The following is a 72,089-nucleotide window of genomic DNA, read 5'->3' on the forward strand; positions in this document are numbered from 1 at the left end:
CTTTACACTTGTAGGGCTTTTCTCCCGTATGAACCCTCTCATGTCGAGTAATGTAGGATCTCTGACTAAAAGCTTTGCCACATTGCTGACAAGTGTAGGGCTTCTCTCCGGTGTGACTTCTCTGGTGTTGAGCAAGGTGTGATCTTTGTTTGAAAGCCTTGCCACATTCTTTACATGTGTAGGGCTTCTCTCCAGTATGAACCCTCTGGTGTTGAGTAAGATAGGACCTTCGGATAAAAGCTTTGCCACATTCTTCACATTTGTAGGGCTTTCCTCTAGTATGAACACTGGGATGTGGACTGAGTTTGGGGAGTTTACTGAAAAGGTTGCCGTGTGCTTTACATTTGTAAGGCTTCTCTCTCAGAAGATTCCTTTGGTTTTGAGAAAGGGTCGAAGCATTATCGAAAGCTTTGGCACAGTTACATTCGGGGGCTCTCTCTCCGGTATGAATTCCCTGGTGTTGTGTAAAATGTGATCTTTGAGTAAAAGGTCTGCCATACTCTTTGCATCTGAAGGTCTTGTTACTGCCGTGCCATCTCAGGTGCTTAGAAAGGACAGAGCAAGTGCTAAGAGATTTGCCACATTCTTTCCATTTGGGGGGCTTTTCCATACCATGAATTCTCTGATGCTTGACGGGGGGCGATTCTGGGTTAAAGGTTTTGCCACCTTCTCGGTAGTCGTAGTTGTCACTTGTAAAGTATCTGAGGTGTGTGGACAGGGTGGAGCAATCCCATGGTTTGCTACACTCTTTGAATCTGCAGGGCTCTCTTTCAATGGGAATTCTCTCATATTGACTAAGACTGGCTGGATGAGAGAACACTCTTCCACCTTCCTCATGTTTGTAAGGCCTTTGTTCACTATGAATTCTTGGATGGGTCATAAGCCCAGAGGATTGGTGAAAGAGTTTCTCACATTTGCCATTGTGGTACAGGCTCTTTGCAAAATGGGTACACTGAGGATTTCTGGGATTGCAACCAATGCTCATGTTTTTAAGAATTTCACTACTTTCATATTTTTTCTCACCAATATAAACATACTGGTAATTACTTAGGTTAGACACCTGGGCAAGGGTGTGACTGGTTTCATTGCCTATGTAGCAGACATTCCAGAAATCAACATCTGAATTTTGATTAAGGAAGAATGGGTAAGGGTGGATATCCCCACAATTGTTATAATTGTAAGTTTGGGCACAAGAAGAAATTATTGTTTGATTGCAGAATAATGGACATCTTGTAAAGGAATGATCAAAGTGCTCTCTTTTAGAAATCTGTCCTTCACTTTTATATTTCTTTGCTAGAGAAATCATTGACTGAAAGTTTAAATCAACACTATATTTGAAATTGGCCAAGTTATAAACTGAAGCATACACAAGATCTCTTCTTAAATTTTCCAAATTTCCTTTCAGAGGAACTGTATGCTTCAAAAATTGGGTTGGCAGTACACTGGAAACATACAACTCCTCAAAAGCAACGGGCATGAGCTGAATTCTTTTCTGAGATATCAAATGTTCTTGATGTCCGTTGACAGTGAAATTTTTATTATGGACAGTCGCTACTAATTGGCTTTCACCATTATAATATGATTTCAGACCGTCACTCTCACTCTCATTTTCCCATAATTTTCTTGGTTGTAAATAGTCAAGGTCACAATTTCCGTATCTTCTCTTTATCACTTTTTTAAATAAATCTTTTATGCCATGCTCTGGTGAAAACTGGTGGATATGTTGAGAGGTCATGGCTGAAATAAATGAGAAGAATTATTTTACCGATGAGACAGGAATGAATGTATTTTGCAAACATCGTACGTAATTAAAGCAAAGTTAGTACATCAGCAGGGTAGCAGAATAATAAACCTAAGGTCTTCATTCCTCCAGAAATATAAAAACTAAATAAAAATGTACAGAAAAAAAATGACTCTGGGAGAACTACCACAAATGTCTGAGAGTTGACAGTATCCAGAATGAGTACGTTACTAAGGAGAGTAATACAGGATAGGGTAGTAACCTATGCTGGTTTTCTCAACCTCTGCCTTTTCCCCTCCACAATACAGCATTGTGCACTGAGGAAAAATCTACCCAACTCCCTTCTCTGCCAGTAGACAATGGGAAATGGGAAATACAGGTGAACATTTTGATTTTCTTGGGGAACTGTCTAAAAACTAGTTTCTCTCTACCATGACACAGAGACCTGGAGGTCAGAGATAGATTTTGAATTATAACACCACAGATATTTAACAGGGATATGGGCTCTTAAGAAGAGATATAAACCAATCTTAAATAAACAAAACAAAGATTTTCTTTAAAATTTTTATATGGTGCTGAGGATCAAACCCAGTGCCACATGTGTGCGAGGGCAAGTGCTCTACCACAGAGTCACAGCCCCAGACCCTAAACAAATTTTTTTAATGGGAAAAATACACACGATACACACGTGATAACACTGTGCCAGTGTTATCTAAATGAAGACAACTCCCAGAGATCAAGACAAATGACTTGCTTTTACTATTTTTTTAAATTTTTGTCATTTACTGATTTACTTCATTTACAAATTAAGTTTTATGCATTTACTGAGTATATCATGGCATTTCAAAGTACATATACATAGTAAATAATTGAATCTAGTGAAATAACACTTGCATTATTCCATATAATTAACATTTTAGTGCTAAAAAATTGCATTTATTCTATTAGCATTTATCCAGAATACAATACATTACGCTCACCATATGATACTCTTGACTTTCTTATGTCCATTAAAATAAAATTTTGCAGACTTCAACCAACAGTCCCCCTACATTCCACAAAATATCGTACCTGGTAGCCACCATTTTACTCTCTGCATTTCTGAGTTCCCACTGAGAGTCAGATGCTGCTGCCACTGATTTTCTGTGTTTGCCTTATTTCATTTTATGCAAAGTCCTGCATATTCATCCCATATCACCTTACATAATAGGACATCTCTTTTTATAAGTAAAAAGAGAAATTAATTGTGTATTGATTCCATATTTTAAATAAGGCTAAATAGTAACCGATTGTATATCAATGCCAAATTTGTACTTATTCAACCATTGATAGGGACATAGTTTGAGTCTGTGCCTAGACTACTGTGAAAAATGCTTGCATTGAACACAGTCGTGGAAACATCTCTTCAACATCCTAATCTAATCTCTTTTGGATACATATTCTGGATCACATCTTTCTACTATTGGTTTTTTTATGTGGTGCTTGGGATTAAGCCCAATGGTGCTGTACCAGAGCTTCAACACCAGCCTTCTGAAAATTGGTCAATTTGAGATGTGGTGCCACTAAGTTGCTGTGATGCCTCAAACCTGAAATCCACGTGCACATCAGCTGTGTTTACAAGCAAGTGTGTTTACACTGTGTTTGGCCTCTTTTTGATTTATTTAGTAACTTCCTTACTGTTTCCCAAATGACTATATCAATCTTCTGTTGGCTGGTTTTCTACCCACCAATCAATTAAAAAACAGCACAGCACATAAAGACAAAAAATTAAACATTAGAAATTGAATAGCAGCAAAGTTATGCATGACCCAAAGACCACTAAATAACCTTTTTCAAGAATTTTGGTAAAAAAAAAAAAATCAAAATGCAGAAAACTGAATTAAAATCAAACAAAAATTTTTAAAAGGAAAAAAAAAGCTGATATTGTGCACATGAAGAATTCTTTATGAAACAGCGTGTGAGGTTGTCAGGAGAGGTGGTTCACAGCGCAACCCCAGCGCCATGGGAGGCTGCACCCAAGGAATCACAAGTAAATGAGCCAATGAGGGAGTTTGGTGGCTAGGAACTAAGGTATGTTTTTTCAAATCAATAAAGGTAAGGTATTTTGCAAAATCTATATAAAGATAAATCTTAAGTACACTTTGTTAACTTAAATAAGTCACTAACAAGAAGATAAATACTGCAAAATTCTACTTATGAGATCTAAACCTGGGAGATTATCTGAGCAGGAAGGAGATTGCTGTTTGTGATGGGGAGAGACAGACATGGAGCTTGTTTTCATAATTGAATGTTTGCTTTGTGAGATAAAAACGTTCTAGGGATTTTGCATAACAACTTGAATTAATATTACTGAACAGTATACTCAAAATATTTAAGATACTATTGTTTTATATTGTGTAATTTTGATCAGCATTAAAATTCAAACAATATGTAAAACATAAACAAAATTGCAATATTTTTGAAAGCTACCTTTAAAATGTTATGGTCTTGGGCTGGGGTTGTGGCTCAGAGGAAAAGCACTCGCCTAGCATGTGTGAGGCACTGAGTTCGATCCCTAGCACCACATAAAAATTAACTAAAGGTATTGTGTCCACCTACAACTAAAAAAATAAATAAATGCTTAAAAAAATAAAATGCTATGGTCTTTGTCCTAAACTTAATAACAGATGTGTCCACATATAGATGACGGGCATGACTGTAATCCCAGCTACAGGAATTCTGAGGCAGGAGAATTGCAAATTCAAGGTCTTCCTCAGCAACTTAGTGAGAACATCTCTCCAAATAAAAATTAAAAGAAACTAGGGATATAGCTACATAGATTGAATTATCAATCAATAAATAAACAAATAAAATAAAAACAAAATAGGCAACCCACCCCCTCAAAAAAAAAAGCCAAGTGTAATGTTTATACAAACAAATACAAACATGTATAATTTTATATTCAAGGATAATGCATATCTTAAGTTCAACTTGCACTGCCCTAATTTGTCAAAGAATGGAAACTGCCACCTAATTATAAAATGCAGGTGAAAGACAAAAAAGTTATTAACAGATGTGAGAAAAAGTCCTCTATAAAACACAAGAAACAAAAAAGGAAAAATGAAATTAACCACAAAAAATTCTGAATAACCACAGATGCATGATTTTACACACCCTTTTACGTAACCACAATTTCCACCTGTGACTGCGTATCCTCAAAGATCAGCCATTATCAATCACTGATATTAATCTCATGGCAGAACAAATTCACAGAAAATCCATCCTAAGAATTCATAAAGAACTCTGGTAAGGAAATTTTAATGAATAAACACAGATATGATATGACAGAAACAGCTTTGGGATATTAATATACTACAACGGCTTGGCTAGACATCTTCAGAAATGTGCACATTCCCTAGAGACCCTCAGGTAATGGAAAAGCTGTCATATGCTGACCGTCACAACCAAAGAGAAGTGTTTTGGCTGCTAACTTGAAAGTAGGAGAACACCACTGAAGGGACAGATTTTAAGAATTTGAAAGCATGATAAACATACAACCGTATGTGTCCTATGATAGCAAGAAAAATCAACCTAAGCTTCTGAAAAATCATTTCTGTGGCATGCTTACTTCTCAACCAACAGTTTCAAATGTGACTTCCTCCTTAACCTTTACAACCCCCAACTGAGTCCTCTGTCTCCATTTCCAACCACATGGGTATATATGGCTACTCCTTGTCTCCGCAAATCCAGGGCTCCTTCCTTTGCTCCTGAGAAAGGTGTTCCGTTTTGGCTTAGAGACATTAAGATTTAGTGATTGAAAAATAAAATAATGACTATCTGTTGGAAATCTTCTTATACCTACTGATGTTTGTATTCTAGAACTGTGCAGATACACACACACACACACACACACACACACACACACACACACACATATGTTGAGAGCCACAGCCGAAGGGGCCCCAGCAAACTTTCAGCTGCCAGCTAATGATTGGCTTACAGTGGCCCCAGCAAACTTCCAGCTGCCAACTGATTGGCTCCTCTGCAGTGATGCTCATTGGGCTGTTTCCCCGCCCTTTCAGACCACGGAGCTGCTCATTGGGGGACTTTTTTTGGCTCTGCCCATGCGACCCAGCCATTTGGCCTCAAGAGCAGGAGGAGTGGGAGGGGGGGTGTTGAGAGGCTTGTGGGAAGCCGATGGTGGCAGTTGGGCTCTGAGGGAATTCCTGAAGAGCTCCTGTGCAGCGTGTGTTCTAAAAATAAAGTTCAGTTTCTGCTTGATAAGTGGCTCGTGAATTGTGCCCAGCCAGACTGCGGCACACATATATACATATGTATATATCATATATCTGGAAAATAATTTTCTAGCATTTCTACTTACCATATGTAACATCTGGAAAATATTTTTCTAGCATTTCTACTTACCATATGTAACTAATATATATTTATAAGTCATAAACATAATTTATATGTAACGATAACACATATTATTTATAATATCTATACGATATGTAACATTTAATTGTAACATATTATATATGACATATATAATATATGATTTTTATATAGTAAATAATATATATAATATTATATGTAATAGAAATTCTAAAAAATATATTTTTGCAAACTGACCCATTACAATTTTTAGGAAGAAATTTTAACATACAGATCCTGAGATCTACTTCCAAGTATCAGAGTAAAGGAATCAAATCAAAGTAAAGGGAAGAAATTGGACTGTGACTTTTAGACCATGACACCTTGTGTCACGGTCACTACATATACCAGTAATCTACAATGAAGGACCTAGATCATCTGAAGAAAGGGAGAGAGGAAAGATTAGTGGAGATGTCACTGACATGACAAACCACAAGCTGTCCAAACGTCTTTCTTGAAAGCGAGAATCTTAAACTCATTCATACAGAGCAAAAGCTCCCCACAACTATTCTGCAGAGGAAGGAAATTAGATACTGATAACTAGAAATCCTGAAGCCTCACCTAGGAAGACCAGGTTGTGGTAGTTCTCGGACATCACATCTTGGTATAAGGTCCGCTGAGCAGGCTGCAGACACGCCCACTCCTCTTCAGAGAAGTCAATGGCCACATCCCTGAACGTCAAATGTTCCTGAAATAAGAACAGGGCAAATAAACAGCACGCTGACCACGTGATCGTTGACACAGCTTAAAGTGAGAGGGAAGCAGAAAGAACAGTAGAAGTGGCTCTCACATAGATGGGTGACTTCATTATTCAGTGAGTCGCTTTTACAACACAGTCTATTATCCAACTGAAAGAGAGCGACGTATTTCCCAAAGGGGTGGCATCTGCTGCACTTGATAAAATGTGAAATTAAGGCATCCACCCAAGAGCATACATCTTCATTCATTTTGTGTTTTATAAGAGACATTTGTATGTTTATCAGATGAAAAAGGAATGGTAAGAAGGATGCTTCTCAAATTTTAATTCTGCGACCACAAACTGAGAGATATTACTAAAACATAGACTCGGTGGTTCTGGGATGGCACCTGATTTTCTAAACATGTGGCAAGCTCTCTAGGGACTCGAGGACAGTGGTACAAGAGAAACAACTGGACACTGATGGAAAAACTTATTGATGAATTTGAGTTCAGCTATTTTAAGGGAACTTTTATTTCCATTAAAGTAGCAAGTAGCAACATTTAAGTCATCTAATGTAAGGCCACCTTCCACCTCCTCCCCCCGAATCTGGTTGCTTTGTGCATATTTTCTTAGGTTTGAAATCCTACTAAGAAAATACATTTAATGTTTTGGGACAGGCTATATGGGCAAGGACCCAACAGACTTGTGAGAAATGCTTCTCCCATGGGGACACCCGCATCTGTGCCTATCAGGAGTTGCTGAGCACAGCACGTTTGGCAACACAAGATGATGATTCTTAAAGAGTGTAAAATTATTCTCTTTGGTTCCCATGTTTCTTGGGCAATGTACCTTGTCAGAGACTGTCTAGACTTGTTAGTAACCATTCTCTAACTTGTGCTCAACGAGGGTCATTGCTGGCTTGTTGCTATGCCAACCTGGAAAGTCCTGTGGGAAATACCAATGTACCCCTTGCATTGTCTCGCTGACCGCCCAATCGGCTTCTGTACCCCTCAACCTGGATGTGGCTTTTGCCATTAAAGTCCCTGAGAGGCTCAGGAACACCTTGCAGAGACAGTTATGGGTCCTGTGGAGAGCAGTGACCGGTTGGCCAACTAAAGACTCTCCAATTGGGACAAAATGGACTGGTATGTTTTCTGAGCCGTCTGCCCCATGACATTAGCACTTACGTAAACAAGTGTTCTCAAGGTGACAAACCTATGGAACAGCAGTGTGACCTGTGTAACAGACACACAAATCCCAAGGGGAAAGTCAAGATATCTCGGCACCATGGCCATTCTCCCACCCCTAGTTTGACTTACTGAAGGACACTGTGGACTCTGGTCCACCCTCACAGCTGTGGCTTTTCCTTGAAGGAAATCCAGGGACAAGAATGATTCTGCATTTCCCTCTCAACACCAGTACCCAATTTGTGAGCCACCAAGTATCTGTGTCTCTGTGAGATGGAGACCACGGGGGACATATTTGTTGAGAGCCACAGCCAAGTCGGGATGGTGCCTGGCATTTTGCCAGAAGGAGTGGTTGAGAAGTGACACCAGCAAGCCATTGGGATGATGGTGATTAAGTTAAGCTGTGTATAATTACTGGGATGGTGACTGATTGCTGTAACTGGATGATGCTAGATTGGGGCAAGCTGTGTATTCAGTTGTGTATATAAACCTCTGCTGTCCAGCAATAAGGCGGCTCCTGCTACCTCAGGGGCCCGCTACTTTTGAGTTCCCGTTGGTTCTCGCAGAGTTTCCGGGGAGTTCTAGAGAGTTCCCGTGGGGTTCGGGCAATAAAGTAGTTCCTGTTTGAACCTACAAGTGGCTCGTGACCTCCCGGTTATTTTGTGCCCAGCCAGAATGCGGCACATATTCATGTCCCAAGAGGTTACGTGTGTAGACCAAATGGATAATGGGAGATTTGGCTAAGCCTCCAAATAACCAACTTTTCCCAAATTCCCGCTCTCATCATTTATCGTCTGGGAAGAGTGAGTAGGGGGCTGATGGTCTACGGACAATTCATTCCTCTGAAGATGTCAGAAGGCAGACATTTGCTCAATGAAGTTCAAAAACAGCCCCCGAGGTGACCTGGGTGAAATGATTTTCCCATTTAAAGGGCATCTCAAGAAAGTTGATGGCACCCTCCAAAACAAGTACCAAGGTAAAAGAGATGGGAACTCGCCATGATCTACTCCCAGCACGGCACCCCAGATGCTTCAACAGATTGCTTGGTGTTTCCTGTTGGCCTGTCTTTCATTTTTTTTAAATATATTTTTTAGTTGCTGATGGACCTTTATTTATTTATTTACATGCATCGCTGAGAATCAAACCCAGTGCCTCCCACATGCAAGGCGAGAAGTGCTCTACCACTGAACCCTGGCCCCCAGCCCTTTGCTTCTATTTTTTGGGACAACAGAATCCACAGATTCGTTGCATGGTTCATTTTGGTGACAAGAAGCATGCTTCACAGAAACTTGTGTTGCAACAAAGAACTCCAGTTTCTTCTATGAGAATAACTCAACTTCATTCCCTAGAATCAGTACTTTTCGGTTCACATCTCCAGAGGCTGGGATGGAGCCCGAGGACTCTTCTGCCATGGCATGATCTGCATCCCACGGCTTCTGAGGGTCCCTCCTCTCGCCCAGAGGAAGCTGCTCCCATCAAGCATCACCTTCGTCCCAATGCCAGCTCAGACCTTGTATGAATTCCCTTTCTCAGGGTCAGTCGCAGGAAGGGTCATCCACCACCACCACCACCACCACCACTCACCCCACTAGAGAGCGGCTCTTATTTGATGTTGATTGGAGACATTTTCTTTGTTTGGCCTCAAAGATTTGGTGGCATGGTCAACAGTAAGCCTGACATGGTACGTGTTGTACGCTTTGAAAAAAAAAATTAAAACTGTAGTCGTAAAAATCTTCTTGGGAAAGATTAGCTGGATAATTAGTTGTTGGGTTTGGGTGGAGAGTTTCAGGGTTTGTTTGGGATGAACAGAGATCTTTTTGAACACTAAACTTCAGAACTGAGTCCTGTTTGGGAAACATGATCTCCCACTGGAAGTACCAAGTCCACAGGTTCATACGTCAGTTTTTAAAAAGTTGAGTTTCAGAAAACACAGTTGTGTCCATCTGGCGTTGACCTTTAGCATCCTATGTGAACTCACTGTTGCAGCCTAGATTTGCTTAGGAAAGAAATCACATCATATAAAGTTAAAACATTAAGTACTTGGGCAAACTGGAATTAGATGGCACCAAGATTTTACAAAAGGCACTAGAAAAAAAAAAATTCAGTGAGTAGCCTGTTGGATTCGTAGTCCACAAGGAAACTGGTGAGAATAAATTCCGCCGTCTGGCTGGGCACAAAATAACCGAGCCGCCACAAAGCCTTGTAGGTTCAAACAGCAACTCTTTATTCCTGAACTCTCCCGGGCATTCTACACACACTTCCCGGGAATACACTCCCTCCACCAGGCTCTGCGTGCTCAGAACCCCACCCCCAAGAACTCAATAGGAACTCCAAAGTAGTGGGTGCCCGAGGCAGCAGGATCCGCCCTAATCCTGGAGCCGCCCTATTCCCGGAGCCACCCTATTCCCGGAGCAGGGTCACCTTTCAACCATTCCCTCTAGCAAAATGCCAGGCGTCATTCTGACTAAACTGTGGCTCTCAACAAATAAATACATGCCCAACTTGGGGAGTCCTCTCACTGTGAAGCCAGAGTTCCCCGTGGTTAATTCCTAAACAGTCAGAAGAAAGTTCTGAGCAGCTCAGGAAAAAAAAACAAAAAACAAAAAACAAAATCTGTGAGGTCCCCACTCCCTGGATTCCTTTTACCCAATGTCACATTCTTCCTCTCCCAGGGTCACAATTCTCACCAGTGAACAAACACATAGCTACACCTGCTTTAAGGTACTGACTGCTCATCTCTCTCTCTCTTTTTTTTTTTTTTTTTTGGCCACCACTTGTAATAACAAGCATGTGAATTTGCCAACACCAGCCAATTCCCTAACAATGGGTCATCCAATAATTCCATTTTGCCACTGGCTTGTAGAGATGTTGTAAGTTTTGGGCTCAAAATTGCAGCATTTCGCCCAATTGGGATGCAGGTTACAAGGCCCAAGGTATTGACTGTAATTTTCATCAACTCCCTATAAACTGCAAATTCCCATTTTGTTTCCTTCAGAAACAATTAATTGAACAGGTTTTTCCCATCAGTTGTCAGATCAGAATATCTGCTAACCAAACATGGCTTTGATCTACCTCCCTCACGCCTGCCTCATGAAGTTCAACCCCCTCAGCCTGAGCCAACACACACTCTGTTCCTTGTCCCTTCCAAGTACACACTGGCTTCACGGTAAAGGATTCTCTGGTCTTATATTTGAGTTTTTTTCATGGTTCTGGAGATTTAACCCAGGGGCCTTTCAGCACTGAGCTGTCCCCCCTGGCCACACAGATGAAGAATGCGGTCTCTGAGGGACAGGACTTCAGTTCAAAGTCCTGCTGGGCTGTCTTACGTCAGGGACTTAATTTTTTTTTTTTTACTTTGGTTAATGACAGGCTAGCAAAAGGGATAACTGTGGGAGTCATGACTGAATAAAGGAACCATTTTACAATATGTAAATGACTGCTCACAGCCAAGAACCAAGAATCAGGTGTCTCGTAAGAAGGCTCTGGTTTGTAAAAGATGGTGGAATGAGGTGGACATCGTACCCTAAGTACATGTATGAAGACGCGAATGGTAGGAATATTCTTTGTGGACATAAGAGATATGAAAATTTGTGCTCTGTGTGTGTTCTATGAATTGTAACGCATTCTGCTCTCATGTATAACAAATTAGAATAATTTTTTTCTTAAAAAAGCTCAGGTTTGTTAAATAAATAAATAAAGTCCCCCGTGTGGGATTCCTGATTAGCCAATGAGCATGAATTTTGAAGTCATTATCAAAAGCAGAAGATCAAGTGCCTTAAAGAAGTCACGAACAACAGAATGTCATGTGGGCTCCTAGAAATGTCATGCTTCTGCCATTTGGGGGTCCCTAATTTTGGACAGCTAAATGTCCATCTGCAGCCTGAAAATGAACAGATGTGAAATACTTTACTTGTACCCCTGGACACCAAGCTGTCTCAGAGCGGTTAGGAAGCCTCAAACAGCATCCGCCCTGGGCCTTAGGGCTCACACCAAGGTGCCTAAGGAAGGCACAGCCCTTCAAGTTCTCCTGCAAACACAGGAGACATACTGTGACAAGTAGCCTAATTGTCAAAAGACTTAACCACGCACTCCTGCCTCTGGGGGGTGGCTGCCATTTGTGAGTTACTTACTATAAGGTTGGGAAACACACTCAGGTCAACAGACAACTTCCTCATCAAGTGCTGGTCCTCATCACCAGAAGGACAGATGTCAGCCGGCCACAGGGAGGGCAGGGAGAGTCCAGGCTATCCAAATGTCAACAGAGAGAAACCAGGTCTGCCTTCCATCAAGCGACCTGTTGCCAGCAGATGGGATAAGAGACCAGAACCTGCTCAGAGAGCTGGGGGCTTCAGCAAGTTGGATTTGCTTGACACTGGGCCAGACGGGACCGCTTCACTGATAGAAGCCAGTCCAGCAACAACAGCCGGTGGACAGTGGGATACCCCGAAATCATGGATCAGACTTGAATAGCTGAGGCTTTGCTACTAAAAACATCAGCCCAAATTACTTTCTCTGACAACAGTTCTGACTGACCAAAGAAAAGAATATTATTTTTATATGTGGGTCTGAGGATCGAACCCAGTGCCTCAAGCATGCTAGGCAAGCTCTCTGCCACTGAGCCCCAGCCTCAGCCCCAGCCCCAGCCCCAGTCCCAGCCTCAACTCCAGCCTCAGCACCAGCCTCAGCCCCAGCCTGAACTCCAGCCTCAGCCCCAGCCTCAACTCCAGCCTCAGCCCCAGCCTCAGCCCCAGCCTCAACTCCAGCCTCAGCACCAGCCTCAGCCTCAGCCTCAGCCCTAGCCTCAACTCCAGCCTCAGCCTCAGCCTCAGTCCCAGCCTCAGCCCCAGCCTCAGTCCCAGCCCACCTCATTCTCCTTTTGACCTTTGAAGATTCCCTAGCTTGCTATTCATAAGATATAAATATTTAACCTAACATTAACATGTTTATACTAGATTATATTAACATTCTCTGATTTAATGAAATGTAAGATACTGAATGGCCTGAAAAAAAGTATTAATTTGTAATGTGGAAATAACTGCATCCATATGAATTTTATAAGGCTCGTTTTATTTTATTCTTTCAATTTTTTAAGAGAGAATTTTTTAATATTTATTTTTCAGTTTTCAGTGGACACAACGTCTTTATTTTATTTTTATGTGGTGCTGAGGATCGAACCCAGCGGCCGGCACATGCCAGGCAAGCGCGTTACCATTTGAGCCACATCCAAGGAGAATGTAAAACTACTGTGCCCACGCCTGGGTGGCTTAGGACAAAATTATCCTTGGCACTGAGACAGGCAAGCTTTCTCTCTCCAAAGTGGGAGATCAACACTGGGAGTGAAATATAGTAATCCAGGAGCTCAGCCAAGACTCATCAAGCCTGCGTGTCACCAGGGTTGAGAGAGGTGACAGTGCCCCTTTGTGGTGATACCCACACATTCAGTGCCCTGAGACAGTCACACAGCAGGAGCACTATTTACATACCACTTCTAACACATCCACCTTTAAAAAATGTTAATTATTCTTCTTCACTTTTAGTGTACATTCATATTAAAGCACAAATTTGATAGTTATACCCATGCCTTAGACACAATGATTTTTGCTTTTATACTTTTTATTTTATGCATATTTGAGTGTGACAGTCTTCAAACTTTTTTTTTACAAAACTGAATTGCCTAATGGCTGGCTGCCTGATCTACTGATTAAGTAAACGTGTTCTGGTTCTTGGAGAGTACGAGGGTGCGAGACATCTTGCTAGGTGCTGAAGACACGTAACCTCAAGGAACTTAAAATTTAATGAGGCATCAAATCAACAAAGGCATATTATGATAGAAGAATGTAAAAAGGGATGTACCAAAATCCTTATAACCAGAAATAATCACATTTAATACATACGACAATGTATTGCTGAGTGCATCAGCCAGGGCAGTCAGCCGTTCACATACCCCCATTTAATTTTTATCCTATATAGTAGGATAAAAATTATTATTACCATCCCCACTGGACCGACCAGGAAACTGAGGCTCACAGAAGTCATGTGACTTGTCCAAGACCACAGTGCTCTTACAGGGCAGGGTTAGAAATTCAAACCCAGATCTGTCTGCCTGCAGAGCCCACACCACCAACCAACCACAGGGCAAACTTGGGGTTCATCTCAGGAACTTCAATTCTACCAAGTCTTACCACATTCCCAGGCCACAGACACCTCCCTTTCATTTTTGACACTCACCTCTCAGATCACTGTCTCCTTTAGGTGTAATGGAGAGACCAGAATCGCGGACCCGCTCTGTCTCCATATCCTCTGAAATTGAGTTTATATTTCCTTTGAGTTTTATAGTATTATTTCCTTAATTTAGGTCTTTGGCCCATTTGGAGCTCATGTATATGGAATGGAACTGGGCTCCAAGTTAATTATTTGCATGTAGAGATCTGATATTCCAGCACCACGTGTTCGGAAACTATACATTCAAATTAGTTTACGAATGGGTTTATTGGTTCTATTCCATCATCCCACATTTCTGTCCTTCTGCCAGTACCATCCTCTCTTGATTACTGTGGATTTATGGCAAGTTTGGAATACAGAAGAAGCATGAGTCCTGCAAGTTTGCTTTTTTTTTTTTCCATTCAAGATTGCTTGGGGGCCCTTGTGATTGATTCCTTGTGAATTTCAGAATCAGACTGTCAATTTCCATAAAGAAATAGGTGGAGATCCTGATAGTGACTGCGCTGGAATTTTAAATCAATATGTAAATGACTGGCGTCTTGACTTCCAAATCCAGGAACATTCGATTTCTCATCTTTTCTCAGATCTTTAATTTTTAAAATATGTCAGTGTAATTTTCATCATGTAATTTTTTCACTTGTTTGGGGAAATTTACTCCTGAACATCTTATTATATTTTCAGATGGACCTCTATGTTGAACCTCTCATGGGCTCAAGAGATTCTCCCAAAATAACCTCCCAAATACCTGAGACACAGCATGTGCTGCAATGAGCAGGTAATCTTTTTGTTGTTTTGAAATTATTGGAAAAAACAATTCTATTTCAGAAAACACTTGGACATTCTCGCTAGAAATACAGACTAATAGAGACATCATGAAAAACAATATGAGGGCTTGGGTTGTGGCTCAATGGTAGAGTGCTTGCCTAGCATGTGTGAGGCCCTGGGTTCAAATCTCAGCACCACATAGAGATAAATTAATAAATAAAATAAAATAAAGTTTATTGGGCTGGGGCTGGGGTTCAGTGGTAGAGCACTCGCCTACCATGCATGAGGCACTGGGTTCGATCGTCAGCACCACATAAAACTAAAATAAAGATATTGTGTCCACCTAAAACTAAAAAAAAATATATATATATATATATTGAAAAAAATAAAGGTATATCAACAATTTTAAAATATTTTTTTAAAATATGGGGTTTTTCAAGAAATTAAAACTAGAAATACCATATGACTCAGATATTTTTCTGAGCATATGCCTGGATTAGCCAGGGTCCTTAAGAAAAACAGAATTGATAGAATGCATAAATGTGTATGTGCTCTTCCCCCTGCCTCCTGACTCCCCTCTAGAAACGCACTCAAGACACACCAGAGGTGGTCTATACCAACTTTCTAGGCACACCTCACTGCGCTCAGGCTGACCACCCACAGTGACCATGACCACCATGAAAGGAAATGAAATCCACTTTTAGGGCTATCTGCACTCCCAAGTTCACTGTGGCCCTCTCCACAATCGCCATTTCTTGAAAACAACGTGAATGTCCATCAAAAAAAAAAACACCCTGCATATAAAACAATGAATACATATTGCATATATAACATATATATGTAAATTATAGATATGTATTATTTATATAGTTATTATATAAATATATACATATTTGTATACATACAAATATATAAACATTCATGCATTCAATTCCATCTATGTTCCTTAACATTCCAGGATTTTATTTTTGTTCATGTCTGGGTGATACGCCACGATGAATATATAATACGCTTTCTGACAAATATATTAATTATTTGCTCGGCTCTACCACTGATTTTTTTTCCCCTGTGTATGTATTGCTAAACTCACTGTTACACAACTTAAATTCCTACACCCAAAGAAACAAGAAAAAAATATAGGAAACTGTTCTTCAGCCCAATTTTATCAAACTGAAAAGAAGCAATCCAAAACTTGGAAAAAAAAAAAAAAAAGAGAGAGAGATTATGTGTCTTTTACTTTATTAGTCAACGAGATAACAACATGTTGATTCTCTTTGTACCTGTCACACACTCAACTGATCTGGAGTGTCCAGTAGGTCATGTGACATTACCCAGGCTGTCATGGCGTTCTGCCAGGGGACCCCCAGAGGGCCCCTGACATGCACATTCTCTGCAAGCAAGCTGCATCTTGAGGAGTTGGTGTGGACTTGGGTGGTTGAATGCAAGTGAGGTGGAAGGGGTGAGGTGTCTGTGGGTGGGCAGATGGGGTGGGAGACTTGCTGACCAAGTCCTGCCCGTGATCACCTTTGAAAAGTACGCCCACTGCACTCTTTACATTCTCGTGTGTCTTCTGTGACAAAGGTAAAGCTCTCAAAAAGAAGTATGGGATTTAGGGATGTTATTAGATCTTCTAAAAAGAATCCATGTGTTCTAGATTTCAATATATATTATTTATAGGTAGTTATTATATAAATATATACATATTTGTACACATACAAATATATAAACATTCATGCATTCAGGTTTCCACAACTTTCTAAAAATTATTCCTAAGTATTCTGCTTTTGATATGATTGTCACTAAGATTGTTTTTAATTTCATTTTGAGTCTTTATTTTCTCATGTACAGAAACCACTGACGGATCTCGAATCTTGTTACTTTTCTGAGCTCACTTGCAGCTTCTAATAGCTTATGAATGAATTCCTACCTTGAAAATATCCACTTCAGAGATACTTCTATCTCATGCCTCATTTGGGAAAAAAAAAAAAAAACATAGAGGAGACAGTAAGAGAGAGAGAAGCAATTTCCAATGCCCCTTTACCTTGGCCAAGGCAGAAATATTGGTGAGATCCTCAGCCAACCGTAGTCCCTACGAGTCACAAACCCAGACAACAAGCTGTCACAAACACACGTCCCCAAAGGATGACAGACACACGAGGCAGCAAACCTATCTGCTCTCAATCTAATAGGAGGTAGAACTGAGGAAGTAACCCAATCTCCAAATTGAGGAAGTAACCCAATCTCCAAAAATAAATCAACTCCCAAAACTACAAGAAGCACCATCAGGAAATTGATGTGAGCATGAACCCCCCCCCCCATGTAGATCAGGGTGGTTCAATGCAAATATGTGTTTAGTTCAGAATGTTTGTTAAGGTGTGAATGATGGCAGGTGGTCTAAGGCCAAGGGGGGAAGGTTCTTTAGGGCCTAACACCCAGTTCACATTCCAAAGAGGCTTGGAACTTTAGACTGAAGACACCCTGTGTCCAGGGCACTGCAGCTTCTCACAAGGTAGTGATGTTGGGGCTGGGTGGTGGCTCAGTGGCAGAGCACCTGCCTACCACGTGTGAGGTACTGGGTTTGATTCTCAGCACTGCATGTAAATAAATTTAATTGCAGGAAAAAAAAATTCACTTTGCCACTGGGGGGGGGGAAAAATCATACATAGAATTGCTTGAGCCTGTCCTTGCTCACCGAATTTGCCAGAATTTCAGAAAAGGCAGCCCCCCAAGGACAATGAAAGGCATCCTATGCAAGACAGGGGATGGGACCCAAAACAGTGGGGTAAAGACAGAGCTGCACAGGACACTGCCTCAAATACTGAGAAAATTCAGAGATCAGCAAACCTAAGATGCTCAGTGGACAGAGTCGGACACGGAAGCAGAGCAGGGGACAAAGCCCTGTTCAGGTAGCAGGAATGAGCTCTGCCTTTAACCAGGTTCTGGGAAACTCTCCCAGGTGCAGGTCGACCAGATCACCCCTGTTACTGTGACCTCCATCCTGTGAGCCGACCCTGCTGACCCCATCACCGGGTGTATGGGCTCTGGCATTTACCTGCAATCTCTGGGGTTCAGAAGCACTCCAGGTTTGGATTCTGTGACTTCCTCTTTCCAAGATTGTACCATGTAAATCTCCAGGGCTTTGTCTCTGTGAATCCTACTTTGTCCTCTGCCCAGTGGTGCACACCTGTCATCCCAGCCGCTCGGGAGGCTGAGGCAGGAGGATCGTGAGACCAAGCCAGCCTCAGCCATGGTGAGGCCCTAAGCAACTCAGCGAGGCCCTGTCTCTCAATAAAGTACAAAATACGGCTGGGGATGGGGCTCAGGGGTCAAGAGCCCCTGAGTTCAATCCCTGGTACCAAAAAATGGAAAAACTAAAAAATCCTACTACTGTCATTTTGAGTCACTGTGTGTTCCATGTTCGAAGGTCAGGTCTGGAGTGGGAGATGTTTTTAGTTCACAATCAAGTGCTTATAGTGCAGAATACTCAAAGTACTGTCCATATATTTGGGGGAGGGTGGGGAACACATCCCAACAGAGTACAACACGGATGAGAAGTTTCAAAAAAGATTTCACAGAGGAAGACACATTCAAATAACAAATAAATATGTAAATGAATACACATGTGAGTATTGAGCTATACTGTTTAAGGAAGGTAAAATCCAAGCCAGCAGAGACTGCTGTATACTCACCAGGAAGGGAAAAATAATCTGTGTCTCAGACAGACAGACAGACACACACACACACACACACAAGAAGACTAATGGCCACCAAGATGTGAGTGGTGGGGATAGCTAGGCCTGGGGTGGCTAGCTCAAAGGCAGAGCCACTCCGGGGCATGGCATGGTGCTACCTATCCAGGCTCATTTCATGGACCACGAATTCCTCCCGAGACAGAGTGGGAGAGATGCTATGGGGTCTCTACCTGCACCACCACTGCCACCTGACAACTGGGAAAGACCCCCCCAGTGCAGCGCAGGGCCCTTCTGTCCACACCAGACCCGACCTGGCCCCAGGACCACCTCAGACAAGGCCAGGAGGCCCTGGTCCATCAGTGCCAAGGACCTGGGTGAGAAGTGAAGTGTCAGGCGAGCTGGGCAGGAGGGGACAAGGAGCGTGGGGAGGGGCTGAGGAGGAAGACCTGTGAGGGCCAGGGGGTGAGCAGAGGGACACAGAGGAAGAGAAGGTCACCCAGCAGGCAGGAGACAGAATCTGGGTACCAGCAGGAGCACCCTTCCCACGAGCTTAGGGTGCTCCTAAGTTCCTCAGAACAAAACTCGTTTGTAAACGGAATTTTTTATAGAATTTGTTCTTCAAGCATCCAAAATCTGGGTCATATATGGGTGTTTGTTTGTGTGTGTGTGTGTGAGAGAGAGAGAGATGAATGATTATTGATAAAGTTGTGACCTTCCAATTTCACCTTGGTCCTTTGGATCGCCATGTCTCAATCGTTTACACCGAACAAACCTTATTTCTTAGATATGGGGTCTATCTGTTCTCACTCGAGGGGATCACGAAAGTCTAATCCGGTTATGCCAGAGAATACAGGAGAAGGGGATGCACAAGAGGAACCAGCATCCTACAGGGGTATGAGAAACAAACCATAGGTGTCCTAGTGTCCCTGTCAAAGTATCTCAGCTAACTACTTCACATGTCTTGCTTTGTTGAGAAATGACAGGTTTCTAGTAAGATATGTACTTTGAATGGTGGGTTTTTTTTTGGCGGGGGAGGGCTGGGTTGGTTGGTTTGTTTGTTTCTTTCTTTTTATGTGGTGCTGAGAATCAAACCCAGGGCCTCACATGTACAAGGCAAGCGCTCAGTCACTGAGCCACAAACCCAGCCCTTTGGCTGGGATTTTTTTCTGTTTTTACTTGGGCTTTGCCATTGAATCTCTCAGGGTCCCTCTTCGTGGCTGCCATGGGAGATTGCTGAGCTCCCCATCAGTCTGCACCTTGGCATTGGTATAGGTACCCTTTTCTGTCCTATTTATAACTGTTTGACACATAATCTCAGTTTTTTGAAAGAAACTGCATGTTTCAGGAAACCTATTGACGAAGCTCCTCTATTAGCTTTGAGTCACATAATTGTTGTTTGGCCAGAACCAGCCAGCGTGGAAACTCAGCAGATAGCATACTGTTGAGCAGAGTGAAACCATGCACCTCAGCTCTATGTGGAGGAAGGTCTGAGTTGTGTGGTCCTCTTCACCTGGATTAACAGTGTGTCCCTTTGTGTTTCAGCATCTCGGGATGCCTCTGCTTGCACGAAGGTAATTAAAGCTCTACATTGATGCTGAATGGTTCCCTTTGCAGTGGGGAGATGCACACCCTTTATGTCCTCTCTTCTTTCCAAGCACGCTGAGCCCCCCGTCACAGTAAAGGAGCCCGACCCATGTCCAGGACCAGGGAAGGCAGAAGCAGAGACAGATCAGGTAAGTTTGCACTACAACGTTCCAGGGGATCTCTGTGTGGAAACAACTGAAATGCTAGCAGCCTTCCCACGTGTAAGGTCGTTGTCCCAAGGAGGTGGGAGGATGTGCCCCCAATGTCTGGCAGTCATCTCAGCACATGATCTCTCCTCCGTCTTCCTGGAAACATCCCTCCATTCTGAACTGCTTCCCCTCCATTTCATACTGGGGCTTTCTCATGGATCTCTGATCCTGTTTCCATTCTCCCTGTTTCCAGCCTTTGGGGAGATCTAGCTACTGTGCAAATGTCACCTGAGCCTCTGCTCAGAATGTGAAAGGCCTGCCTTCTCAAACTTCCTAGAAATCTTTCCTAACAGGAGCTGTGCCTCACTGAGTCCTTATGCCTGTCCCTCCTTCCCTGTGCTCTGCATCAGTCCTCACCATCCCTCTATCCTGAGACAATGCAGACCCATTTTACACCTTCCTCTGTGTGGGCCTGCAGCTTTCATGCTCTCACCGTCTCCTGCTTCCTGGCTACTCTCCTCTGTCTGCACCTCCTTCCAGAAAAACCACCGTCTCTGTTACCTTTTCTCTGCCTGCTCGGGTCCTGGTGCTGCTCACTGCCAGACACACAGGTTCCCCATCGCCCTTCCAACCCGAGTCTCATGGGTATAGACTCATCTGCATCAGTTTCTCTCATATTTTAGGACACACAGCTGAAGTCCCTTGATAGGCACTGCCATGATCCTGTTGTTGTGTTTCTTTGTGTGTGTGTGTGTCAGTGTGTGTGCGTGCTGTTTTCATGAACTGATCCACTGTGGTGGTCTTCTCCAAGGACGGCTACAGCCTCAGCACTCCCCTCACCCATGGGGAGAAGAGCAGGCTTTTCAGCACCAGTGCAGAGAGCAGCCTTGTGGTCAGACCAGCTCAGGCAGCATTTTTGATCCTGGGTTCATTCTTAGAAAGACACACCAAGGCCCAACTTAGAATGCAGCTTCCTCTCCTCTCCCTCCTTTGGTCAGAGGCAGATCTGCTCTGGTGTTGGCCTGCAGGTTATGGGCTTTGTTTGTTTGTGGTACACAGCTTTCTGAATCCATAAGCCCTTCTGAGTGTCCAGTGTGAAATTTGAATAAAACCCCTCTTCCACTCACCTTGCTGAGAAGCTCTTGACCCACTTCTTGGGGCTCCATGCAATGGCGCAGCTTAGAATGCAGCTTGCTCTAGACCATGGTTTTCCCACACTCAGCCCTTCCTTCATGTGGAAGTTCAGGTTTGTTTCTGAACAAATCACATTGACCTTGAGCAGATGAATCTTGGAGATGTGCTGTGCATTGAACCTGGTGTCCTGTTGTGTGTTGATGATTTGGATCAGGAACAGTACTCCATGAAGAAGTCATTGTTGGTTGGGTGCAGATGGACAGGCACATCTTATCCACAGCTGCTTGTAAGTCAGAGGCTGAAGAATGGCTGTGTTCAGTCCAGTCAGCAGAGGACCCCGGTTGCCAACTAAAATGGCCAAGGGATAGAACTAAGTGTAGAGTAGTTGACAAGATTGCACAAGTGCCTGGTCCAACCCAAGGTGCAAACACAAGGAAAGGAAAACCGTGCAACATGGAAACCAGGAGTTCCTCACCTGACATTCAACTTACTTGGAAAGCGTATTTGGGAACATTTAGTTGTATTGGTGTTACAGTTACCGCTTTCTACTTAGATCGACATTCACTTATCTAACTCAGTCCTAAGGACTGTGAGTAAATGTATTCACTTGTCAGCAAGGACCCATTCTGATGTGACCTCAGAGGAAGAGCATGAGAGTTCTGGTGACACTCAACATAGCCAGCCACAGGTATGTCAACATGCAACTCCTTTATTCCGGGTTTCCTCTTGTTTTCCTTGTTGAAGAATAAAGGAGGCCAGGTGAAAATACTTTTGAAGTAGTCTTCTTCTAAAAATCCCCTTAAGTGGTTAGAATCTGAAAATAGCACTAGAAATCATGTCAACTTAGAGCTAAACTTTATTTTGTGATGGAGGTAAAAGGTGTCTAAATTCCACTGGTCCTTCCACGTGAGAAAGCGCCTTGAAAAGGAAAAACATTGAGATGAAACATGAGACTGAGGAATAAGGACCTGTACCATGAATGGTGTAAGTGTGATGGCCACTGGATACATTCCTACCGAAGGGTGATGGTTGCCAAACACTAAACAACCTGGTGAAAATCACTTGTCATTTGCTCCACGTTGAACGATTTTTATTCTGTGGTGACCTTTCCATTTAGTTTCTCATGCATGCAGAAAATCGGTCCATATGTTGAGTATTTGATCAAAATGTCTTTAGTGTGTGTTAAAGAAATATATTTGGATGCAGCAACAGGGGAATGATGGAATTTGGAGATGCCATCTCACCATGTTTTCTGACATTGCCAGCGTTCCCAGGGCAATATTAGGTAGCATGCATCTAGATGTATGTCACGTGGCCTGCACGTGTGGGTCCTTGGGCAGGGGTCTGATCCAAGTGTCAGATCCCCAACTGAACACCTAAGTCTCATATTTTAAAATGAAAACTTTGTCAGTCTAGCATTTATAATGTGAAATCCCATGTAATATCAAGAGTATTCCTCAAAAATCCTTTTAAATAAGAGTTGAAAAACCCTCTTACATGTGAAGGGGAATGGGAAGGAGAAAGAGTTACAATGAATTTTGTTCCTCCCCTTCTTTGGGGTGTGTACACCTCTGTTAGTGTGATGTCAGGGGATGCCTTTTCTGTGAACTCTGCCCTGCTTTTAACAAATCCAGAGCCATAGGAAGAATAGAGTTCAGGTTTATCTGGATCACAAATGCTAGGTTGCCCTGTGGAAAGGATGACTGTTCAGTCTGGACTTGTCTACATTTTAGACCAAAAATTGGGTGGTGTCTAAACGAATGGTCACAAAATCTTCATACAACTCATTGGGGTCATTCATTTTGCAGATATTCTCTGAGGCTCATCTGCAGATGCAGGTTTCTCTCTCATCTGGTGAGAAACAACATAGAGCAAAAGAGAAAGCAGACAGACATGATCGTGGTAAGAACAACACACTCTAAACAGTTCTGGGGGTGGAATATCGATTTCTAACATGAGCGCTGGTTACTCTAATACTTGGAGAAATGAACCTAGTAAACAGGTAGAATTGAGAAAGCCAGAAAGATAATGAGTTGTCTCTCTTAAGATCCAGAGTCCAGCCACAGGTTACACTGAGGGTGTCCCTCTTAGTTTTTCTACAAGACACACACAGTCCCAGGGGAGTTGGAAATCATGCAGTGCAGAAGGGAAAGGGTGATAAACTCTGAGAAGGGCAGAGAGAGAGAGAACACAGCGAGTAAATGGAAAGAAGCCGTGGAGGCAGAGAGATTTCAGACACGTGCCAGATGGAAAAGACCAGGGTAATCAGTGTTTTGAGGCAATATGGGAGTTTCCATTATGAACATTACCTGTGTATGAATGCATTTTGTGTTTTTTGGTCTCGATTGTTTTATCTTATATCATCTCTCTGAATTTATCATTTATAATGGTTTTCATGTGTCTGTCTTCTCCATTAGACTTTAAGCTGAAGAAGGGTATGGTCTCTTCTGCTTCTTCTGCAGAAACAGCAAAACATGTCACATGTTGTCGGGACACATTGGTATGAATAATGTATGTGAAATATACAGCATTCATATATGAAAATCACTCACATATTGTGCTTCTACTTTCTTTTCTTTGTTACAGATTCTGTTATTTTGTTGAAAACCCAGAAAGATGTTCTGCGATTTCAAAGAAAAATAAAACCTAAAAACCATCACTGTTTACAGTGTTCACTACATTTAAAAAGAAATGCACAACTAGAAAATGAGAATTTTGTGGTGAAAAAGGGGCTATCAGAGTTTCAGCAGGAAAATGCAAAACTGAAACAACAACTCCATGATTTGAGGTATCATATCCTAGATTCAAAGTAGGGGTGGAACCCTTTCCTTTATTCTAGTTGAAATAAGAAGGAAAAATCTTTGTCTGTTGGCATTTTGCAAGGGAGAAAATTTGAATAAAATTCGAATTTCTTACAAACTAGATAACATATTGTTAAATGTGAATACTTCTAAAAATTAAATGCATATTCTTCCCTGTCACAATTTTAATGGCTATATGGAAACCCTTCTGCTAGAACTCTATTTATTTAACTAACAGAATTTGGTGTTATTTGTTTATATTTTTAACTATTTTATTACAATTAATGTTTCAAGAAATAGTATTTAGAAAAAATCATTTTACACTCAAGGTGCCATGGTACATGCCTATAATCCCAGCAGCCTGGGAGGCAGAGGAAGGAGGATCAAAAGTTCAAAGCCAGCCTCAGCAACTTAGCAAGGTCGTAAGCAAATCAGTGTGACCCTGTCTGAAAATCAAAAAAAGAAAAAGATTTGGGATGTCGCTTCTGTGGGTTCAATTCCTGGTGCCAAAGGTGGGGGTGAGAACAAAAGAAAAGGAGAGAAAAAATTAGATTCTTCATTTGTTTACTTTTTTAAAAAATTTAATATAGAAAGTAGGGAAATTTTAAAAAGATATTTGATCAGGATTTCTAAATTGCTCAAGAAAGTTTGTATTCCACCAATGAGGTTTTCTACACTGCCCTAAAACATGTTTTTATACATTTGTAGTTTTTCTTCTCATGCCTGGGATCAAATCCAGGGTTTTGTGTGACTAGTGTGATGTGCTAGTGCTGAGCTAGACCCTCAGGTACAGTTTTTACATTAACATTCATTAAAAATAAATGTAGTTAAATTTACTCTCATTTATAAATCACATTTGTTCAGATTTCTATATTGAAAGAACTTTTTTTTATTCTTAAGTGTTCATGATAGTGGAGTACATGTTGACATAAAGTCATTCTTGTTATGGCTAATATTTCATTGTGTATATTTTCTTTATCCATTCATCTGTTGAAGGACATTAATCTTTATAATTGGATTAAATATTAGGTTCTCTCTTGTTCCAAAGGGGATTTTAACTTGTTTGTAAAATACATAATGACCAACAAGGTAAGTTGAAAATGTTGCTATAAAAGAAACAGAAATAAGTGTAAAAACAGGTATTAGATTTCTTATCCCAGTTTTGGGTTACAGTAATACAAAACATATATGTTTAAAGAAGAATTTCTAAATCCACTGCTATACTGTAAGTCAATTGTAGGTATACCTGACATATTTTATGACATATAAAGATGAAATCATATTATTACCATACTCATAAGTCTTTAAAACTTATTTGACTTGAAATTATCTTTTTAACTGGGGAGGATCTTTGATAGTGCAAAAAAAGATCATTTTGAACTGGTCAGCTTACCAAATTATTTCAAAATTCCTTTTCTGTGGTATCTAAAATGATTACTAGTAACAAAAACTTACCAAATAATAAAATAGTCTTCTATTATGCCTTTCAGTTATGTATGTTTTAGACAAGAATGAAGGAGAAATTAAAAATGTGAAGCTAGAAAAGAAAAGCTTCAGAGAATGTAGAATTTTTATTAGGATTTTAAATTAGCATACAAAGAGCCAGAACATAAAAAGACATTTTTTCATTTCTGGCAAAAATTAATTTAAAGATAACCATATTTAACTCCAGGTATGCCTTGAAGGAAGAGGCAAAGAGAAGAAATGATGAACTTTTATGTGAAAAAAATAAGGACAAGTTAAAAGAAAAAGAAGCAGAATATAACAAAGAAGATAAAGTGAGAAAGCAAGCTGAAATCTCTGTCGATACATTGGGTATGAAATTGAGGACTGCAAGAAATCATTTTGATCAGGTAAATGACCCTTCAGTAGAGTTTCAAATTCTTTATCTCCTCTGTATGATTTATAAAATCCCTTTAACTTACTGTATGTGGCCATGTTTCACTTAATGGTGGCAATGTGGTCTGAGGAATGTGCTGTTGGGCAGATTCACCCACATGTAGTCATCATGTGTGTGTACTTCCACACACTTCAGACATCGCCCACAATGCCAGGAAATACAGACTTCCAGGTCATCCGTCGATAAGCAATCTGTGGTCTCCCAAAGCATTTGTATGTGGGGTAGGAACTGCTCTTTGGGTTTAAAACACAGTGTTATCTGACTCTAAAATTAAATGATGGCATCTATGGCAAAATCAGTTACTGCAAATCTTAGCATCTGTTTACTGAAAGAAGAAGTTGACTTTGATCACTGATATAAATGCCAATTTAGGGCTTTTTATGTTAAGATACAGAATAAATAGCTATAAAACTACTTAAATACATTTTTTAAAGTCTTTCACAGTTACATCTCTACCTATATTTAAGAAATGTTTTCACTCTGACATTTATCTGTCATTTGTGCAGTTGAAATGTAAGTCATTTATGCATAAATAAATAAAAGAGTAAACCTACTCTTGAGGTTTTATTTTTTTTTTTTGAAGGTACCACTCTTTAATTAAGTGTTTAGACTTTCCACTACATGCTGATATGTGGTCAAAACCTTGCTGAAGTGAACTTGCAGATTTTAGCAGAACAAAATGAAACCTACAGACAACTTTCATGATTACAGAATGCCAGAATTTACAATATGGAATTTCAGTAAAACATCTTTGCAAACAAAAAGAGATGGATATGTGCCAAAAGGATACGTTTCCTGAGTTATTTTTCTCTATTGTTTTCAAGTGTGTGTGTGTGTGTGTGTGTGTGTGTGTGTGTGTGTAACATTTTAAACAGTAATTATCATGGAAAAGTATACAGGGTTTTAAATCCATATATACATAACCATAATGTACATATTTTGGGGGTGAGGGTGGCATTTTTTGTCCCATTGAATTCAGTAATGTTCTTAAGTCAACTCTATTTCTCTGCAGCAGTCCCATGATGGCTTTGAGAGTAGCCTCATCAAGAGAAAGGCCTTTTAATATTTTCCACAGGAATAGATGATTTCTCTATGATATCAAAACCCTTACTTCTAATAGTAGATGTTTTACTTTTGGGTAGTGACTTCACTCCCTTGTTGTGTTAATGTGTGTTATTGCTCCCACTGTTAAGTAAGGAGGAAAAGTGTGGCCAGTGAGGACCCTGATTTTGTATATCATTTCCTCATTCTTGAGAAGAGAAACACTTTGCTCCAAGTAATTTCTTGTTTCAGTGCAAAACACCTTTGGAAACAATGGCATACCATAATATGCTCTTAGAATAAGTTACTGGTAAGTATTTGTTCTTGATCAATAAAGTTAGTTTATTTCCCCTTTCTTATATTGACTTATGTATCAAACCTCACTGAGATGAAACAAATGCTGCTGAGTAGCAATCTCAGGATTTTCTGAGCAGAGCCTTGCACATTTTGCCTTATTTGTCATTTGTATTTTGAAACACAAGCCTTCTTTGGTGTTTATCCATTCACAGGAAAGAAATAACTGGCTTGGTGGATGGGCACTAGGAGCAGAGGCAAAATACTTGTAGAAAAATCTTGCAACTTGCCTATGTCTTTAGCCTCGCCCTCCTTTTCAGAATTGTGATATATTGTTCATTGGTATACATACATGTGGTTAGTGCTATTCCTGGATATATCATTTATCAGTAGATGGCAATTCTCATACTTTGCTCCAAAATGTTAGAAATATAATAAGGGAGAAATACTTTCAGGAAAAGAACTTGGGGATCTCTTGTGTGTCTGAGTACATGTAGAGCTAAGGCTGGTACTAGGCTGGTCAAATGCTTGAGCTGTCAGACTGAAAACTTATTCTTCTTAAAGTTAAATGTTCTTTTATTTGCCAGTGAAGCCACCCCAACAGGTAGGTACATAATAAAATATTTGCAATTTTTAACTGTTTAAAGTGTAGAGAATAAAATTCTATAAGTTATATCAACATAAAAAACAGTGAATTATTATTTTTTGTTTTAGGTATGCATGACAGTAGAGGTGTTTTGACATATTATACATACATGGCATATAATTTATTCTAACTAGGATCCCATTCCTGTGGTTGAAAACGATGTGGAGTTTGGCTGGTCGTGTATTCATATGTGAACATTGAAAAGTGATGTCAGGTTCACTGTATCATCTTTCTCATCCCCTCCCAGCCTGTTCTTCTCTTTTATCTAATTCAATGAACTTCTGTTCTTCCCTCCTCCACCCCTATCTGTGTTAGCATCCACAGATTAAGGAGAATATTAAGCTTTGGATTTGGGGGACTGGCTTACTTCACTTAGCAGGATAGTCTCCAGTTTCATCCATTTACTGGCAAATGCCATAGTTTTATTATTCTTCATTGCTGACTCCATTGTGTATATATGACACATTTTCTTTATCCATGTGTTAAAGGGCACCTAGGTTGGTTCCATAGCTTACCTTTTGTGAATAGCTGCTGTAAGTATTGATGTGGCCGTGTCACTGTAGTATCCTTTGGGTTTACACCAAGGAGCAGAATAACTGGGTCAAATGATGGTTTCATCCAGATTTTCTGAGGAATCTCTATGCTGCTTTCCTGTGCAGTCCTATCAGCAATGTATGAGTGAAACTCTTTCCCACATCCTCACCAACATTTTTTTGTTAACTTGCATTCTTTTTTTATTATTGATTTTTTAAAAATAAATGACAGTGGAATGCATTACAATTCTTATTACACATATACAGCACATTTTTTCATATCTCTGGTTGTATGTAAAGTATGTTGGCACCAATTTGTGTCTTCATACATGTACTTTGGATGATGATGATGATGTCCACATTCCACCATCCTTGCTAACCCCCTGCCCCCGCCCTTTCCCTTCCACCCCTCTGCCCTATCTAGAACTCATGTATTCCTCCCATGCTCCCCCTCCCTACCCCACTGTGAGTCAGCCTCCTTAGATCAGAAAACATTCAGCATTTGTTTTTTGGGGATTGGCTAACTTCATTTAGCATTATTTTCTCCAGTACCATCCATTTACCTGCAAATGCCATGATTTTATTCTCTTTTATTGGTGAGTAAAATTCATTATGTATATATGCCACATTTTACTTGCACCATTGGCTTTCTGACTGGAGTGAAATTGCAATCTCAGTATAGTTTTAATTTGCACTTCTCTAATTGCTAGATATGTTGAACTTCTTTTCATTTATTTGTTTACTGTGTTCATGTCTTTTTCTTTGAAGTGCCTGCTCAGTTCTTTGGTCCATTTATTGATTGGATTATTTGTTCTGTTTTGTGGTTTTGGGTGTTAAGTTTTTTTGAGTTGTTTGTTTTGGAGATTAATGCTCTATCTGAGGTGTCACTGACAAACACCCCCCCCCCAGTCCTCTGTAGGCTCTCTGTTCACATTCTAATAGGCCTAGGGTCTCTTGCCTAATGTCTAGTTCCTTGATCCACTTTGTGTTTTGTGTAGGGTGAGAAATAGAGGTTAAATTTCTCGTACTAAATATGGGTTTTCAGTTTTCCTAGCACTATTTGTTGAAGAACTTATCTTTTCTCCTTTGCATGTTTCTGATGTCTTTTCTAGAATGAGATTATATATGTGGTTCTGTCTCTCTGTCTTCTGTTCTGCAAAGTTTTTTTTTTTTTTAACATTGGCAAACTGTTCAGTTACTCTATTCTATCAGTCTGCTGTAATTCAGAATTTTTCAATCCTTACTTTTTTTTTTTTTTTTTTTTGGAACCGGAGTGCTGAACCACTGAGATGCATCGCCAGCCATTTATTTTTTAATGAATGAGTCATGGTCTCGCTAAATTGCTGAGGCTGGCTTTGAACCTGTGATCCTCCTGGCTCCTCCTGAGCCACTAGGATTATAGGCATGTGCCATTGCACCTGGCAATTCTGACATTCTTTAAATTGAAATTTCCTTTTACTCTCATAGATCCATTTTCTTGGATTAACTTTTTGAACTTTTGGGAATTTATGTTTCTATAAGCTCAGAAGTTTACATCTAATTTTTCTTCAGTGGAGTATCTATTGAAACCCTTTCACCATATAAATATACAGGTTATTCTTTAATTTTAGAGGAAATTATAAAATGTCATTTTATTGAATTGTAGCAAAATGTCTCTCTTTGCTTTTACTTAGATTCCTACTAGAGATGAATCAGACAACAAGCCATTGCATAAATATCACAAGACAAAGGATGAAATCTCTATGAGGAGCCTGGGAATGGACCCAATAAAATATCAGAACCAGGAAAAGAAGTGCCTTAAGAATACTGAAATTTTAACAGAAAAGGTTGTTGACCTTCCAAAGACAGTCAAACTGAATGAGAAAACACTTACAAAAACATTCCAGGATAATGAACAGTTGTATATTTGGAAAGCTGAGAGTACACTGCAAAACTGCACACTGGAGAGTGAAAAACAGAGCACAGAAAGACCAGAAACAAAAGTCAAATCGCATCCTGCCAGACCTAGTGCTGCTCCACACCATCAGGGTGAAAGTCCAACTCAAAAAAGAAATCTAGAACTTGCTTTCCAGAGAGCCAGAGATAAAGACTTTAGTTCACAGGAAGAAAAGAATATTGATGTAATTAACCTAGAAGTTAGTAGTGAGATTCCTTCCCAAAAGGCTCCAAAGTCTGAAATACAAACTAGTGACCTAGAAAACGAGCTGCATAAGACAAGAGGTACTCTCAGAGTCATGACTTTGGCTACACAACAGGTAAACAGACACCTGAAACAAAGACAGTGCCAACTGAAGGGGATGGAACACGGGCATCAAAATGAACAGAGAAAAAGGAATGCACACCTCCGAAAGCAGGAAGCTTCTAGAGAGCAGGTGTCTAAACTACAGAGTGAAACTACATTGCTTAAAGACCAATTGCATGACTATCAGAACAAAGCTAATGATAAAAAGGATGAAATTATTAATATCCAAACCCAATTTCAGGATATTATAAAAAGAATTCAAGCTCAGAATGACAAACATTATCTCATTCTGGAAAATGAATATATGGAATTAACCAGTGAAACTAATCATTTAAAAGAACAATTGGATCAATATGGAAAGGAGAAAGAAGTAGTAAGTATAAAGGGTCTTGGAAGGAATACTTGAACTGATATTTGCTTATGGCTAAATGTTGAATCTTGATGAATATAAAAATCTATATATTATAAATGTGTTTTCTGTTATCAACACAGAAGTACAACCTGAGTTCCAGCAAATATAACTTACACCTCATTCCCAGCACAAATAAATGATCTGTGTTTGAACTGATACATCTTCCAATTCCCTGCTCTAATTCTTACATGCTATGTGTATATTTTAAAGTAACTTAGGTAGTCATATGCCAAATAAACACACAAAAAAACTTAGATAAAATGGATTTTAATATTTGAAAAGGAGGAAATTTTCAAACTTGGACATGACAGATTCCTCAATTTAAGAAATTGTGTTTCTTATAAAGATTTGAGAGACTGAGACACAGACTTAGTAGATGTATATGATGGCATTAGTAATACTGTCTCAATAATGCTGAAACAATGTCTAATTTTGGTGCTGTTAATTGAATCCAGAGCTCTGCCCATGCTAAAACACACACTCTACCAATGAGCTACATCCCATCACGGAATAACAATTTTAATGTCTTCATGTTGCCATACTTTAAAACCACAATGAAGCAGATAAATGGAAATGCTCATACCTAGTTTCAACTGAGTTAATTACTTTGACAGTTCATTCCAGATTTTCCAGCTGAACTGAAATGTAGGTGCTGTGTTTTTTAATAGATTTTCTTCACTATATTTTTATATCTTTCTAGTTGGTAAGTTTATTTTTAGTCATGCCAATCAACTTAAATCTGAAAATAACTCTCCTGATATTTTTTTCTTTATTCATGACCTCTCCACCTCTTTAAAAAAGCGTGTTTGTCATTATCATAGGTTGGGACAAATGTGATGAACTGCAGCAAAAACAGTGGATGTAATCTGTAATTTATTGCATATATCCATGATAAAACTTGCTCATAGTTTTCTTCATTTCAAGGCCCAATTGCTTATCTGAAATAGCCTTTCAGTACAAAGATAATCGTAGCCATCTACAGTTCATTAATTTGGCACTGAACCCCCATTTCCAGACTAATGAGGCAGCAGGATTTATGTAGAGCAGGAGTGGTGTGAGGGCCAGTGAGATTTCTAGGAGCTGAGGACAGGCACTGAGGTGGAGAGCAGGTTACCCAGGGTCTCTCTTATTCCTCATGGAAGTATATTGGAATTATTTCAGCAAAGGTTTGAAGATGTGAGGATTTGGGGGTTAATTTGAGCCTCTAATAAGAGGGGTACCTCTGTAGAATTCACCACCACCAGTGAGACTTGCATAACCATTTCTGATTGAGAATTCAGTGGGTTGTTGAGCATTGCAACCTTATCGAGGGCAGTACATAGAAAGGGCTTGACCATTGCTAAAGAATGTGACAGTGATTAGGCAGGAGTATAGAACCTTCTGTTTCTTTCAGGGAATTCAGAAATAAATAGGAGTGTACACACATGTGAAAAATGGGATGAATATGTGTATGTAGTGATTGTTTTCAGAGTAAACATTATTATAAAATATTCTTAATATATTTTAAAGTGAGCTGAGTAACAAAATCATTAACAGAAATATCTCATCACGTAGTTGTGAGGCATCTTGAAAAACAACCGGCTGGTATCCTGAAATTACAATCTGCTTCACCAGAAGATTTACCACGTTTTCACACAAAGTTAAAAGACAAAAGACGAGATTTAAAGAAGACACTAAGACAAATGACAAGTCAAGTATGTACAAAAGTGAACATGTCAACTGTAAATCTACACCTGCTTAAGTAATAAAAATGTTCCAGTACACTCATTTCAATGAATAGCTTTCTTTGTATTTTCATTATAATTGATTTTATATTTTGTGATCTTTACACTTTTTATTGTGGAATTTTTCTGTTACAATGTCATACATCTTTCATTGAAATATCTACCGTGAGGAAAGCTGAGACTTTTTTTTATAAACCCAGCACCTTTTAATGCTATCTCGACTTCCATGGTGATTCAAGAAAATTAAACCAGAGGTACCATTTAATAGAATGTTTCAAGGAATTGTGTCATTTATTACCTTCATTTTTGTTCATGTATACACAATCTACATGTAATTATTAAATGAATTTTTTTAAAGTGTACAAAAAAAGCTTTTATGCTTTTCTGAAAATACATGTATGGTGTAGGTTATTTTTTAATTATTGGAAAACCTAGGCTTTTCTCTTATTTTTTCTTTCATTTTAGATACGTTATGAAAGCATATAAATATTTGTAATATGTCTGGTACTGATACGAAGCTAGACAATGAAAAAATGTTATCTAGGTTCTTTCAGTAGATTTCTTAAAATAAATTTTATGATATATGTAATACACATGCCATCTAATCCACCCATTTAACATGTAAACTTCAGTGTTTTCTTTGTATATTAGCAGAGTTATGTAACCACTTACAGTCAATTTTAAAACATTTTCATGTTCTTGAAAAGAAGCCTGGAACCCTTTAGCTGTCAGTGGTCTAATCCCTCCATCTTCCCAAGCCCTAGAAATCCAATATATTTTTTAATAATTCATAATTGCAAACAATAGTAATATATATATATATTTTAAGTTATTGTTCTTTTTAGATATACATGACAGTAGACTGTATTTCAACATACACATACATGGAGTATAACTTCATATTCTCATATTTGTACATAATGTGGCGTTACACTGGTCGTGGATTCGTATATAAATAGGAAAGTTGTGTCAGATTCATTTGACTGTCTTTCCTATTACCATTCTCACTCCCATCCCTTTTGTCTAACCCAATGAACTTCTATTCTTTCCTCCCCACCCCTTACTGTGTGTTAGCATCCACTTATGAGACAGAACTTTCAACCTTTGAATTGGCTTATTTCACTTAGTATGATAGTCTCCAGATTCATTTATTTACTACTGGCAAATGCTATAATTTCGTTCTTCACAGATGAGGAATATTCCATTTTGTATATATAACACATTTTCTTTATCCATTCATCTGTCGGAGGACACCTATATTGGTTCCATAGCTTAGCCATTGTGAACTGAGCTGCTATAAACATTGATATTGCTGTGTCACGATAGCATGCTGATTTTAAGTCCTTTGGGTATATACCAAGGAGCAGAAAAACTTGGGTCGAATGGTTCCCTTCTAAATTTTCTGAGGACTCTCCATACTGCTTTCCAGAGTGATTGCACCAATTTGCAGTCGTAGCAGCAATGTGAGAGTGAACCTTTTCCCCACACACTCCCCAAGATTTATCATTATTTGTAACATTCTTGATAATTGCCATTCTGACCAGAGAGAGAAGGAATCTCAGTGCAGTTTTATTTGCATTTCTCAAATTGTTAGAGATGTTGAACCTTTTTTTTTTTCATATATTTGTGGACCATTTGCCAATGTTCTTCTGTGAAGTGTCTGTCAGTTCCTTTGTCCATTTATTGATTGGATTATTTGGGCTTTTTTTGTTTTTTAAATATTTTAAATTATTTGTATATCCTGCAGATTAATGCCCTATCTCAGGTGCATGTGGAAAAGACTTTCTCCAATCTGTAGGCTCTGTTCATATTCTTAATGGTTTTCTTATCTGTGAAGAAGATTTTTAGTTTGATACCAACCCATTTATGGATCCTTTTAAGAACTCTTTTGTAGTTGTAGATGGACACAATATCTTTATTTTTATTTGAGGATCAAACCCAGTGGCTCTCGATGCTAGGCAAGCACTCTACCACTGAACTATCAGCCCCCATTTACTGATTCCTGATTTTACTTCTTGCACATTGGGAATTTTGTTGAGGAAACTGGTTTATAGTTTTAACTCTAAAATTACTCCATAATGGATAGTTCATACAAGTAGATTTATACAACACCAGGTCTTTTTTTAACCAGTTTCTTTGACTTAGAATAGTGTTTTCAGGGATCCTCTGTGTTGTAGCAAGCATCACTATTTTATTTCTTTCTGTTGCCCAGTAGAATTCTATTTTATGACTATGTCACTTAGCCAATCATCAGTGAACCCTAAAATGCTTCCACTTCTTTACTACACCAGTACTACATGGCTGGGAACATGTATTTACAAGTTAACATGTGGACACGTTCTTATTCCCCTGCCTCTTGGTAGTCTTTGAAAATTGTGCTGATTTCATCATCTCTCTGTCTTGCTCATACTGTGCTTTCTGTCTTGTCCATTTTTGCTCATTTGGTCTCTTTTACTCAGAGCTCACATAAAAATAAATTTTTCTTGCACTTTCTGACTTTTCTGTCACCAACATTGTTTGCATGGTGATTATCTTGTAGTAATATAAACCCACTCAAGGTGACAGTAATATCTGATATTCACACCTATTCTAGAATAAATGGAAAATATATTTGCCTAACAGTTGTTTTCACAAAGTTACTACTTTATATCATACCAATAAGTTTTGTTAATAGGTTGACCTGTCAAGACTTTTATTCTAACTATATTTCATTGATTAAATACAAAATTAAATTTACTTAATCCAATAGTTAGTTTATCAGTGGAATGCTCACACTTTTGTCAGCATGGGGAAAAAATCTAGGTTTCCCCCAACATTGTGTAGCCAGGATAGGGATTTATAGATCTGTAATCCTCAACCAACTGAGAAGCTAATATATCCTATTATAGAAATTTAATCTACTCCTCACAATGCTGGTATAGATTGTTTTGTTGCAATTGAACTTAAGTAAAATTTGTTGAGTTTGTGTCAAATATTTTCAGCATCTTATTTTGATAGTGTGTTTTTTATTCATGCAGATAAATGATCTTACTACAAAGATGGATAGTGCATCTTCAAACGTTTACGTCTGGAAGCAAACTACCAGTGTTTTTTGCAGAACTTGTTTTCTCTAAAAAGTATCCAAGATAGATTTGAAACAATAGACAAGAATCAGAAGAAGCTGGAAGAAGATGTAGTAAACTTCCCAAGACACACACAGGGCACTCGAGTGGAAGGAGGCACTGAACAACCAGCAAGATGCGATTTAGACGAGAAGCAAAACCAAGTACTTCTGGTTTTACAGGCTATCTTATCATTTATCTGTAATGTGCTGTAACTCACTTCCCTGTAAATTGTATTTTGGATATATTCGTTATATGTGTATCCTCTATCATTGAGCAAAGTTGTTTTGAGTAATGATTGTCATCTGATAGTCGTTTGATATTTAATAATAGTGGGCATAAATAAGACTACAAGGAGAAAAAGAAAAAATGTGATGCAGAAACATAACATACTTGAATTGTTAGGTTAAATTTTTCAGTTTTTATATTGAACTGATTCTATCATTCTTTAAATTATCGGATGATCTGAGTACTAACATGAGAATGATTCCTGGCTGTGATCACAGTTGGATGATACATAGCTTGCCTCGCCTGTGCCAGGCCCTGGGTTATATCTGCAATAGAGAGGAGGAGGGGGAGATGGGAGGAGGGGTGGGCAGGGGATGAGGAGGTAAGGTGAAGAGGAAGAACTCGATTATTTTTAGTTCAGGTTTAATGTAATTGGCATTGATGAGTAAAGTTTAAAGTCTAGTATCTTCTACACATGTAAAATTGCTGTCTGAATTTTTGACTCAGAACTAAACAAAATAAATATATAATAATTATTTGGGTTATAAATTGTTTTAAAGATATATTCTTTTAATTTTCTTTAGACCCAGGCAGCAGCTCTGGAAGTTTCAGAACAGTTAAGACAGACTGGTTTTGCTTCAATAAAAACTCAGATGGAGCTCAGAATTAGCAATCTGGAATCTGAACTGAAAACTAAGGAATACAACTGGAAAAATATAGACACTTCCATATAGATGAATCCAAGTTCCACAAGTACGTCAAAACCTAGACTGAAAGAGCAACTTAATCTCCTTAATTTGTCTCTACTGCATAACTTTGAGATGAGTAGCATGCAAAAGCTAACTAGACCATCTAATTTGTGGAAGTAATATTGGGAAATGAATGTACTTTTGAAATATTAGCCCAGGAAGTTTATCTTTCACCCACCTTTGCATTACATCTGGAAGCAAACTATCAAACTTTCTTCCCTTGGTGTTCTCCTGTATGTAATCTGGTTTATTAGACTCTTATAACTTCAGCCCTATGTGTGCAATATTGCTATCACTACACCCTGGGCACATTCTGGCACCTGGTAGATGAACTGCTTTTTAATTTTGATCTTTGATATTATCCTTAGATGGTACCTAGAGACAAAATGTCATTTATACTTTTTCCTCTCAACATTGTCATACTTGTGAGAAAGGGAAAGATCATCACAGGGTTGAAGGGAAGTATAGCTTACAAAGTTGTTAAAAATATTCCCATAGTCAGTGTTGGGGCCTGTGAATGACAGAAGGAACAGACAGGATCCTCCTGAAGTCCTGGTAACACCAACCCAGCTATCTTGTTCTCCCCAGTGGTGGTTGCTCTGACTTGGCTCAGTGCCAAATGCTTAATCTATCCAGATGATGGGTAGAATGTATATATGGCAGCAGTAAATGCTTGAAAACATCTACAAGGAATGTTCTTTAAGTTCTTGAATTGGTTCACTGAATAATAAATCTTTGTAGCTTTACTATTATTTTCTAGTTGCCTATATTTAAGGGTTAGGATTTTGAACAGAATTGCATTAAATCCACATAATGCTTTTGGTTGTATGGTCATTTTGATAATTTTAATTCTGCCTATCCAAGAGCAAGGTAGATCTCTCCATCTTCTACGGTCTTCTTTGATTTCCTTCTTTAGGGTTCTGTAGTTTTCATTGTGTAAATCTTTCACCTCTTTTATTAAGTTGATTCCCAAGTTTGTTTGCTTTTTCTTTCTTTCTTTTTTTTGGTTGTTCTTTTGAGGATGTTGTAAATGGGGTAGTGTTTCTCATTTCCTTCTCAGAGGACTTGTCACTGATATACAGAAATGCCTTTGATTTATGGGTGTTGATTTTATATCCTGCTACTTCGCTGAATTCATTTTTTAATTCTAGGAGATTTTTGGTGAAATGTTATGGGCCTTCTAGGTATAGAATCATATTGTCTGCAAATAGTGATAATTTGAGTTCTTCTTTTCCTCTATGTATCCCTTTAATTTCTTTCATTGGTCTAATTGCTCTGGCTAGAGATTCAAGAACTATGTTGAATAGAAGTGGTGAAAGAGGGCATCCCTGTCTTGTTCCAGTTTTTAGAGGGAATGCCTTCAGTTTATCTCCATTTAGGGCTTAGCATAGATGGCCTTTAAAATATTGAGGTATGTTCCTGATCAGCAAGAAATTAAAATACTCAAATCAACTGGATTCTTGTCAAGTTATTCAAAGCCTTCTCTCTTCTCACTTGCTATATTGTCACTGCACTCTAACTTCTAGTGACACTGGACCACTGCTGATTCTACAAGTGTTCTTCCTCTTCTCATTGTCTGCATGTACCTCTTCTCTTCTCTCTCTCTCACACAATTTCTCCTCATCCTTCAGGTGTCAACTCATGTATAACCTCTAATAAAGGACCTCCAAAACTGACACAAATTTGGGAAAGAAGTCCCTTCTCAGTGTCCCCATAGGGTCCTGTTTTATACCTGTCATAATGCCAAGGAATCTGTATGTCAACTGCCTGCTTGCCTGCTTTTTAATCTATAATACATGACTGTTGAGGGGTGTCCATTATCATCTCCATATTGTCATCCTAGTGCTTGCCAGAGTACCCTAGCATATGGTGTAAGTTTATGAATAAGGGGTGGGAAGCCCAGATCTCTGATAGTCATGATAACTATAGGTAATACTATGGGCATATTGATTTTCATTGTAATTTTGTATTATGGACATACATATCTATTTTTCATTCTTGTGAACAATAAGAAGTTCTCAACTTTTTAACTGATTGATGCTTATAAAATATTTGAGACAAAAATGTAATTCTTTTTCTCTCCACTTGCTACAGAATTTGAATCTTGATCCACTGGAGCTTCTGCTTTAAGAATTACTAATAAACCAAGACAAGATCTATTTTTGGAAACATCACAAGGATATACAGAGATTTTTAAGAAAAAATATGATATGAAAGCTAATATTGTGTTTTTCAGACTCTTGATATAATACTTGGATTGTTTGATGAAATGTATGATGTTAAAAACTATGGAAGTGGATGTGTGTATCATATACATGATGAAATTCTCAAAATAAGAAACTTTATGTACATCTACAAGAAAATTTGAAGTGCAAATGCAAACCAGTTTTTATTGAGATATGTGTTTTCAAACTGTCTAAATGCTAGCATTTAAGCTTCATTCGAACAACCAAATGATCAACACTAATTTGGTGGATCCTAAATGTCACATTAATGATGAATTATTTATATTATATATATCACTGAATGTGGATCTAGAGATTTAGACAATGCTATTTTGATATGCTGGTTATGTTGATTGAGTGTGTTTCCAGGGAGAAATCCATTCATTAATGTGTTACTGTGTTAGAATTATTATAGTACCATCACACATACAGTCTTTGTAAAATTTTTGTAATTTTAATCCAAAGCACTGACTTATCAGAAACAGCATTTGCTTAATGATTTTTGGCTTTTCTCTTTGATTATACAATTTTGGAAAATAATACTGAATTTGCAGATTCTGGTATAAAGTACTCTTGCCCACTGAAGCATTTTAAAGTGAATTGCTAACATGTGTCATCATTCATGATTTTTTAATATTTTCTACAAGTCAGAACATGCTAGATAACTACAATACAACACTCATAATAAAACTGATATGATTAACAAGTATGCTGTTACTTGGTGATGTTTTAAAAATTCATTTTTTCTTTCAAAAATGTTCTATTTTGACAATTTTGGATTTATAGAAGATTTGTAACAGTAGTGCAAAGAATCCCTAGGAAATATTCCCCCCAAATTACTATTTCATTAACTTGTTTTATCTATTTTCCTCTTTCTAGATAAATATAGGTACATAACAGTTTCTATCTCTGAATCATTTGCAAGATGCTCACAATGCATTTCTGAGTTTCTGACAAGGAGATTGGGTTCATGTGATCTTGTTAAATCCATTTCCTGGAGAGTGTGGTAGGACACATCTCCACTTCTAGTGACTCAGGAGGCTGACGCAGAGGGATGGCAATTTGGAGACCAGCCTCAGTAATTTAGAAAGACCCTGTCTCAAAATAACTGGGAGCCAGATGTGCTGGCACACGCCTGTCATCCCACTGACTTGGGAAGCTGAAGCAGGAGAATTGCAGGTTCAAAGCAGCCTCAGCAAAAGCAAGGTGCTAAGCAACCCAGTGAGACATGGTGTCCAACTAAAATCCAAAATAGGGCTGGGGAAGTGGCTCAGTGGTTTAGGGCTCCTGAGTTTATTCCCCAGTACAACAAATAAACAAACACTGTGTTTCTGTAAGGGGTTCGCACCTGGGCCTTCCTGCTCTGCAGTAGAGTCATGTGATTTCTTTTCACACAACTGGAGATGACTTTTTGGGGTATTGTACTATATTTACTAAAGGAGATGAAGAATGTGTGTGTGTGTGTGTGTGTGTGTGTGTGTGTGTTGTGTTTGTGCACCCTCTGTTCGTGTGTGTGGTGAAAATTTACTTCCAAGATGTTGGTTCTCTATTCATCTCATTTCTTTTGCTGAGAAGAAGCTTTTTAATTTAGATCCATCCCATTTATGAATTTTTTATTTTAATTCTTGTCCTATATGAGCTTATTAAGGAAGTTGGGGCCTAATCCCACATGATGAAGACTAGGGCCTACTTTTTCTTCTATTAGACTCAGCGTCTCTGGATTAATTCCTAGGTCCATGGTCCACTTTGAGTTGAGTTTTGTGCATGTTGAGAGATAGGGGTTTAATATCATTTTGCTGCATGTGGATTTCCAGTTTTCCCAGCACCATTTGTTGAAGAGGCTATCTTTGCTCCAATGCATGTTTTTGGCACTTTTGTCTGATATAAAATAACTCTGATTTTGTTGGTTGGTCTCTTGTGTTCTCTACTCTGTACCATTGGTCTACCAGTCTGTTTTGGTGCCAATACCATGCTGTTTTTGTTACTATGGCTCTGTAGTATAGTTTAAGTTCTGGTATAGTGATGCCACCTGCTTCACTCTTCCTGCTAAGGATTGCTTTAGCTATTCTGGGTCTCTTATTTTTCCAGACCTATTTCTATGAGGAATGTCATTGGGATTTTGATTGGAATTGCATTAAATCTGTATAGTGCTTTTGGTAGTATGGTCATTTTGACCATATTAATTATATCTATCCAGGAACAAAGGGGATCTTTTCATCTTCGCAGGTCTTCTTTAATTTCTTTCTTTAGTGTTCTATAATTTTCATTGTAGAAGTCTTTCACCTCTTTCATTAGGTTTATTCCCAAGTATTTTATTTTTTATTGAGGCTATTGTAAATGAAGTAGTTTTTCTCATTTCCCTTTTAGAGGACTTGTCACTGATATACATAGTTGCTTTTGATGTCTTTGATTTTATATCCTGCTACTTTGTTGAATTCATTTACTAGTTCTAGAAGTTTTCTGGTGGAATTTTTGGATCTTCTAAGTATAGAATCCTATCATAGGCAAATAGTGCTAATTTGAGTTCTTCTTTTCCACTCTGTGTCCCTTTAATTTCTTTATTGCTGCGGCCAGTGTTTCAAGAACTATGTAAAATAGAAGTGGTGAAAGAGGGCATCCCTGTCTGGTTCCAGTTTTTAGAGGAAATGTTTTCAATTTTTCTCCATTTAGAATGATGTTGGCCTGGGGCTTTAGCATAGATAGCATTTACAATGTTGAGACGTGTTCCTGTTCTCCCTAGTTTTTCTAGTGAAAACCCCTCCTCCCTCCCTCTCCCTCCTCTCTCTGTTTTCTCTCTCTCTCCCCCACCTTCCCCCCTTTCTTTGCTTCTGCTGTTTGTGCCAAACAGCCTTTAGGGTCCTTAGAGCCCCTTCTTGGCTGGTTGATGGAGGAGGTGCAGAAGGTGCCCGGCCTGTCTCCCCTGGGTGCCTGACTCCCCTGGGCACAGCCCGTGGGAACAGAGCTGACCCTTCATGGCTCTGCTGTTTGGACATACTGAAGGTTTTGTGTGTTTGTGTGTGTGTGTGTGTGTGTGTGTGTGTGTGTGTGTGTGTTTTCTTTAGATGGGGGCAAAGCTGTTCCAGAGCCATGAGCTCCCTTTTCTCCACCCACCCTGTTCCTCTTCTCCCTGCGGTGGCTTTGCTCAGTGCTGATTTGACCTCAGTTGACTGGCGAGACGCCTTGCTCCCCGAATCCTGGAGTATAACACCAGAGAAGCCACCTGGGCAAGGGCACAGTGGACAGTGGAAGGCTTCACCAAAGCACAGCAGAGAAGATTTCTCCCCGAAAAAAGAAGGGAACCTGAAAGGCAGAATCCATGGATCCCTCTTTTATAGCTAAGGTCTTCTTTCAGCTTTGCCACACTCCTGTCTTTTGCTTCCCTCTATCCTGCAGTGACAGAATGCAGGTGGGAAGGCCAAAAGGTAGGGACAGGTGGGCTGGAGGAGTAATTGAGCACCTCCCTGTTTGCTGGGAGCTGCTTCATGAACAGTCCCTTAGGATGGGTTCCAGGCCTTAGGGACAGTAACATTTCAATATCCCCAAGTGCTGCTCTGGTTCCTGGACTCCTTTCTCCATAATGTTCTCCATTTTTTTTATCTTACTCTATATTAGGCTCCATTTGCCTAATTACCCTAGCTAACTACTTATCTGTAAATCTGGCTTCAGTGATTGAGTGGAGTGTGGGTGGTGGGGCACAGCCTGTCTCTGGCCAGGCAGGCAACTGCAGTTTGCAGTCCTGACCTCTCTGTCCCTAGGCCTGTCCTGCTCCTCCCATCCCCAGGGAGGTCTTGCTGGAGGCTGATGGAGGGGAGGGGAGGGGAGCTGGGAAGCTCTGGCCTCTCGCACCTGAACCACCCCCAGCAAAGCTCATTCCCACCTGAGCTCAGTCTTGGTCTTCTCCTAGCCACTGTCCCTGCCATTCAGTGGGCTGGGGGAGGTGGACATGGACTCTTTTTGGCCTCTCTGATCTGTAATGACACCAGGCCACATGGCCTGGGAGCCAGACATCCATGCCAGATTCTCCGAGTCTCGGGGGGCTCACTTTGGATCTCTCAGTGGCATCTGCTCAATTCCTGAGCTGGTTTGGGCCTGGAATTTGCATTCTGAGCACCTGGTCTAAGTTCCTGCCAGTTTTGCATGGAGGTATTGGAGTCTAAGCTCCCTGGGTGACTGGTCACCATTCCAGTTCCCTTGGCTGAATAGCCTCTGGGTCTGCCTGAGACAGTCTGCACTGCCAATCCTGGGGTTTGCATGTCAAAATAGCCCAGCTCACAGCTCCTTTCTCACACACACACACACACACACACACACACACACACACACACACACTCACCCCACTCCCGGCTCCCACGGGGAGTTCAGCTCCAAAACACAATACAACAAGCACCTGAGAAACAGGAAATTGGGCATATTAACTTGAGCGCTGACAGCCCTTGGCTTCTCTGCTGCCCCAGCAGCCCTGGTTACTGCTGTTCACCCACAGAGACTTCGGGTCGCTAACAGACACCTACAGAAGAAAACCACAGCAGCACAGGCAGGAGACCAAGCAATGGGGACAGTCCCTCCAAGCTCAGCACAGTCAAAGACCCTAAGCTGCTTGAGCTGAGAGTCCCAAGGCTGTTACCAAGCTTGCACCAGAAAGGAGTGGACACTCTGCCCTCAATAGAAGGCACCAACTCCATTGCCTTGATGTACCCAAAATAAGCTTATGTATAAAAGTGAAATCCGTGCATTGCTCGGGGCTCAGACTTTGGGAACATCCTTCTGGGCTGTGCAACCACTAATCAAGTGTTGCTTCAGGGTCTTGGTGTCCAGACCCCCGTTTCCTGCCCTACTGCTCCTGCGCCATCAGGAGCCTGAATCTCCTAGTCCACCCTCTCTCACTGTCTGCACAGTTCCCAGGAATGCCATTCCCAACAATTTCATCTGGATACTGCAGATGAGTACCTACATGTTGAGGTCCTATGCCACTCACAGGGCCATGGGGCAGTGGGCCACAGCAGGACACCACACCCAAGGGAATTCTAACAGACCCGCAGAAATAATGGAGACTAAGACCAGCACCTCACCTTTTGAGGGGAGGAGAGTCAGGAGCTGCCACATAGGAACCCAGCGCCCCTTAGCCTTGAGTGACAAGAGTGTGGACATGTGGCCAGCCAGCCCTGGGCTGTGTGCAAGAAACATGAGCACTGAGCGCACAGGGTGGACTGAGGCCATGTGGCCCTTCTCTTTAGGGGGGGCTCCCTCTGATGTTTTTGCTTGCTCTGCCATGGTCCCCACACAGCTCATGAGATGGGCGTGGCCTCCCCAGATGTCAGTCAACCTGCTGACAGCAGACATCAGGAGCTAGACCCAACCCCCTGACCCCTGACCCCTTGCCTCATTTGAATAGGTTTTTCCCAATAAAAGGGGTCAGCAGGTGATCTCCCCCCCTCCCTCCCTCCCTCCCTCTCTCTCTCTCTCTCTCTCTCTCTCTCTCTCTCTCTCTCTCTCCCTCCTATCCTCTCCTCTCCTCTCCTCTCCTCTCCTCTCTTTTTTTCTCTCTCTTCCCCGACCCCTAAGGTCATAGAAGCCATCACAGGACCCAAAGAAAAAGTCATTTCTCTGTCTCTGTGTGGTTATTTCGTGCAGCCCAGTTCACCTGGAGTGACCCTGAGTGTTTTAGTATGAGACTGGACAATTGGTGGCCTGTAGGGGCATTCCAGGGTGATTTGTGGAAATGTAGTGTAGTTGGAATTTCTCTCTAGAAGCTAATCTTGCTTTGAATTGCAAAGTATTGTGGGCTGAATTGTAGAAAGTAAGTGAATTAGGCAGAAAAAAAATCTGTGACGTTAAACTTTTTTTTCTTTTTTAAAGAGAGAGTGAGAGAGAGAGAGAGAGAGAGAGAGAGAGAGAGAGAGAGAGAGAGATAGAATTTTCTAATATTTATTTTTTAGTTCTCAGCGGACACAACATCTTTGTTGGTATGTGGTGCTGAGGATCAAACCCGGGCCGCACGCATGCCAGGCGAGCGTGCTACCACTTGAGCCACCTCCCCAGCCCCGAAGTTAAACTATTTAATGTTTGGGAATATTTTGTCTGTAGAAAGAAAAAAAATCATTTTTACAATTTTAGAGACCCTAAATAAATGCAAAGAGTTATTAAGATGGCTAATGGGACATGTTGTTAAGTTCAGTCCTCTCCCATGGGCAAAGCGCTTCTGTGGACTCTCTTGGTTTGTTTTTGTGAATCTTTATATTTTGAAATAATATTAGGTAAAGGTTTTTTGGGTTCATGTACTAGAGTCTGAGCTTGGAGAGGGAGAAAAGGGGGGAAACTTGTGATGAGACTTGATACAAGGATTCTTTACCTGTTAGAGAAGTGAATTTTATTTTCTCTTGTTTTTGTGAAGACTCACAAGGTTTATCCTGAACCTCTTTGCTACATTCCTGTCCTATGGATCACAGTGGCTGTGACTCAGCTGCTGGGGACAATTTAGCTGCTGCTCCCTATGGGGTCTGTACTAGACCCCCAGCCAGCAGTGCTTTAACCCTTAAACAACCTGGCCTGGGTGCCAAGGGCAGACTGCCTTAAGATCTGGTAGGAACACTGGCGTCTGCTGTTAAAGCTCACTTTTAAAGTCCCACGTGCTGCAAGGGAAGGTACAAAGACAGGAGAACACAGGCTACAAGTGCAGGTCACAGAGACAAGGCAGCCACTGCCCACCAGAGGATCCTGCCGCCTCCAGGAAACACAGACAATGGAATGCAACCAGCTAGGGTCACCATGGTAACGCCCCAAGCCTGGCCTGTTGACTGGCTTCCCGGTCCCGCCTCCTGCATGTTCACGGGCTTCTCATTGGTTCTTCCAATGTCACTCAAAATTTCCAGTTCTGCCTTCCAGCCACTAACCTGCACTTCCAGTTTCACCCAGACCTGCTGCTGCAACTGCACAGAGCCTGTAGTGTTAAGAATGCCCACCTACAAATGCTAAAGAAATATCTTTTTCAGGCAAAATCTAATTCCACAGGTTTCTAAGTTGCAGCCCTGAGCCTAACTTATTTTCAAAGCCAAATAACCTAATTTTTTTCTTTATGGCTGTATTATGAAGAAATGTTGGATAGGTAATATGACAATTATAAGAAATATATATGCTTTCTATTTTGCTTTTAATTTTGAAGGTTATAGGGATGCATTTACATCGCAGGAACAAAAGGCGGCAATGTTCCTATGAAAATCAAGAAACCCTTATTCTTATTCCTGACTATAAAATTACAAGAAATAAGTAAATGTATATATACAAAGATCGTATTTCAGCTACATCATGCCATGGCCCATATAAGCATGCACTCCTAGTTAAGAATAAATTGAAATGATCCAAATACCTGAAGAACCACGTGGATACATAAAGTTAAGAAAACTTTAAATTATGCCCTAATTCTTAATATATATTTTTTTCTAGATATTTAAATAACCTATAGTTGTTAATCCATAAAATAATTAACATGCCTATGTTTAATTACTATATATTTATCTAATTATTTCTCAACAGAGAACACGATTTGTATATTTCTTATACATGCATTTATCTAATGCTCTGCCTTTTACTTACAGATATTTGAGATAAATAGATTTCACTATAAATTTGCTTTCAAGAGATAAAACAACCATTGAGTAATCTTGAACTCTCAAATTATTGTAGAAACTTTATAAGATGATAAACAAAATTCTGTTAACAGAAATATCCAATAACTTTATATTTTCATTGAGATATTTCTTCTTATCAATGTACAATAATTTGTTTACATTCTAAGGTTTTTAGAAATTGTTCCAAAGTACAACCAGGAAAAATTCTAAAAGAAAAAGAAGATGCTTCAACAGAAAGGAAGTACACTAGAGGTCCTCAGAAGAAGAAAGAAATCATCTTTGGGTAAAACAAGAACTTTATATTCTAGATTTTAATGATAGAAAAATTTTCCTACGTAGGAAAAACTTTGCATCATTATCTAGACAGGTATAGAAAGTTAAAACAATTAAAAATGACATTTTTTAATGTACTGGACTGACTATAAAAATTTTAACTGATTAATTCCAGGATATTTCAGACTATTTGCCTGATTTTACTATGCTGATGTGAGCTAAAATTTTTCCATATTTTTGACATGATAAAGACCTATAAAATATTAAGTTTATTTTCTTTAAGGAAGGTCTTTATTGCCTAATGATTCTTGCTGTTTAAGGCAAGGATTAATTTTGGTGAATAAATTCACATCCTGATTTAACACTAAATATATTAAACGGCTGACTTAGAACCCAATTTTGACAATTCTCCTTGGAGACTGAATCTGATTGATTCCCAGACACTGCTGATCGCTGCATATTTTGTTTGTTGCATACTTGTAAGATTTGGAAGAAGCATTTCATTAGAATTTATGTTCTCCAAAGTCAAGTCATACCTTGGTTTTAAGCAATAAAAGCTACAAACTTTGTTGGAAATTCATTGATAAGTAAGTTCTCTGACTGGACCTATGATCCATAAAAAATATGGTAGGATTTGTATACTACTCCCTACCCTGGGAAGTAACCTTAATCATATTTTCAGAGGCACCTCATTAAAGAATAATATTCTGAAATGTAGAGATAACTTAAGACCTCTAGGAAGAGATTGAGGGTCCTTTCTAAATTGTTAGGTTAAGCTAACTGTATTGGGAAATTACAATGATCGATTAAAGAAGTCTCCTTTTCATATCTAGCCTCAATCACTACTAACCAAAGTCCTTAAAATTTTGCCTGCAGTTCCGTCACGCAGTGGTGAAGGGGACGGGAGGAGAGGCCAGGCAGGGATCTGGGAGAGCCTCCTGTGGGCTGTGGTCCCTGGTCAGCCACAGACATTGCGTGGATCCAGGACTTCAGCTGCTGGGCAGGCATCCGCGGAGAGACCCCGATGTCATTGCAGGTGGACTTGTAGACGCCACTGTGTCCTGCAAATGCCCAACAATGTCCTGCACTACCTATTGGTAACCCCCTAATGCAGGCCAGCAATACCCTCAGGGCCTGGGGGGACAGGCCACTTAAATGCCAGGGACAATTGTTCTCCTGAGCCAAAAGGGGTACATAACAGGGTCTCAAGGATCAGTGTACTTGGGAATAAATTTGGATTCTGGAAGGGGACATAATGAATTACCTCACTCATATATTACTTAATGCCTCACGGTTATGAACTTATTTTTCTCAGAAAATTCTTTTCTCCTCCTCCTCCCTCTCCTCCTCCTCCTCCCCCCCCCTCCTCCTCCTCCTCCTCCTCCCTCCTCCTCCTTCTCTCTCAATTTTTAAAAATATTTTTTAGATGTCAATGGACCTTTATTTTATTTATTTTTACCTGGTGCTGAGGACAGAACCCAGTGCCTCACACATGCTAGGTGAGTGCTCTACCTCTGAGCCATAGCCCCAGCACTCTCCTTTTTTCTTTATTTTTTATTTGTAATCCCCACATACTGGTTTCTGTCAGTATTTATTTTATTGAAATTTATATATGGATATGTACGTGTGTGTGTGTGTGTGTGTAAGTGTGACACACACACAGAGAGAGAGAGAGAGAGAGAGAGAGAGAGAGTCTGTGTGTGTGTATAGATAATTCTCTATTAACATATTCAGATTAATTCCTTGCCCTCAAGTCTGAATGTGTCCCACCAATCTCCAGAAAAATTCACATGAGCATATTCTTCCCACTGAGAAAAGAGCAGTCGATGTTGATCTAGAGCTGATTTTGTGAATAAGTGTCACTATTTGAGACCTAAGAGAAGAAGAAAGGATAAATCATTAGTTTGAGTTTGTATTCAGGCAGAGTGGATCCTGAATCCCAGCACAAGTCTTTAAAACTCATGGGGCTTGGAAACATTCCTTTACGTTAAAAAGTTATTTAAGGGGCTGGGGTGGTGGCTCAGCGGTACAGCACTCACCTTACACATGCGAGACCCTGGGTTCCATCCTCAGCACCACATAAAAATAAATGAGTGAAATAAAAGTATTGTGTCCAACAATTTAAAAAAAATATTTTAAAGTTTTATAAGCCTCATTTATAAGAAAATGCAGAATGGTACCAACTGTTAAAATGCAGGCAATTCTTCAGTCTCAACTTTACCCACAACCTTGATGGTTTGCTTTTACTCTGACACATGTCAAAATGCAGAATGTTTAGCTGGACACGGTGGCACATGCCTGTAATCCCAGTGGCTCAGGAGACTGAGTTAGGAGAATTGCAAGTTCAAAGCCAGCCTCAGCTGGCTTAAGACCCTGTTTCTAAATAAAATACAAAATAGGGCTGGGGATGTGGCTCAGTGGTTGAGTGACCCTAAGTTCAATCCTCAGTACCAAAAAAAAAAAAAAAAAAAAAAAAAAACAAAATGCAAAATGTTTTTCCAAAACCTCGAGTCTGGGCTTTCCTTATTTGCCATGGTCTATATAAAGCTGTGATCATGGAAATATGTTGTTTGGGTCCCAAGGATCAAAAAGCCCTGAATTCTTTGGCTTTGGCTTTCATAACCCTGTCATGGGAACAAGCCCACATGAGCCTTTGGGAGGGAGAACTTTTGGGGGCAGGAGAATCAAAGTGCTCAGATTGCCAGCTCATTCACTGAAATTCAGCAACCTTATCAACCATGAGCTAATTACATGCAGCATTAGACCCCAGCTGAACCAGTCTGAATTGGTTACCAGCTTCATCATGAGCCAATAAATTGAGTATTTTTATCCAGCGATAGATAAGTAAATCACCAGGCAGAGTGGGTTCCAAGATTCAATCACTTGGGACGTAGAGGTTCTATGGCAAACAAGAGGTGCCTGACAGATGCTGATTTTTTTCTCTCCTAATTTAAATTTAAAATCAAACCTCTTATTAGTGTTGAATTACACAGAATATGTGTGGACATGCATGCATACGATGGGTGCTAAATCTCTCACAGTGACCCACACCCCACAGGAAGAAACAGACACCACAGCTTGGCCCTTAGGTCCCAGTCCAAGTTACAAAATAAGATTTCTTTTGTTTAAAATAGAGCTTAGGTTAGGGGCTGCAGTTGTGGCTCAGAGGATCAGCGCTCGCCTAGCCTGCGTAAGGCACTAAGTTCGATCCCCAGCACCACATAAAAATTAAAGGTATTGTGTCCACCTACAACTAAAGATTAAATGTTTAAAAAATAAAATAAAATACAGCTTAAACTCTTTTGGAGATTTAAATGCATGTGACCTCCAGGAACACCCACCTGTGTTTGCTTTTGGAATCTGAAGTGGGAACGGCTCTGTGCCCAGTTATCAGGTGAGACATAGTGGTCACCATCTAGAAGCCTCCTGGTTGGAGCTCCCTGCTCTCTCCAACAGCATCTCTCCTGGTCTCTGACCTGAGTAGTGAAGAAGTGCACTCCCTCCCCCTGGCAGGGCTGCCTTCTCCCTAAAGTCAGGGGACCAGACCTCTGCAAACTAGAGCATCGTCTGTGTCCTGAGATGCATTGGAGGGTTAGAGTGAGTTCTGAAGGTCTACCTCCAAAATATACATAACTCCATTAGGAAGTTTATATTGGAAACATCATAATATTTTAAATGCCCTGGGTTAAGTTATTGCAATGGGATTTCATGGTTCTTTTTAATCTTTAATGTGTGAATGTTTGAGAATCTTAAATGACACTTGAGACACACTTTATCAGTGTTGGAAGTTGCTGCTAATTTAGGGAGTTGTTTCCCAGTTCAAAGCTCAAACTGCCTCCTGATGAGAGCAGAAAGCAGAAAAGTTAAATGAAATGTTAAAGTGATGGCTAGGAAAGGGTGTGTGGTGGTGGGGAGATCTTGAGACACTGCAGATTGTTTAGAACTAATTGCAAGGACTCACTGTGGTAGAAAATGGAGATAATGGACAGGGACTGAGCGTCCACTGCAGAGGGTGACCCATTAACCCTCCTCGGGGCAGCTCAGCTCCTAGGGCACTCTGCATGGCAGCGGGGTGTGGGTCTGCATTTGGGACCATGCACACCCTCCCTGACCACTGCTTTGGTTATTTCAGGTACCCCTGCCCCAAGTCCTCTCTGGAGTCAACATGCCCGCAGCCCAGCATCTCCACAGATGGTGTGGTGAACATTGGGTGATCATCCTGAAAGGATCCCAATTCTGTGTGGGGTTCCTGCATGAGAATAACTGTGGTCTCTAGGGTTTCCCATTCCTCCTTCCTCCTGAGCTTTCTAAATGTCTGGAAAGCAGGCTTCAAACCCGGAAGATGCCAGTCCTGCCATCTGGCTCTGCATGGGTCTATGAATGAATTCCTCCATTCCCAACTCCCTGTCCACCTTGCCAATAAGAAATTCCCCCTCCACACGATCAGCTCGGTTTCCCACCGAGTTGCAAACGGATGCACCATTTTTCCATTTGTTTTTTCTTCCAAGTACTGGCTGACAGTTTTTAAAGATTTTGTTTCGTGAAATTTCCATGAGAGGAAATTGATGACACAGGTGTCCACCCTGCATGTCTGACGCCTGGAGGGTCTAGGGAACCCCATGCCCTGGGTCCTGGAGAGTAGTTGGAGGTGTGGGGCTGGAGCCTCTCAGGGGCTCTGCATTTCCAATGTTCCTGTGGTTGGCTGTAATTAGCTACTGTGACTAGCACCAGATCCCCGGGACTGTAGCCATCTGCTAGACACCCCAAGTCCAATCTCTTTAGCTGTATACCCAGGATTATTATGATTGCATCAAATGGTGGTTCTGTCTTAATTTTTTATGCAGAATCTTTAGACTAATTTCTGAAAAGCTGTACAAGAGCTGACCCTGACTCCAGATGGATCTCAGTGGAGGATGTGGGTACCTGTATGTGTGTGTGTGTGTGGGGGGGTGTCTGCCTGGGATGTGGGGAAATGAAGGAACCCCAGACCCATGTCACCTCTTTTCCACTCTGGGACTTGGTGCCCAGCTGACTGGAGAGGGAGAGGCATGTGGAATCCTCCTATCCCCAGGCTGCCTGATCCTGGGTGGTAATTGTGGGACCATAAATATCTGTTTGAATGTCCGTCACTTATTTATATTGATTTATTTATTTTCAGATATGTTGCTAGAGGACAAGAGGTGAGTAAAAGAGAAGGAAGAGGCCCTGGTGAGAGGTCCATTGGACCCTCTGGTTTTTATGGTCACTACCTAGTTGTAGCAGGGCCATTGGTCACTAGGCCTGTGACTCCTTCCGGCTCTGGGACTTGGTGCTCCGCTGTTGGCTCATGACTGAGCTCATGTCCAGTGTGTGAGGAAGGCAGTTTCTGAGGACGTGGGTCATGGTGGTTGCTGAAGCATCTCCTGATGTGAAGGAAGGGGTGCTCAGGGGACCCTTCAGTCCTGAGTAACGCCAAGGAGGGGTGTGGAGGCTGCCCTCAAAACTAGGAGCTTCTAGATTGGTGTGGACCCAGCTGGCCAGGTCACTGCGGCAAGAGTTAAGGGGTCACAGGGACACCCGTGAGAAGGAAGGAGACAGAGGGCAGAGGAGCAGGCTGGGTACCGTGATGGACACAGGAACCTGACATCTGTCTGCTGACTTCCCACAGGAGGCCGCCTGGCCATGCATGGAGAGTAGGGCCCTATCCCAGGGCAGGGTGTGGGGTGTCCTGCAGGAGGGGCCGAGCCTCCCTGGGGGGGTGGACAGGTGAATGGACCCCAGACAGACCCCATCACCTCAGAGGGAGGGGAAGAGAGAGAGAGAGAGAGAGAGAGAGAGAGAGAGAGAGAGAGAGAGATATGCTGGCCCCTTTTATTGGGGAAAACCTATTCAAATGAGGCAAGGGGTCAGGGTTCAGGGGGTTGGGTCTAGCTCCTGATGTCTGCTGTCAGCAGGTTGACTGACATCTGGGGAGGCCACGCCCATCTCATGAGCTGTGTGGGGATCACGGCAGAGCAAGCAAGAAGACCAGAATGAGGTCCCCCCAAAGAGAAGAGCCACATGGGCTCAGTCCACCCTGTGCACTCAGTGCCCATAGTTCATGCACCAGCCCAGGGCTGGCTGGCCACATGTCCACACACTCTCCTCACCCAAGGGCTCAGGGGTGCTGGGTTCCTATGTGGCAGCTCCTGACATATTCCTGCTTTCTTAATATAAACAAATGCAACTGGGGAATTATATCTTCCCAGTCCCCTGATTCTTGATCTGAGGTCATCATGGTCTACTAGTGAAACACAAAAGGAATTAGTAGAAAACATCTCATTTCAATAGCACAATCAACTTGGAAGATCCAGGTTATTATTATTATTACTCTGCCAAACACTCATCAGAAGATTCTTCATCTTTTTCCCAATTTTAGTGGGAAACATTGCATTTGGCTATAGTAACACAGTGCATTGCTCGGGGCATTTAGGCCTTTCCACAAACCATAGAGCAGCAGGCTCATTCATAATACTTATTACAGTGGCTTCTAGAGCATTTTAACTGAGTTCCCATCCTTCCATCAGCCCTTCTCTGACTACAAAGGATCTTGGAAGTAATGTAAGTCAAATATCAGAAAGTCCAGGTTTTAAGTTTTAAAACCTAGCCACAAAGGCTGTATTGTAGAAGCAAGGAAGCATATTTCAGGTAGTGACTTCAAGGATCCTGAGATCAGGAACTTGCCTAGGTTTGGTTAATTGGCATGCACCTGTTTCAAAGCCTGAACATGAACTTCAGCATATTATAGCTCTGAAATATTAACTGGCAATAACTAGTGATATAATAAGATGCGCTGTATTCTTACAGCCTACAAGATATTCATCATCTCTTACTTCTCACATTAAGGAGTCTATTAGGTCTGTCAGGAGTGTAAATATCCTGAAGGTAGAAGTCATCCTTTTGGGTGCCATCTCGCTGAGGGTTAGGGTATTACCAATAAACCTCCAGGTGTCCTGGCATCCTGGCATAATCATCTTTATCAATTCTGGGAGACCAGTCTAAAATAGGCCCATTATTTCTAGACACTTTAAGTTGCACGGGCAAGACATTTGCACAATTTATCCACTTAGGAAAAGTGCCAATAAATTTAAACAATTTAATAGGTCGTTTTTCATGTCAAAATATGGACAAAAATTTTAGCTCACATCAGCATAGTAAAATCAGGGAAATAGTGATTTTAATTAAATTAATCAGTTAAAATTTTTCTAGTCAGTCCAGTACATTCAAAAAAATGTCATTTGTAATTGTTTTAACTTTCTATATCTGTCTAGATAATGATATAAAAATTAAGAAAATTTTTCTATCATTAAAATCTAGAATATAAAGATCTTGTTTTACTCAAAGATGATTTATTTCTTCTTCTGAGGACCTTTCCTCTCTGTTGAAGCATCTTCTTTTTCTTTTAGAATTTCTCCTGGTTGTACTTTGGAACAATTTCTGAAAACCTTAGAATCTATAAATGATTGTACCTTGATAAGAAGAAATATCTCAATGAAAATATAGTTAAAGTCCTTGGATATTTCTGTAGACAGAATTACAGTTGTTTATCATCTTATAAAATTTGTACAATAATTTGAGAGTTAGAGATCACTCAATGGTTGTTTTATGTCTTGAAAGCAAATATATAGTGAAATCTATCTCAAATATCTAAGTAAAAGGCAGATCATCAGATAAATGCATGTATAAGAAATATATAAATTATGTGTTTTCTGTTGAAGAAAAAAAATTAGAGAAATTTGTATTAATTTAACATATAGATATGTTCATTATTTCATGGATTAACAATTACAGGTTATTTATAAACATCTAGAAATAATGTATATTAGTAATAAGGGCAGGGCTGTGGCTTAGTGGTAGAGTGCTCACCTGGTATGTATGAGGCACTGGGTTCGATCCTCAGCACCACATAAAAATAAAGGCATTGTGTTGTGTCCATCTATACCTAAAAAATAAATATTAAAAAGAATCAAGCTTTAAAAAATAATTAAAAAATAAAGATATTGTGTTCATCTAAAACTAAAAAAAAAAAAAATTAAAAAGAATAAGGGCGTAGGGCTGGGGATATAGCTCAGTTGGTAGAGTGCCTGCCTCATATGCACAAGGTCCTGGGTTCAATCCCCAGCACCACCAAAACAAATAATAATAAGAGCATAACTTATAATCATATTAACTTTATGTAACCACGTGGTTCTTCACATATTTGGATCCATTTCAATTTATTTTTAACTACGAGTTCACGGTTATATGGGCCATGGCATGATATAGCTGAAATATGATCTTTGTATACATTTACTCATTTCTTGCAATTATATAGTCAGGAATTAGAATAAGGGTTTCTTGATTTTCATAGGCATATTATCGGCTTTTGTTCCTGTGATGTAAATGCATCCCTATAACCTTCAGAACTAAAAGCAAAATAGAAAGCATATGTATTTCTTATAATTGTCATATTACCTATCCAACATTTCTTCATAATACAGCCATAAAGAAAAAAATTAGGTTATTTGGCTTTGAAAATAAGTTAGGCTCAGGGCTGCAACTTAGAAACCTGTGGAATTAGATTTTGCCTGAAAAAGATATTTCTTTAGCATTTATAGGTGGGCATTCTTAACACTGCAGGCTCTGTGCAGTTGCAGCAGCAGGTCTGGGTGAAACTGGAAGTGCAGGTTAGTGGCTGGAAGGCAGAACTGGAAATTTTGAGTGACATTGGAAGAACCAATGAGAAGCCCGTGAACATGCGGGAGGCGGGACCGGGAAGCCAGTCAACAGGCCAGGCTTGGGGCGTTACCATGGTGACCCTAGTTGGTTGCATTCCATTGTCTGTGTTTCCTGGAGGCGGCAGGATCCTCTGGTGGGCAGTGGCTGCCTTGTCTCTGTGACCTGCACTTGTAGCCTGTGTTCTCCTGTCTTTGTACCTTCCCTTGCAGCACGTGGGACTTTAAAAGTGAGTTTTAACAGCAGACGCCAGTGTTCCTACCAGATCTTAAGGCAGTCTGCCCTTGGCACCCAGGCCAGGTTGTTTAAGGGTTAAAGCACTGCTGGCTGGGGGTCTAGTACAGACCCCATAGGGAGCAGCAGCTAAATTGTCCCCAGCAGCTGAGTCACAGCCACTGTGATCCATAGGACAGGAATGTAGCAAAGAGGTTCAGGATAAACCTTGTGAGTCTTCACAAAAACAAGAGAAAATAAAATTCACTTCTCTAACAGGTAAAGAATCCTTGTATCAAGTCTCATCACAAGTTTCCCCCCTTTTCTCCCTCTCCAAGCTCAGACTCTAGTACATGAACCCAAAAAACCTTTACCTAATATTATTTCAAAATATAAAGATTCACAAAAACAAACCAAGAGAGTCCACAGAAGCGCTTTGCCCATGGGAGAGGACCGAACTTAACAACATGTCCCATTAGCCATCTTAATAACTCTTTGCATTTATTTAGGGTTTCTAGAATTGTAAAAATGATTTTTTTCTTTCTACAAACAAAATATTCCGTTTAACGTCACAGATTTTCTTCTGCCTAATTCACTTACTTTCTACAATTCAGCCCACAATACTCTGCAATTCGAAGCATGATTAACTTCTAGAGAAAAATTCCAACTACGCTACATTTCTACAAATCACCCTGGAATGCCCCTACAAGCCACCAATTGTCCAGTCTCATACTAAAACACTCAGGGTCACTCCAGGTGAACTGGGCTGCACGAAATAACTTCACAGAGACAGATAAATGACTTTTTCTTTGGGTCCTGTGATAGCTTCTCTGACCTTAGGGGTCGGGGAAGAGAGAGAGAGAAAAAGAGAGAGGAGAGGAAAGGAGAGGAGAGAGAGAGAGAGAGAGAGAGAGAGAGAGAGAGAGCGAGAGAGAGAGATGGAGAGATCACCTGCTGACCCCTTTTATAGGGAAAAGCCATTCAAATGAGGCAAAGGGTCAGGGTTCAGGGGGGTGGGTCTAGCTCCTGATGTCAGCTGTCAGCAGATTGACTGACATCTGGGGAGGCTATGCCCATCTCATGAGCTGTGTGGGGATCATGGCAGGGCAAGCAAAAAGACCAGAGACCCCCCTCCCCCCCAAAAAAAAGAGGGGGCACATGGGCTCAGTCCACCCTGTGTGCTCAGTGCCCATGGTTCTCGCACACAGCCCAGGGCTGGCTGGCCACATGTCCACACTCTTGTCACTCAAGGCTAAGGGTGCTGAGTTCCTATGTGGCAGCTCCTGACACCTCCCCTCAAAAGGTGATGCGCTGGTCTTAGTCTCCATTATTTCTGCGCATCTGTGTTAGAATTCCCTTGGGTGACATGTCCTGCTGTGGCCCACTGCCCCATGGCCCTGTGAGTGGTACAGGACCTCAGCATGTAGGTACTCATCTGCAGTATCCAGATGAAATTGTTGGGAATGGCATTCCTGGGAACTGTGCAGACAGTGAGAGGATGGACTAGGAGACAGGCTCCTGATGGTGCAGGGTAAGTAGGGCAGGAAACGGGGGTCTGGACACCAAGACCCTGAAGCAACACTTGATTAGTGGTTGCACAGCCCAGAAGGATGTTCCCAAAGTCTGAGCCCTGAGCAATGCACAGGAGTTGGTGCCATTCTATTCTAAGGTGCAAGCTTGGTAACAGCCTCTGGAGTCTCAGTTCAAGCAGCTTAGGGTCTTTGACTGCGCTGAGCTTGGAGGGACTGTCCCCATTGCTTGGTCTCCTGCCTGTGCTGCTGTGGTTTTCTTCTGCAGGTGCCTGTTAGCCACTGCAAGTCTCTGTGGGTGAACAGTAGTAAGCAGAGCTGCTGGACTCCAATACCTCCAAGCAAAAGTGGTAGGAACTTAGACCAGGTGCTCAGACCTTGAATTCCAGGCCCAAACCAGCTCAGGAATTGAGCAGATGCCACTGAGATTCAAAGTGAGCCCAGAGACTCGGAGAATCTGGCATGGAGAGTTTCTGTCTGGCTCCAAGGCCATGTGGCCTGCTGTCATTACAGATCAGAGAGGCCAAAGAGTCCACCCCCACCTCCCCCAGCCCAATGAATGGCAGGGACAGTGGATGGGAGAAGACCAAGGGGCGGAGAGAGACAGGCTGAGCTCAGGGTGGGAATCATCTTTGCTGGGGGTGGTTCAGGTCTGAAAGGCCACAGCTTCCCAGCTCCCCTCCCCAGGGAGCCTCTCCCACCCCACCCCTCCCCAACTCCACTGAATCAGTGAAGCCAGATTCACAGATAGGTAGTTAGTTAGGTAAATTGAGCCTAATATCGAGTAAGATACAGAAAATGGAGAACATTATGGAGAAAGGAGTCCAGGAACCAGAGCAGCACTTGGGGAAATTGAAATGTTACTCTCCCCAAGGCCTGGAACCCATCCTAAGGGACTGTTCATGAATCAGCTCCCAGCAAACAGGGAGACATACACATGCATAGATCCTATTTTGTCCCTCATATCTACCATTTCATTGGAAGACTGTCATTATTCCTAGATCAGTATTTCAATGCCTAAGTGGTTTAGTGCATATTGATTTTGTTCTTGTGAACGTTTATTTCTTTCCTGTATATTTTATTTCTTGTATCTTTCACTTTTTAAATCTTTTTCCTATTTCCTATTTTCTGTCTTATTTTTATTACTTTTCTCCTCTCACTTCTCATGTTCTTTCTTCCACTCTTTCTTTCATTTTGACCTCAATTTTTTGCTCCTCCTCCCTCATAACCATCATATCCTACATCCCTTCTATGATATTGTGATTACCACGTAAAATTGTGAACTCTTACGTAAACTTACTCTTATCACGGGGACAAGAGCTGATCCTATGGTTTCTCAGGATTGTAGCAACCAGCAGTGCAGATTTCATTGCAAGAGATATTTGGTTTCATACTGTAAATTGTTTCCATTGTTGGGGTGTGGCTCAGTGGTTAAGCATCCCTGGGTTTAATCTCTGGTTTAAAAAAAAAAGTCATTTCAACAGAGGCCCTAATAATAAATAACAATTAAATTGTTAGTGTCTGTCTCCCCCTAAACTATGAGAAAAAAAATAACCTTCAGGGACACTATAAACCCACAAGGTTAAAACCCTGGTACCTCAAAAAGCAACTGTTAGATGGTTAGGCATACAAACAACATGAAGGTATTTTGTTTCAACCTTCAGCTAAAAGCAAGGAAACAAAATACCTTAATGTACATAGTTAAGAAAGAGGTGTTTCACTAGGTATTGTAATGCAATTCGTGCCTGTCATCCCAGTGGCTTGGGATGCTGGGGCAGGAGGATCACAAATTCAAGGCCAGCCTCGGCAACTTAGGGAGGCTCTAAGCAACTCAGCGAGACCCTGTCTCTAAATAAAATGCAAAATAGGGCTGGGGATGGGGCTCAGTAGTCGAGTGCCCCTGAGTTCAATTCCTAGTACCAAAAAAATAAATAAAATAAAATATTAAAAAAGGTTGGGGTGTGGCTCAGTGGTTAAGCATCCCTGGATTTAATCTCTGGATAAAAAAAAAAGTCATTTAAACAGAGGCCCTAATAATAATATGGGAAAAAGAAGCCTCAGGGTTTAAAGTGCTCAGCAAAAAGCAGAGCATGTGCCTTAATCCCAGCCACTCTGCAGAATGAGGCAGGAGACAACAAATTCAAAGCCCCCCTGAGCAAAAGAAAGGCTGTAAGTAACTCAGTGGGACCTGGTCTGAATAAAATAAAATAAAATAAAATAAAATAAAATAAAATAAAATAAAATAAAATAAAATAAAATAAAAAATAAAATAGTAAAATAAAATAAAATAAAAAATACAATAAAATAAATAAATAAATAAATAAATAAAAATAAATAAATAAATAAATAATAAAATAAAATAAATAAAAATAATAAAATAAAATAATAAAATAAATATAAAAAAATAGGCTGGGGATGTGGCTTAGTGGCCAAGTGCCTCTGAGTTTATTCCACAGTACAAAAAAAAAAAATCAACAAAATGACAGAGGACTCCCAGGACCATGCCCAATGGCACCTCGTCACATGTCCCTGCCACCAGGTCCCAGTGGGATGGAGTCTTTAAGTGCAGAGGTGAGTGGCCGAGTCCAGGGACACCTGTCCTGTTGAGGGGGAGGCTGTAGAGTCCCAGGAGGCCAGCAGTTCCACCCCCAGCCCTGCAGAAGGAAGGGGACTCAGGGCCACCTGAGAATGTCACTTTGCCTCAGTGACAGCCACTCCTGACTCCTTTTCTTTCCTCTTCTTCCTCCTCAGGGCTGTTTCCTTGGGTCCCAGGAGTCTGTAGAGGTCAATCCTGGGTGGTGGAAAGTTCCTGTTTAAGGCTCAGAATCAACACACTCCCTTCCTGTGCAATACACAACCCTGTCACAGCAGGATGGAAAGGTGGCCCTCAGTGACCCACCCAGGAGAGACAGGGACAGTACTCCTGCAGGGAGGCCCACAGACCAGACTGAAGTACAAGCACAGCCCCCCTCACCCCCCCCCCAGGGATCCGAGGCTAATCTCAGCCCTCAGGGTGGAGGACACAGAGCCGGGTAGTCAAGCTACACAGAGACCTTAAGTAATATTAAGGCAGGGCACAAATGTCACCCCAGGAATAGTCGCAGTAGATGGCACACTTTCAACATATGTGAAGGTGTCCAGCTAAGTCTTCAAGTCCAGGATCACCCTCGCTGAGATGCTGAGGACCACGGGGAACTCAGGCTGTCACAGGTGGGACCGGGTGTTGGAGAAGACAAGGGATCACAGAACTGCAGGCTGATTCGCTGGGGAGGTCCCCAGGGGAAATGGGGACTTGAATGGTGTCAGAGCCAAGAGCAAAATACCAAGGAGAGACGGTGGGGACACAGATGGGGTGATAGGAGAGGCAAGGCTTGGCTGGGGGGCTGCACCACATTCAGAGAACAGGGTGGGGCACTGCAGAGGCTTTGCCAAGTGATCAGGAAGGAGACACAGGGGACCCAAGGAGATTCTTAAGATAGGCAGGAAGTCCTCAGAGCTAAGAAAAAAGGAGGGGTCATCCACTGGTGGGAGATGTTCCTGCACCTGCTGTCTGACAGGTCCCAGGGAGAGGGATGCTGAGCAGGGTTGCATCATCTGGAAACCAGAACCATTAGGAATGTGACGTGTTTTGTTTCGGATCCTCATGATATGCATAACAGGGCTCCGTCAATCAGTCAATCAATTATCAATCAATCACAAAAGTACGTGTTGCTTGAGATTGCAGGAAAATTCCCAGAAGGAGACTAAGGATGCAAGGAAGACAAGTTCCCAAGTGCGTTTCAATCTCTCTCAGGATACAGACAATAGTGTTATTGCTCAAGAAATTCATGGGAAAAAGATTGCAAATCGAGGTTCCTGAGAAAAGCATCACTATTGACACTCAGCCCCCCCCATTCTAAAGCCACTACCTGTGCGATGTACATTTCCCCCCACCAAGAGACCCTCCTTTGCCTCACACAGGAATTCATGATGAGAGTTGGAAACCCACAGTTTATATAAAATGACAAAGGGGCTTAGGTGCCTGTCCTTTATTTAAAGATTACAAAGACATAAGAATCGGTGTGCTTTGGCCAAGGATCAAGGAAACTCTTGTAAGAAAGCAATTAAATAGATCATCTTAAAAAGCAAATTACCTTGGAAATTAAAAATAGAACCATGTAAAATTAATATAGATATAGTTTAGAGGCACTTGAGAGTCGTAAGGCTTTGAAGTAATCGATTTTCACTCCTTGAAGTGTGTTTTATGGGGGCTTTAGTTTAGAAGCAAGAAAACTTACCAATACTCGTAGGTATGCTGTAAAGTTAAAGATTCATAAAATAATTATAGGTATGCTTTGAAATCAAAGGTTCGTGAAATAATGACACGGATGCTTTAAAGTGAGAAGTGAATAATAGGTCAAGAGACACGTAGCCTAGTTGTGTCGCCAAGCACCTAGTGATTGAGGTGACAATGTAAAAGCTTAATCACGATGGGCTAAGGTTACAGGGAAAATATTTTAAACAATGTACTCAATAGCTTAGGTGATCAAAATATGTTGGAAAAGATGGTGAGTCTTGAAAATCATGTAAATCAAAGAAGTTTGGGGGCTTTGAGGCTATGCATTAACTACTTTTTTTGGAAAAAAGGTATAAAAATAAAGTCCCCTCCAGGGGCAGCAGATCTTTCTAGAAGCTGCTCCTAAATTCATGGTACAGGGAGGAAGGTTGGTGTACCATCTGGAGACTGAGTGGAAGAGGGGCTGGCGGGTGAATGACCACAGGGTCAGCCACAGCCAGGGTCAAGGACACAGCCAGTTCAGGTGGCAGTGAGTGAGGCATGCCACCACGTGGGGCAGCATGGTAGGAGGATGCTCTTTGCCTGGGCCACCTGCTGCTGTCTCCAGGTCATGACTGCCAGATAGGAATGGAATCATGGAAAAATGCTAATTTTGCAGGTGACACAGAAACCTTTTGTGGATGGGGAGATGTCATCCCCACACATTTAGGTGGCTGGGGGTGAAGGATTCTTTCTCCCCAGTCTCCATATATCTCTCCTTGTCTCCTTCTCCCTCTGCCCTGCCTGCTACAGGTCCCTGTCCCCAGGCTCTGGACACCCCCATTCCCCCACCCCTAGGTCTCCTTCCTGACGTGCTCCTCCCTGGGCTTCCCTGTAAAATACAGGCATTCTCTTCACCTACAACTGCAAACAAATTTTTAAAAAGAAAAAGAGAACAGAACAGGGCTTTTAAAGAAGCTATTCAAAGACCACATCCCAGCTGTGCCCTGGCAGGGGGCTACCACGGGTGAGGCTGGTGGAGCGTGGAAATCCACCTATTATTTTGGGAGATGGTCACTTTCTAGTTCTAGGTAACATCTTCTTTTCTTGGACAGATAACTGAAGGTTTGTGTGTGTGTGTGTGTGTGTGTGTGTGTGTGTGTGTGTGTGCGCCCAGGTTATGGAGGGGCAGAGGGAGGAGATGGGAAGGAAAACATATCTCTTGAAGCCACATGGGGCTCTATTCCAAAGTGGCTGCTGTTATACAGACACACAGAGCAAGACCAGCCCCAGAGCCACCAACCTGACCCACTTGAATAGCTCAAAATGGATGCATATGGCTGCAAAAAAACTCTTGTTCTGCTCAACAGATTTAATGTTTAGGCTGATCTTCACCTCAATCCAAGTTCAAAACTGCAGCCCTGGGGATGCCAATAGGTCTGTCTTGACTCTCTGATATTCTTCTTTACAGCTACAGTGGGAACTACTTGAAAGAAAAGCAGATTTTTTTTTTTTAAAGACCTGTTCTGTCTCTCAGCAGGGAGACACCATGGCTTTGTTTCCAAGAATTCAAGGTGCTGAGCTGAGGAATTGGTTTGGTGGTGAGCTCCTTGTGCACATTCCCAAACAGAATCAATCCTTCCTTAATTTCCAGATCACCCCAATCTGCCCTCTGTGGGGGGGGGGCAGGGGGAGCAGCTATTTCCTCCTTTAGCTGTTCAATGGGGTTTTCTGGAAAGGGAGGCCAGCTGTCCCTGAGCTCTGGGCCAGTTGGTCATGCTACCTGGGGATTTTTGATAAAAGGAAATTTTATAAATCATTCAAAACATAACAGCTTAAGTGACCCGTTTCCTTACAAGTTGCTCCAGGGCTCAATATAAACTTTGCAAAGAGTACAACCAGGCTCAGCAGGAACTCAGTGAGTCAACACCTAACCCCTTCTGCTTCGGTGTGGGTATGGAATCCAGCGGCCACTCTCTGTCCTGTGGTATCTGCTGCCGTGACCCCAGAGTGTCAACTTGCACTTTGCAATAATCCTGGTGCCCTGGAGAGATCCAAAGGGAGTGGTCACAAGCAGCCTGACATCTACCAGGTGGGCTGCACCATCCAGTTGGGCAGGTGGGTGGAACACTGTCACCCTGCAGAACAGAAGTGCCCTCCCACATCCAGGGGCTTCCAGAATTTTTTCTGATGGCTCCTGGTTTATATGCTCACCCCTGGACTCCGTTGGGCACAGACTGCAACGTGCAGATTTTTCTAGTTTATGTTTCCTGCCTCCCGGAGTTGAACTAGGAACTCTCAAATCCCCAAGGGCTGAAAAACCATGTGACATGCCCTTTGAGGGTCAGCAAGGGGACTTTGCTCAGAGATTCTGGCTTGCCCAACAAGGGTCATCTTGAGGGGCACTTAAACACCGGTGGCATGGGCCAAGGTCTTAATAGTGATGGCTGAAATGTCTATTGTGTAGGCGAGATGGTTCAGGCCCAGTGATGGGCCTGACCTCATCAGTTGGCACCAGCCCCACCATGAGGGAGCCAGGAAATGCAATGCCACTCTTTGACCAGAGTGACCGATTTTTCCCTATCGTATTCCCTAAACAATATAGTGTGTCAACTATTTATTTAAATAGCATTTACATTACATGAGGTATTACAAATCCTCCAGAGGTGATTTGTTTTACAAAATAATGCACCTAGGTAATATGTAAATATTCTGCTGTTTTATATAAGGGACTGGATCTGTGGTACCTACAGGGGACCCTGGAACCAGTCCCCCACTAATGGACAGCTATAGTTGAGCAATTTTACCTGTGATACACAAGAGCGGGGGGGACCACTTAAAAAAAAAAGGAAGAAATTTTGCACAGAAGTGGAAAAAAATGCTTTTTCCCCCAATTTTGAAGTTTAAGATATACAAAGAAAGATAGGCCTATGTATGAGGGATCAGCCACACCAGGTCTCTCTGGCTCTGCCTGCCTTGGAGGGGATTGAGGAGAGAACCTCACTTGCTAGTCAAGAAGATCTTTTTTATTTTATTTTATTTTATTTTTGGTGGCAGGGATTGAATTCAGGGGCACGTGACCACTGAGCCCCATCCCCAGCCCCATTTTGTATTTTATTTAGAGACAGGGTCTCCCTGAGTTGTGTAGGGCCTCGCCATTGCAGAGGCTGGCCTCCATCTTGCGATCCTCCTGCCTCAGCCTCCCAAGCCCCTGGGATTAGACACGCCCCCCCCCCCGGGGACATTGGGCCTGTGTAGAGGCATTTTGGATGGTCCACAGTGGCAGGGGGTGGTCCTAGGACATGTAGCATGTAGGGACAGGATGCTGCACATCACCATGATGGATAAGCCCTGACTACAAGAAGCCCCTGGTCTCTCGTGGTGCTTCTGTTGAGCTCAGGAACCCCGGGCCAGATCAGACATGCTGTACAGGAGCGCATGGGGGGCCTTTTCTGGTTCATTATGTTGTCCCCAATGCTTCATGCATCGTGATTGTGTCCTAGTAGGTGAGGAAAGAAGCGGGGGGAGACCCACAGCATATTCTCAGGAGAAACCTAAAGCCCGCAGGCAGGAGAATGACCCGTTTGGGCCTCATTGTGGCTACAGTCTCTCTGTCAAGAGTTCTACCATCCTGCCCAAAGTTTTCCGGTCCAAGGTCAGTTGTTGATGTCCAGCCAGATGCCCCTCCTTGAACACCAGGCAAGAGTCTTCCTAAGCAGGAACCCCATCGAGGGAGGAAGTAGCCTCTCCCTGTCCTCTGTCCCTGCATGCACACGTGCACACACACACACACACACACACACACACACACTGATATGCAGGCCATCCACCTCACAGCCCCAGGCCAGAGCTGGGGTGGCCTGGGACAGTCCCATTCCAGCTACAAGAAAATCCCCTTGACTTCTGATCCTACACATTCTAGAATGTTCTGTGCCGTGCTTCACTTCCCGGCAGAGTCACTGTCTCCCTCCTGGGATGCAAAGTGCTTGTTATCACTCAGGCCTTTGGGGACTTGCTGACCCTGAGGGTTCCTAGGCAGGGACTCTGTGTGTGTGTGTGTGTGTGTGTGTGTGTGTGTGTGTGTGTGTGTGTGTTTGTGTGTTGGGCAAGGGGAGGTGCTGGGGATTGAACTCAGCTGATCCACACCCGAGCAAGGTCCCTAGACCCTTTTCCATTTTATTGTGAGACAGGATTTCACTAAATTGCTCAGGCTGGCTTTGAACTTGCAACCCTCCTGCCTCAGCCCTTGGATTATGGGCATGTACCTACCACTGCCCCAGGGCCTGACCTCCTGGAGATAGCTAATTCCTATAGGTAGTCAGCCGTCTCCCCGGCAAGCTCTCCAGGTGCAAGGTAACCAATCTAGTTCCCACACCGCCAGTTCCCTCCTGAATGGCCTCTCACCCCCGCCCCAGGCTGCTCTCTGCCTGCAGATCCAGGTACCAGAGACCCAGGGGTGTGGCCTCTGCCCCCTGAAGCCCTCTGACATGATTGAGACATACCAATCCTAAAAGAAAAGTTCACCCTTTTTGGTACCAGGGATGGAACTCAGGGGTACTCGACCCCTGAGCCCCCATCCCCAGCCCTATTTTGTATTTTATTTAGAGACAGGGTCTCCCTGAGTGGCTGAGGGCCTCACCCTAGCTGAGGCTGGCTTTGAACTCGAGATCCTCCTGCCTCAGCCTCCCAAGCCATGGGATTCCAGGCATGGGCCACCCACCATCCCTGGCTCAGAGGAAATTTTTTTATGAGAAGAAAATAGTGTGTCGCCACTTTCCTCCTCTGGATTTGTATTATTAGGGCTTGGGACCATATCTCTGCCACCCCCAGGACTTGAGGCTGTGGGGGAAATGGTCAGCCGGTCCTGCAGGAGGAGGAGGGCCTGGAACATTCTAAAGCATTTTCCTGCTTCAGTATTGCAGCCGTCGCTCCCTGTAGTCAAAGACCCTTAGGGAATAGACCGAGAAGGGGAATAGCTGGGTCAAATGGTAGTTCCATTCCCTAAAGACCTAATAAGAACATGCTACAGGGACACTGCTACATCGATGTTCATAGCAGCACAATTCACGATAGCAAGATTGTGGAACCAACCTAGATGCCCTTCAATAGATGAACGGATAAAAAAATGTGGCATTTATACACAATGGAGTATTACTCTGCATTAAGAAATGACAAAATCATAGAATTTGGAGGGAAATGGATGGCATTAGAGCAGATTATGCTAAGCGAAGCTAGCCAATCCTTAAAAAACAAATGCCAAATGTCTTCTTTGATATAAGGAGAGTAACTAAGAACAGAGTAGGGAAGAAGAGCATGAGAAGATGACTAACATTAAACAGGGATGAGAGATGGGAGGAAAAGGGAGAGAGAAGGGAAATCGCATGGAATTGGAAGGTGAGCCTCAGGGTCATACACAATTACATATAAGAGGAAAGGAGGGGTAAGAGAAAAATAATACAAGTGAAGAAATGATTTACAGTAGAGGGGGTAGAGAGAGAAAAGGGGAGGGGAGGGGTGGGGAGGGGAAGGGGGATAGTAGAGAATAGGATAGACAGCAGAATACATCAGTCACTAGAATGGCAATATGTAAATCAATGGAAGTGTAACTGATGTGATACAGCAATCTGTATACGGGGTAAAATGGGAGTTCATAACCCACTTGAATCAAATTGTGAAATATGATATATTAAGAACTTTGTAATGTTTTGAACGACCAACAATAAATTAAAAAAAAAAACACAAATTATATGTACTCTTTAGAATTAAAAAAAAAAGTCTTAAAAAAAAAAAAAAAAAAAAGACCCTTAGGGACTCTGATGGAAGCCACCCAGGGCAGCCGGCAGGAAAACGCACGCTCTCCATCTAGTGGTCATATCTTGCAACTGCAGGGATCTGCACACCAGATACAGGATCTTTAGATAAGAAAAGTGTTTTCTTCCCAAATGTGGTGACAGCGCAGTGACATGACCTTCAGGGCTTCTTTTTAAAGTTTTTTTTAATATATAGTTTTTAGTTCTAGGTGCACAGAATATAGTTTATTTCTATGTGCTGCTGAGGACCACACCCAGTGCCTCATGCATGGTAGGCAAGCGCTCCACCACTGAATCCCAGCCCTGGCCCCCTGTAGAGCTTCTCGAACAGCAGAGTAGATATTATTCCCATCTCCAAAAGAGAATTAAAGGTCAAAACGTTTGCAAGGTTTTGACTATTAGCTCTGGGTGTTGTGATTGAGGGTCTTAAAGGGGCCATTGACATAGAATTCCCAACTCCTGGGCACTAGGGAACAATGGACCCAGCCCTTTGAACTCAGGGCCTGTCCATCTGGGCTGGAACTGCCCAATCTTGGATTCCTGTCTGCTCTGGGTGTCAGTCAGTGAGTAAAATGGTGAAAAAGATCTTGTTCTTGGAGGCGAGATCACACCAGGGCCTAGGTGGTCAGCCCCAAGCATGCACCTGAGCCTAGTACTGAAGGGCTGGGATGTAGACTGAGAATCTGCATTTCTGTTCTCTGGTGAAACTCCTGTTGGTGTGGGGCTCACCCTTTGGAACCCACACTCAACCACAGTGTGACTTAGGCTGGACTGCTGTTTCCTAAGTGACAGGGAACACAGGTGAGTGGGGTGGGACCATGAGGTTCAGAGGATAATTCTATAAAATGGGTCCCCTGTGCTGACCCCCCACATGCTTTCTTTTCCAAAGAAGCAATTTACCTGCAGCCCTGCCTGGCTAAAGTGGACTGGGTCTGTCACTTGGCTGAGAGGAACTGCTATTTCCCTAACCTGGCTCTCCAGGGCAGGGGGATTGCCCAAATGGAAAAACTGCAGGTGGCAGAGGAGCACCGGGGTCCTTTGCGTTTTCTGGGGTGACCTGGTGGCTCTCACTTTCCAAACTGAGTCTGAAGACCCCCAGCCTGGTCTCAGCAAACTGTCTGTTTTCTGCAGAAGGAAAGCAGGCCTGAAATAATATCTATAAGAGGAACCCAAGTTACCCTGAAGAGGAGGGGACTTTGGTGACTCTTTCCACCCACCAGATTCTGAAACTCAGGGAGATGAGCGTAATTCCTTCGAACCATAAAATATGTGTGAAGTTATGCTCAAGAGTCCAATGAGACCAAGTCAGCCTAGGCCACTGTGACCCAGAGTTGTCACGGCCGAGGGGACTTGGCAGTCTATCCTTTCAAGAAATGCAGGCCTGTTACTCTGAGGGACATGTGTGACATCTTTCTGACTTGGTGGCAAGAATTGGGGTTTGAAGTGTGTGTGGGGGGGTCTTCTTGCCCTCGACCCCTGAGCCCCATCCCCAGACCTATTTTGCATTTTATTTAGAGACAGGGTCTCCCTGAGTTGCTTAGTGCCTCGCTTTGGCAAAGGCTGGCCTCCAACTTGGGGATCCTCCTGCCTCAGCCTCCCGAGCCATTTGGGATGACAGGCGTGTGCAGCCACACCTGGCCCCAAGGTTATTTTCTTTTATACGTTAAAAACCCTGTGGGTAGCTCTGACAGAGGCACACCTGGTTTCAGGGATCACCGTCTTTTCCTCACCAGTTCCCCAATCCATTTTCTGGCCTCCCCTGTGGCCACAAGACGGCGGTCGGCTTTCCACGTTCATTTCCTACAGTCATTTGTGGGCCTCTGGACCCTCTGGGCAGACTCCCCTCTGGCAGGGGAACCACTGTCCACCCTGAAGAGCTTTCAAGTCTGTCTATGTCCACTTCATACATGAGGAGACCAAGCTGGGGGTCTTCAGACTCAGTTTGGAAAGTGAGAGCTACCAGGTCACCCCAGAAAACACAAAGGACCCCGGTGCTCCTCTGCCACCTGCAGTTTTCCATGCCGGCAATCCCCCTGCACTGGAGAGCCAGGTTAGGGAAGTAGCAGTTCCTCTTAACCAGGAGGCCAGAATGCTCTACCCCAATGGTGCCCAAATCCCCATACCTCATCACCAGGCTCCGGGGTCTGAACACATACCATTATAGAGGTTTTATCTGGATTTCTTCCAGAACCTTCTTGCCTGACCCTTGAGTCATGTCATCATCCCCAACTTACCTGTTCACTGATTATTGCTGGTTAAGTGCCCTGGAAATAGGTTTGCACAGCGTCCCCAGGAACCCCTCGGCAATACTTAGGCTGAGCACATCGCTGCCCACCGTCCGTCTGTCCAGCTGCTGCTCAGGATGTCTGCCTTAGACTAGTCCCCACGGGAAGACACAGGAGCCACCAACCCCCAAAACAAGAAAGACCTGGGAGAGCAGGCAGGAAATGTCACCCACTGTTCAGAGCAGGAAGCCAGACCTAAGGACCCTGTGTAACCATCTGGCACACAACGGCGGTGACAGAGCTGTCCTGGATCAATATCCCCCGACGCCTGGCACATCAACACACGAATGGATAAAGGAATTATTGTCATATATACACAATGGAATATTACTCAGCCATAAAGAAGAATGACCTTATGACATTCACCAGTCAATGGATATCGCGCTAAGTGAAACAAGCCAACCCCCCAAACAACCAAAGGTGGCCTGGTTTTGAGGATAGGTGGAGGCCAGACCACAATAAAGGAGGGAGGGAAAGAGGAGAAGTTCACAGGAGATTCACCAAAGAAGCATAGAAGGAAGGGAGCAGAGATTCGACTAGGAAAGGCAGCAGAATGAATCAGTTTCCTGTGTATGCACAGGAGAGTACATAAGTGAATTCCACCATCACGCCCACCCCCGAGAAGGGGATTCCTAAATAGAATAAGATATGTCCTATGCTAGTATGATTTTTATCAAATTGGACTCTACTGTCCTGTGTAATTAAGAATAAAATAAAATACCAAATAGGAACATGAAACCAAATGGATGGCATCATAGCCACCAGGTGCATTTTTAGCGGATTTAGTGAGTATATATTTATTCATGGGCAAGTCTACGGAGTTACCTATAGAATTAGAAAAATCTCAAATCAGCTTTCTTGGCTTCACAATGAATATATATATATATATATATATATATATATATATATTCACAATGAATATATATATTTTTTCCTTTGAAGAGACTCACCCTTGGGCCCCTCTTAACAATGTCTTGTGTGTATTCTGTCACTTTGGGCTCCCACCCCCTGATATTTGGGGAGCAAGACACAGAGCTCTCTTTTGAGTCACATCTGCTCTGGTTGGGATCAAGACCAGCAGGCAGGGGTGAGCAGTTAGGAATGCTGATGTTTTTTCTTTGTAAAGTGCAGAGTGTCCAATTGCGACTGATGTAGGAAGGCAGATGAGTCCCCCTGAGTTCTGGGATCCAGGTGAGGAGCCTGGACCAGAGACAGGGCCCAGGTTGGCCTTGGTCTGTGCAAGGCTGCCATCATGTGGCCGTTACAGGTATTTCTCTCTCTTAAAAGAAAAATAGACTGTCCAGGGAGCCAGAGAGCCCAGGGGCAGCTGGGTTTGACCCAGGTCTGAGCTTTCTGACGTGTCTCTTCCGTGCAGATACGCTTATTCTGCCTCCAGGCCGAGTTTGGGCTCAAAAAATGCAGATTGATTTCAGCTGAAGGAAAAAAAATATCAGGCTCTGAGGGTCCTATCCAGTTCCAGTCTTCTCCAGGGCACCTGTGGAGCCTCATGTGAACCTCCACCCAAGGGACAGAGGTGCATGGACCACTTCCCGAGAGGCTGAAAGGCCATTTCTGTTTGCATAGTTTGGCACAGATCAAGAGAAGACAAGTCAGCCCCAAGAGGCCCAGGTAATGAAACTTTGAAGAATCCACCTCGAGGTCTTAGCGTTAGAACCCAACAGAACTTAGAACTCGGGTCACCAGGCACACACAGTCCAGAGAGAGAGCGGGAGAGAGAGAGGGGGGGGCGCCTCATTGAGCTCATTTAAAGGGAGATGCAAGAGAAAAAAAGATGTTTTTCATGATGTACCCAAACCTTACAGGGTTCTAGGCACAAAAGTGTCCAGAGCATCTCAGCTACATCCTGCTATGTCCCATATAAGCGTGCATTCCTAGTTAAAATT

The 72,089-nt window shown here is 41.8% G+C and overlaps 1 protein-coding gene across 1 annotated transcript; it reads left to right on the forward strand.

The window, feature by feature from the left end:
• Positions 1-19,489: 19,489 nt before the first annotated feature.
• LOC308640632 (ankyrin repeat domain-containing protein 26-like) lies at positions 19,490-34,615 on the forward strand (the record flags this gene model as incomplete). Its single annotated transcript, XM_081312452.1, has 11 exons — positions 19,490-19,591; positions 20,242-20,270; positions 20,355-20,436; positions 22,181-22,254; positions 23,375-23,468; positions 23,984-24,066; positions 24,236-24,354; positions 26,040-26,220; positions 30,455-31,400; positions 32,990-33,129; positions 34,589-34,615. Exons 1-11 carry the CDS (start codon positions 19,537-19,539, stop codon positions 34,613-34,615), a joined length of 1,830 nt encoding a protein of 609 aa, XP_081168578.1. The 5' UTR covers positions 19,490-19,536.
• Between the last annotated feature and the right edge of the window lie 37,474 nt (positions 34,616-72,089).

The sequence above is a fragment of the Spermophilus citellus genome (genome assembly GCF_964194105.1).
Source record: "Spermophilus citellus genome assembly, contig: SCAFFOLD_262, whole genome shotgun sequence".
NCBI lineage: Eukaryota > Metazoa > Chordata > Mammalia > Rodentia > Sciuridae > Spermophilus > Spermophilus citellus.